Below are 72,089 nucleotides of genomic sequence, written 5' to 3' on the forward strand. Positions count from 1 at the left end.
AATTTTCATTTTGCACATTAAGTTAATTCTAAAATTAATTTGGAATTAATTAATTAAATCATGTGAAATTCGGATTTAATCCCGAGGTTTTGGCACGAAAACCAAGGCAAATCCACCCTTGGCTAACCGGGCTGCAAAGCAGCCCACATGTGGCTGCCAAGGGGTGGCTGCCTGGTGCGTGCAGCCAGGCGTGCCTACTGCTTGCTGACCAGCAGCATGGCGCGCCAGGGCAAGCAAGAAAGTAGCAGCAAGCATGCTGTCGCCGCCATGCACGCTGTTGTGCGTGTGTGTGGCTGTGTGTGGCGTGTGCGGCTGGTGCAAGCGTGAGTGTGTGCGTGTGATGCTTGGTGCATAAGGGAGGTTAGTGCGCGACTAGCCGAAGCTTGGTGCCTAGCAAACCAAGCATTGTTGCTTGGTTCTAGGCACACGAAAGCGTTGGGCTTTATTTTGCATTTGGGCCGTTTTATTTATTTTAATTATTTTAATTATGATTATTAATTTTAATTAAAATTTTGGAGGCTAGGCCTCGGTTTTGAGCGGCACTTGCAAAATTTTATTTTGTCAAAATTTTGAGTTTACCGGCTTAATTAATTGGATTAATTAAGATGGATGCGGAATTTAGTGGTAGTTTCAATTTTAATTGCGCTAAATTACATAATCCGCTAAACAACTTTGACTAATTTTAATTAGGCGCGTTAATCGGATTAGCCACCTAAATTAGTTACTAGTTTACATGTGTTTATGCATTGTTGCTTGTTTATCGTTGTAAAATGCATGGGCCATTCACAAATAATGAATGGATGAATGGAATGTATATTCTCCCACAGGTTTTATAAAAATAGCAACTAGTGTGGCCCGATAAGGATAGAAAATACGGACTGCATTCCGTCATGTATTTTTGTAAATCTAAATACGGTCTGCGAACCGTTGAGTATTTTTGTACCTTAATATTTAGATTAGTCCTAATCGTAGATACTAGTATTTGCATTATTTTGGTCATGTCTTGACGACGGAGGTTCTTGGAAGACGAAGCCATGAAGTTGCAAATGAAGACCCTTGAAGACTCAAGGGGTCATGCTAGTTGCTAAATGCATCATTTATTTATGTTCTCAATATATATATTAATGATTATATATATATGAATAATATGATTAGATGCATGTTTAGGATTTTGAATGTTGCGATGATTAATTAAGTTCACTTAAATCAACCAACATAGAAACCCTAGGTCCCTAAAATATTGAGTAAAATTTGCCATTCAAAAACAACACTTACCGACCTACTGAGAGTAGTGATGGGCTACGCCAAAGCGAGGCATCACTATTTTCCCTAGGATACGTAAGGCATACCGGGCATGCATGTTGGTTTTGGTTATACTCAACGACATGAGTGATGGAGTCCTAAAATGTCGTGGCAAAGTGGATAAGTTGTTGAGAGAGCATTAGATGTGATGATTTGTCTAAAACAAGAGTAGCTTGGAGCCATTAGCAAAGAGTTGCTTACCTTAGAATATTGAGTGTTAAGACAAGCCAAAGCATGCTTAACTACTCATTGCTTCTTTGGATCTTGGAATCGACTTATTCTCACCAAATAGGGACAATTAATGTGTGAATAAGACGTTTAAATAAGTTTGATAAATATGCATGATTTCCATCTTATTTAAGTATTATGAATGGTTTCGTGTCAAATTCTTTCAATTGTAGAACCATGTCTGCAAATAACTCAAACAACCAATTATCGTTGCACTCAATTCTCGACAAGGAGAAGTTGAGTGGGCTAAATTTTCTTGATTGGCAAAGGAACTTGTGTATAGTTATCATGCAAGAGCAAATGGAATATGTCCTTAATGAGGAAATGCCCGAGATTCCCAATGAGGAGATGACTTAGGCTGCCCTAAACCAATGGCAAACTGCCAATCGGGATGTCAAATGCATCATGTTGGCCACAATTTCTCCTGACCTTTAAAAGAATTTCTTTGAGAAGGAGACAGCTTTTGAGATCATTTCCTAGCTGTAGAACATGTTCCAAGATTGAAACCCACAAGCAGATCCTTGAGAGAAAGTTCAAGAAAGGAGAGTCGGTCAGCCCACATGTACTCAAAATGATAGGTTTATTTGAGAACGTGGAAAGGCTTGACGCGGGGTATTCGACCAAGATGGCAATTGACATCATTCTTCACTCATTGCTCAAAGGCTATGACCAGTTCAAGATGGTATTCGACCAAGATGGAAATTGACATCATTCTTCACTCATTGCTCAAAGGCTATGACCAGTTCAAGATGGTATTCGACCAAGATGGAAATTGACATCATTCGACCAAGGGGAAGCATGATATGCTCATGATTAAAAAGGGCAAGCCGTTCAAACACTCAAGCAAGAAGAAGAAAGGCTTCAAAGGGAAGGATAAGAAGACTTTTCCGCTTAAGCCAAGAGCTACCAAGAACAACAAGGATAAGAAGGTAGCATCTTCTAAATCTTATTCCGAATGCTTCTATTGCAAGAAGAAGGGACACTAGAAGAGAGATTACCTCAAATTCAAGGAAGATAAGATGAACGGAACCGTTGCTTCTGGATCAGGTATATTCGTTATAGACTTAAACATCACTAGCTCAGCATCATGGGTATTAGATACCGGATCTGGCTCACACCTTTATTCCAATTCTCAAGGACTAAGGAACACTCAGAAGCTAGCGAAGGGAGAGGTTGAACTTCGGGTCGGCAATGGAGCCAGAATTATGGCCGTATCCATCAGTTTGTCTTTGCCCTCGGGGCTAGTTTTGGAACTTGAAAACTGTTATTATGTTCCCAACATTACCAAAAACATTATTTCAATTTCGGCGTTGGACGCAAAAGGTTTTGAATTCCGAGTAAAGGACAATGAATGTTCGTTTTATCTCGATAATGTTTTATATGGTATTGCACGTTTTGAAAATGGTCTTTATGTGCTTTCATTAGACAAACAAGTTTATAATGTTAATAATACCACCAAGAAAGCTAAGACCATTGAGTCAAATCAGACGTACTTGTGGCATTGTCGTCTTGGCCACATTAACATCAAACGCATTAAGAAACTTGTACAAGAAGGTATTCTTGACTCATTCGATTTACAATCGTTTGAGAATTGCGAAGGATGTTTATTAGGTAAGATGATAAAGCAGCCATTCTCCAAGTTGGGAGAAAGGGCAGGTGACTTGTTGGCCTTAATACACACCGATGTATGTTGACCAATGAGCTCCACAATATGAAACGGCCATCGATATTTTATCACCTTCACAGACGACTATAGTAGATATGGCTATGTCTACCTTATGTCGCACAAATCTGATTCGTTTGAAAAGTTCAAAGAATTTCAAAGTGAAGTTGAAAATCAACTTGGCAAGAAAATCAAAGCCCTTTGATCGGACCGAGGTGGTGAATACTTGAGCCAAGAATTCGATGACCATCTGAAAGAAAAGGGTATACTTTCAGAATTGACACCTCCAGGAACTCCACAATGGAACGGGGTATTCGAAAGGAGAAATCTAACCTTGCTGGACATGGTACGATCAACAATGGGTCTTAGTGATCTTTTTATCTCTTTCTGGGGACACGCACTTCTAACCGCGGCACTAACACTGAACCGTGCTCCATCAAAAGCTGTAGAAAAGACTCCATACGAGCTACGGATGAAGAAACCTCCTAGGTTGTCTTTTCTAAAGATATAGGGATGCGAAACATATGTCAAGAAATTAATTTCTGACAAACTTCACCCCAAATCTAACAAGGTTTTCTTTGTGGGCTACCCAAAAGAAACCAAAGGGTATTACTTCTACAATAAATCCAAGAACAAAGTATTTATTTCTCACGATGGTGTCTTTTTGGAGAAGGAACATCTTTCCAAAATGACAAGTGGGAGGAAAATCGAACTCGATGAAGTTCGAGAGGACGAGCAACAAAATCAGATTGATAGTCAAAGCGCTCAAACAACATCTGTTGACGGTGGTCAAAATGTGAAAAGTCAAACCGACAATGCAAATTCTCAGTCCGTTACCCTACATAGGTCGTAGAGGCTGAGGTCTCAACCTGATCGGTATCTTGGTGTTGTATTAACCGAGAATCAGGACATACTGGTAATGGATGGAGACAAACCGACAACCTACAAGCAAGCAATGGCGAGCACCGACTCTGCTAAATGGCAAGAGGCCATGAGATCTGAAATGAAAATCATGTTTGAAAGTGTGTAAGCTTTAAAAAGTCCATCTATGGGCTAAAGCAAGCTAGCATAAGTTGGAATCTACGATTCAATGAAGCCATCAGTAAATTTGGTTTCATCAAGAATCCAGATAAATCTTGTGCTTACAAGAAGTTCAGTGGGAGTGACATCGCCTTCCTAGTCTTATATGTCGATGACATATTGCTCATTGGGAATAGCATTCCGATGTCAGAGTTTGTAAAGGCCTGGCTTGGAAAATGTTTTTTAATGAAAGACTTGGAAGAGGCTCAGTACATATTAGGCATCAAGAACTATAAGGATAGATCTAAGAGGATGATTGGATTGAGCCAGAGTACTTATATTAATAAGGTACTGGCACGATTCAGGATGGAAGAGGCTAGGAAGCAGCGTCCAAAGACACCTGATGAGCGAGAAAGGATGAATCAGATTCCATATGCTTGGCTTATTGGATCGATCATGTATGCCATGATATGTACTAGGCCAGATGTATCGTATGCCTTTAGTGCTACGAGCCGATACCAATCAGACCCAGGAGAGGCGCATTGGACTGCGGCCAAGAATATCCTAAAGTACCTGAAAAGGAACAAGGACAAATTCCTGGTATATGGTGGCTTAGAAGAATTATTTGTTGAATGTTATACCGACGCAAGCTTCCAAACAGACAGAGACGATTTCAAATCACAATCTAGATATGTAATCTGTCTAAATGGAGGAGCGTTTAGTTGGAAGGGTGCCAAGCAGAGCACAACTGTAGATTCTACAACTGAAGTAGAATACTTGGCAGCTGCTGAAGCGGCTAAGGAGGCAGTTTGGACTCATAAGTTCGTTGGTTAACTTGATGTTATACCCTCCATCAAGGGTCCAATAGCCCTCTATTGTGACAACAATGGAGCTATTGCTCAGGCTAGAGAGCCAAGGGAACATCAGAAGGTCAAACATGTCAAGCGGTGATTTCACATGATAAGAGAATGGAAATTAGAGGGTGAAATCAGAATTTGTAAAGTTAACGGACCACGATGTAGCCGATCCAATTACTAAACCTCTGCCTGAAGTGAAGCACAACAAGCACGTTGAGGTAATAGGAATCAGGCACGTTGGAGATTGGCTTATATTTCCCTGTTTAGTGTTTTAATTAATTTATGAACATTTTAATTTAAGACACTAAGATGAACCATTCAGGTTTTGGAGTAATTTAATTTCATGCAATTTTATCACTCAGTTTCTATTTAATTGTGGTTTAGAATTAAATATTGAATCCATTCGATTATGAGAATATTCAAAATAGGGTATCAAGACCAGTCTTGGATAAAGAAACACCTATTAAGTGAACATTGAATATTATAATCGAAAATTATCCCTAATCGAGGTCATTTAAATGATGGACGATTAATGACCGCTTGAGATTAGTGTGTAGTTTGATTTATAGCACCGTTTCTTGTGCTACAAGGACATGATTGTCATAAATCATTTGCACAGGTATTGGTTTAGAACCATACTGGATCGACCTATGAGAATACTTTAAGAGATTTAAAAATTGTCATAAGTATACTTCTCATTATGGCTATCGGAACCTCTTTCCTCGACCATGAGTATTGTGAGTTCTCTTGTTTGAGTACTAGTCTGTTTTGATGTTAGTCAAACGTCTGCTGTACATGGAGATTATAACGGAAACACTCAGACGGCTAGATCCTCTTATTAAAAAAAGCTGACATTACAAGACTGGGAATGTCCCCCTACTAACAATAGGGAACATGTCTTTGTTGTTTACAAGGCCTCTCGAAGAGCGAGACTGTGAAAATGCATGGCCGTGCTCGGATGGATTTTAAAAATCATATGTTGATTGACAGTCAAACTCGGTTTTCAAGAAACACTTTTGGACGCAATAAGGATGACGAATAATCTTACCTTATAGTTCATGAAGAGACATTAAGTGACATAGGAAAAAGGCTATACACTAAAAGCACACTTGTCCGGAAGGACAAGTAAGAGATTAAAAGGAATGGTGTCCTTTGAACAAGTGTATTATTCCGATAAAGGGTTCGGAGCTATTAGAAAGCTAATTATTCAGTTAGTTCAAGTGATCAGAATGCCTAGGTAGAGGCCACTTCCAATCAGTAATATTAATGCATAATTAATATTACAGCTTAATCTTGACTGAACCCTTTAGGTCACACCCAAGCAACTAACGATCCGACACGACGAATTAATTCGGAAGGAATTAATGAGTCGCTCGAGTATTAAATATTTAGACGTCGGAAATTGAGCTAGGAGCATTGCAAGTCGAGTCGAATAAATAAAATACGAGACGGTAAAATCAATGATTAATCAATAATTTACCGAAATACCCCTAGCATCGGAATGCCCCGAGCAAACCGAGTGCTAGGGGCATTTCGTATAGCAAGGTGGCTAGCATGCGCACCAAGCCGATCCTAGGCTGGCTGGCTGGTGCTGCGGCATGCTAGCGCACCATTGCTAGCAAGGCTGCCAGCACATGGCTAGCAAGCCATGTCAGCATGTGTGGGGGCAGCAGCACCATTGGGCTAGCAGTGCTAGCTAGCTAGCAGTGTGCCACGCAGGGGCCTCGGCCAACTGCCCGCAAGTAATGCGTGGCGTGCTGGGTCGAGGCAGCAGCACTGCTGCGCATAGCAGCAGGCCAGCCTTGCACACCAAGCGCCAGCGAGGCTTCTTGGGTGCCAAGGCTTGGCCTGCCATGTGGCAGCAGCCCATTGGCGCATGTGGCTTAAGGGAGCCAGTTTTTGGGAGCCTTGGGGATCAAGTATTGGTGCCCCCCCTCCTCCCCTTGTGGTCCTTACCTAACCTTTCCTCATAGAATGCCACTTGTTGGTTAATTAGTTGTTTGCTATTTTCTTTTATTTTTGATTTAAAAATAAAAAGGGGAAATTGATTTTACCAACTCTTTCACATTGATGGGAGAGTGGATTTCTCACTTGAGTTTCCCTATAAATATCCCACTTGGGAATTGGGAAAACTCACTTGAGTAAGAACTCAAATAGGCATCTCCACTTGAGAAAAAACCTATAAGTTCATTAATTACTCGAGTAGTGTTTTGGTCCGACTTGGCTAACCTCCAAGTAAGAGACCCGTCGCGATTGTGTTGTGGGTGGATATCGTCGGAGGCCGTTGCGCTTGCGAGGCTTAGCTTTCTCAAGTAAGAGCTCCGGTGGTCGAGCGAAGCACGCTTCAAGGGTAATTTAGTCTTTTCTCTAATCTTGTTATTTATGCATTTTGGTTATATTAATTGTGAGTTTTTCCTTGGGCTCGGGTTTTATTTCCGCGGCAAGTTAGACTCGTCAACAGACTGGGCCTTTGACTTGACTTGGCATGCATTGGAGAGTTGAACCTTTGACCTTGGGCTTTATAATTGAATCATTTATGGACTGACCTAATTGGAGTAAATTGGACCCAAACAATACCACAATAGCCTTGTGGTAATGCCATATCCTTCAATCTTGATCGTCCATTTGCAGTGATGTAGAGTTTGACGTCTTGATCGTTTCCTAATTCTAGCACCTTGCATACACTGCGCCATACATGCCTTGTTTGAATCTCAAATATACTTAGCTAGCTTGTAATTCGTTACTTCTTGAGAGGTTGCTTGTAATTTTCAACTGTTAACTTGGTGTTTAGTAAGCTTGAAGATACACTCGGTTGTCGTACCCATTTCACATAATCAAATAGTGAATTTTGTGTTAATTTACTAAAAGAGTAATTTGTTTTAAAAGATACTTCCTCTGTTTTAAAATAATTAACATGTTGAATTTTTTCATTATTCACATTATCACATACTAAAATTTGACCATCGCCTTTTAGTAACGTATTAAAAATAATATATATATCATGAATTAAGTATGTTGTTAAATAAGAATTAATGAAAAACTCATAATTTTAATATTTTAAACTACTCAGGTTTACTAAATTTTGACCATCTTTTTTTTATATTATATAAAATAATATTCTAATAAAATTTGATATTCCGATAATATAAATTAAAATAAATCCAACAATTACTTACTCCGTATTTACTACATTTGATTTTATTTAATATCAAAAACAGATGGATCAAAGTTGAGAAAAGAAAAAACGTAAAGCGTGTCAGTTATTCAAGGATGGTGGGATCAGATTATTGTTTAATCATGTATATTTAAGATCAAACTAGTGCACATAAATAAGCGTGTCAAATTCAACTGTGTCAATTATTTGGAATTGGGAGGATGGAAGACACGATCAAGGGAACGACGAGACCCCTCCCGACTAGTCGCACACTCGCACGTAGAAGAATGTTATTTGCATTTCTACGTAGTATTTTGGAAGTGTAGACACCCAAATGTGTCTCCCCAAAACCAAACCCGGTGATGATTACCTTTTGCGTCGAATGATAATCGAACGAGGTAAAAGTGTGAAAGGTCACGTGTTGCGATTAGTTTTATTAAAGTTCTTTCTTTCTGTTTTCGAAAACAACTCTATTTTATGAAAACAGCCAATCCAGTTTAGTTTGGTCCACAACAACGGTCCAATAATGGTGTAGTTGGATGGGGCTTGCAAAGAGCTTTCCAACGATATATTATAAGCCCAATTCCGATGAATAATGAGGAAGTTATGGCCAAAATACTAAACTGGGCCCGGTTTGATCTTTACATGCGGCCCAATGATCTAGGGGAGGGCCCAATGATAATTATTATTCCTAGAGTTATTAGAATTAATTATAGTCTTCTAGAATTCTCTAGAAGGTTCTCTTTAGTCCTAATAGAATTAGAATTAATAATTATATTTTGATAAGTTTTATTTGGAATAAAATATTATTTTATGAAAAATACGTTTTCAGTTTTCATACGGACTTTACGAGTCAATTTTAATTGATAAGCGGACTCCGTGTTTGAAAGCGCGTAGGAATCCAGGCTGTCGCCAAACGACAGGGCCTGTCGCTACGCGACAAGCCTTATCGCCACGCGACAGAGCTTGTCGCCAAACGACAGGACTGTCGTTGTCGCTACGCGACAAGCCTTGTCGCCACGCGACAGACCCTGTCACCACGCGACAAAGTCGGTTTTGCGGCGACATAGTGGAGTTTTATTCCTTATCAAATTCTACCTATTTTCGGACTGTTTTCTTATAAATAGGGTCCTAAACCTTCGTTTTTATTCATTCACAATCATCGATAATTAATCATCTATCTCTTTCTCTCTCTAAAGCTAGAGGCTTTCTCTCTCTCTTCTTTTTCTAAACCTTCCCTTTTACAAAATTCCTCATACATTAGTTCTAGACACACCTAGCCGAGTTCGAAGTTGCCTTCGCCCTAGACGTGAAAGGTTATAATTTCTGAGGGTTGGTCCCTAATCTCTATTTCAATTATTTAATTTGATTGTTTGTTTTATATTTTCCTTGAAGTTACTAACGCGTGTATTTTGTTATTAGAAAGAGATACGAGGCATCAAAGTATGTAATCTTATTGCTCTATTCTTGTAGAAAGCATGTTTAAATTTGTTTAATTCCTAGTACCATGTTAGGATGTTTCTATTGCTTTCTAGTATCCTGTTTAGGGTGCCTTTTACTCTTTCCTAATGTCATGTTAGTATCATGTTAGGGCTAAAGCTTTGATCTTTAATGCTTAGTGACATGCTAGGATTTGTTATTAATCTTGTTAGTATTATGCCTAGGATCTTGCTAATAGTATTATGCTTTAACATGATTATTATTGTTATAGTTATTATGATTATAATTATGATGATTGTTATTATGTTGCTTGATATATTATTATTGTTATTGCTTGATCACACCTTTTATGCATGTTTAAAGGGAATTTGTACTTGTAATCACGCTTAATAAGATAATTAATAATCTTGTTTAGGATTAATATGATTATAACTATTGTTTACATGTTAGTCAGAAAGCGCACATGAATACGAGAAGAATAAAGTAGAGGCCTATTATTAGGGAAGGTTCAATCTCTTTTAGGTTGGATTTGTACCCTCATCCCCGAACCCTATTTGGTTCAAGACCTTTTGGAGTTGACGATCTCCTGGATCGTTAAAGGGGTGTAATCTTCACCTTGTGAACGGTTTACAAGTTCCTAAAACTTGTTGGCGACTCTTTTGCTCTAGCTTCCTTCCCTTTGGACGCCACCATGCTTAAGTGTATGATCACAATGGGGTTCAAGCTTGGGTTAATGGCTTGAAATATTCCCTACAGTTTTTGGCGACTCCACTGGGGAGGATTTCTATTTTAATTCCTGAAATTTATTTCGGCAATGATTTAGAATGAGTGGATGAGACTCGAAAAGTTCTAAGTATTTCATGTGCATAATTTTGATTAGCATTATTGTCATATGCATAAAAAAAGGTCCTCATTGGATAGACCATCCGAAATGAGTCAAAAACATAGGATTTTTACACGTAGGAAATTTGAGAAATATCTTTCACAACTAGAATTGAAATAACGCTGCGAAATCTGGAAAATTCTAAGAACATAGATACCTGATGAGGCATGTAGGAACTAGCATCTAGAAAATAAGGCTTGTCGCCTGTAAAGTGCTTTTGTCGCCTGGCGACAGGGGCACTTTTGCGGTGACAGTCCCTGTAGTCTGGCGCCAAGTTCTTCCAATACCGAGCCAGAACTCTGCCTTCTTGTTTTGACCATTTTTAGCACTGTTGGCTCGATTCTACTTCCTGATTGAGTTTTTCTCACTTTTCTGAAACCCATATGTGTTCTACATATGGACATAACCCTCTGGGGGATCACGCTCCATCTACCCAATCGAACTCTCTTGGCAACGACGGGTACATCCAAGTTTGTGAATCTACCGAACCATGGAAGCAAGTTTTTAACTTGCGGGGTCCCATCCACTCGCGCCAACCCTTCCAAAGGTAAGGCTTCCGCACGGTGCATCCGGACTCATAACCATGGACCCTCTTTGACTAACCCATATCCCGAACTTTAGAGAACTAGAGCCATGGTTAGGTTGCAAACTCATTGCATCATGTTGTGACTACTTGACTATTGATGGGAAAGAGAACGGTAGGTTGTTGGGCTACCACCCCACCCAATCAAACAAAATTTGTAACTTAACAAACCCCTATTTAGTGTAGTGGTAAGTCAAGGTCGAACCCAAAGGAATGGAGGTCGAATGCACGATGCCTAAGTTAAGCTATTCCGAAATCTAGTAGGGGTGTATGGTAGAAACTAGAGCTAAGCTAGGCGATGCAAAAGGCTTAGTACTAATTGAATGCTAAGGCACTAGGGGAATGGATCCACATGCATCAACAATGAAGTTCAATCAACATGGGGAATTAACCAATCAAGTCAAGCAATGTGAGGGAAAACCGAAATTGCAACCAAGAGAGTACATCAAGCTATTCTCCTAGAGGTCTAATTAGCATCAACTACATCAAACACTAGCTAGGAAACATCACAAGATATCTCAATCGAGTAAATGTAAGCCACAAATCAATGGTTCGTATCAATGTGAACTCACAATGCAATCTAGTGTGAATAACAAGGGTGATCAAGCCTAATCAAGCACACACATGCACAAAATCAATCAACCAATTTAATCACATTATCAACTCAATCAATTTCCCCCAAATTAATCTCAATTCATCATCAATACATGCTTCACCACTACCCTAGCAAATAAACTACTCACAATCCATGAAGAACATCAAATTCAAAGCTAAACTAATCATCTTTCCCAAATTCATCCATTAAAATCAAATTGAAACCAACAAATTAAATCAAAATCAATCAAACTATCAATTAACCAAATCAAACAACAATACTAATGAAATCAAACATTGAATTGCATTAAAGAGTAAAGAATCCTTACAAACTTGATGGAAATCAAATCAAATGAAGCAATCTTCAATCATCAATCATCAAACCCACACTTTCTCTCTCTAAAAATGCTAAGAACTAGTGTTTTTTTTTTCTCTCTAAAATCTAATCTAATCTTCTTTCAAAAATCCCCTCTCTCTCTCTCCTCTAAAAGGAAAGAAATAACTACCAAATACAAAGAGGAAGTTGGGAAAGTCGTCCAAAAATAGACCCACGCCGGTGCGGGCGCTCGAAGGAGAGAGAATGGTGCGCCCGCACGCACCTGGTGTGCGGCCGCACTCGACAGATGTGCAGCCGCACACTCCTCTAGTGCGCCCGCACAACTCTGCTGCTTCCTTCTCTTCTTCTTTGTCCTAGCTCATGCGGTGCACACATCCTAGATGATGGTGATGGAGGACAAGGTAGGCAGGAACTTCCTTGAATTTCTTGAAGGGTAGAAGCCATGAGGAAGGCATAAACAAGACCTTGAAGCATGCTCCTTGGACCTCCCTTTGACTTGAGACTTCTTGCACAAGCTTTAGGCATGAGAATCAATGGAAAACTATGGAGAGGAAGCTCGGGAATCCTTGGACAATCAATCACAACCTACAATCAAAGGATAAAAAGCAAGTAAAAGGGAAAAATAGCAAGTAAACTAGAGAAATGCATAAAATAGAGAAACTAACTACAAAAAGCATAAAATGAAGAAAACAAGAATAAAACTAAGGAGAACTAAAGAAAAGAGAGATAAAATGAAATAGAAATCATCCAAAAAGGGACCAAATGAGTGCCATAAATGTCACTCATCAAATTCCCCCAAGCTAAACTTTTGCTCGTCCTCGAGCAAAAACAAAGCAAGAAAGATAAAGGATGAAAATTTTATTGAAAACGAAAAAGAAAGACTCAAGATAAGAATATACACTAAAACTCACTGTCGTAGGAATCACGGTTTTTTTTAGCTACAACAATCCCTTTAAACCCCAAAGTCGCCTATGAGGACGAGTGAGGTCTCGTAAGGGTATCCTAAGAGTTTGACCCATAACTCTCCACCAAACATCAATGAGGCAAACCCTAAAAAGGAAAGAAAAATAAAATGAAAACAAACCTTTGCGAAATGAACTAACATAAAGACTATAATGCAAATGAATGACAATCTTTCTCAAGTAGTTAAGGTATGCACGTTTCAAGATATCCAAGGTTGATTGAAACATAGGGTATGCTAGGCATTGGAACTAGTCATCACAATCCACGTTCATCCCAAACAATCTTACCGCGTTCTCCCCACTAGTCTCAAATCTCCCCTTAGTGAGTGTCCCAATGATTCCTCGAAGGAACCGGAAAAAAAATTATTTTTAGGCTACTCGACAATCTTGACTATGCATCCCCTTTCCTTAGGCAATGACCCATGATGCCCTCCCCGAATAGTGACTCAACTATCTAGGTCAAAAGGTCTTTCCCCAAGGTTGTAACATAAGGCAATAAGGGTGAAGGTAGGCTAAAATTTAAAATTTGGTGGTTTTCCTAATAGTGAAGCAAAGATTGCGCATATCTTTACACCAAGACTAAGTTATCACCAAACAAAAACAACACCCCCAAGCTTACTTGAAGCTATACTCATGAAGAAATATATACAAAAAGCGTACACGCTTCTCCCCCAAGCTAAAAAGAAGCATTGTCCTCAATGCTTAGAAGGAGAAAAGAATACATCAAAATATTTTGAATTTTTCACCTTGTCAATTTTTTCTTTTCTTTTTTTTTTAAAAAATTGAATGTGCAATGTCCTTGCCCTTTACTTAATTCGGACGGCTTTTTCTATAAGCAACTTATTTGTCTACGCCTTTTAGAAGTAGGACGGCTTTTATTCAAGTATTTGCCATTATTCACAAAGAAAAAGATATCACAAACTTACATTCATAAAAACCAAAACTCCAATACATCCACCACAAAATCCATCACAAATGATCATTTTGCTTCACAAAAACCAAGAAAATATAGAAAATGAAACAAAAGGTCAAATAACTAAAGATGTGGCTTGGAAAGAAGGGATAAGGCTCAAATGGTTGCAAGAAGGCAAATGTAAACCCAAAAATAAAGAAAATAACAAAGTATAACAAAAATGAAAAATACCACCCCGAAAAATGTGCCTTTGTCCTTCCTAGATAGTTCGGTCTCGTGTTTGAGAATCATACATCAAGCTTTATTAGATTAGGTTTGCATAGTCAAGGATCCACGCCGCTCATACAAGAAATGTTGAAGGCTAGAAAACAAGTAACCTCACAAGGATGTGGCAATAACTCACTAGTGGTGCCATATTAACTATAGGGAGCAACTACCAACATGCCACAAACAAGTAGAATCCCGCTTCAAGTTCCCACTAGTTCTAACCAACTACCCTAGCATACACTATCCTAGAGTCAACCGAACATAGTCTCAAACCGTGCATACCTTTACAACCTAGGAAGAAAATCATGCAAAAGACAAGTCTAATGTAGAAGGTTCATTTCATAAGAAAAATGAAAAATAATGCCTCAAAATTACATCAAAAATAAAAAGAAAAATAAAGGAAAGTAAAAGAAAAAGGAAAATAAAAGAAAGTAAAAGAAAGGGAGATATAGAAAAGGAAATATAGGAGAAATAGTATGAAAAGGACTAGAAAGCAAGTTAAACATATAAGAATCCCAATCGACAAACAAGTGATCGATCGACATCAATGTCATCGATCCCAAACACATTATGTGTTAACAAACATACATCCTCGAACCCTTCAACTTCCCCTAAACTAATCCTATTCTATTCAACCAAGTAAAATAAAAAGAAAAAATAAGATAGATCTCACCGGGCTCCCAAGCTTAGCAAAAATAAACGAAGTAAGTAGAAGCCACCTCGTTGCATTCCATAAACAAAAGCTTCGACAAGAAACCAAGTGAGAAAAAGAAAATAAAAGAATCTATATACAAAGAAAATTGTTAGTAACTTCCAAGGGAAATCGGCCGAAAATTCGGCAGCATAACGACAGGAAATGAAAAATATATATCAGAGACAGTGAAGCATCAGGAAACATCATCAGCAACGAGAATCGTCAGAATAACAGCAGAGCAGATAGATAAGGAACAGAGTAAGTCATTATCAAAGAAATCAGCAGATAAAACATCACAGAGACATCAGAGCAGACAGAGGACATAGAGGCTAAGAAGGAAAATGCGAAATGAACCACTAGCAAGGAGGAGAACATGCAAACCACAGCCAACCTAAACCAACTCCCCCAAGCTAGAAATGAGCTACCCCTCCCCCAAGCTAAACCCAACCATAGGGCAAACATGAAACACAATCATAAAACATGCATACGGAGAGGGGTAGCCAACATGGCTCACTCGGCACTAAAGTAGGGGGTAGAACTAGGACTCCCCCCACCCATAGAAACAACCTCTTTCCCTTTAGCCCTACCTAACCTCCTAAGGGCAACAACAACAAAATACTCAGACCAATCATCCAAAACAGGGGGACCCGAACGACCCCACCTCCCCTCAGTCTCAGGGGAAGGAAAAGGAGCAGGGTTTGCTGGATCATAAGTCCAGTCACACCCTCCCGGCCTCTTGTAATCATAATCCCCTCTAGAGGTCCCATGAATGGCACTATGTGCCATATGTGGGCCCTCCCAATAGGGATAGCAGAGACGGGGCCCCACCGCCTTGTCAAAAGGCTCCCACTGTGGGATAGGGCCCTCTTGGACCGGGAGGTACAGGTAGTTCACATAAAGCTCAATATCCCCCTTAGAAACATGATAGTCATACACCCTCCTAGCATGATAATCATAGCTACCCTCAAAACAAGCATTCCCCATAGAAGAGGAAGAAGACAAGGCAAAAGTAAGGGCATCAATCTTTTCATGCAAGCTAGACAAGTCATGCAAGGGAGGAGATGAAGGAGAAAGAGGAGTAGTTGAAGAAGTACTAGGGATACCTCCCTTAGATGATGAGGCCTTAGACCTTGGATGAGCATTACCCGAAGAAGGCATGGAAACCCGACGAAAAGAACTTGAAATATCTCTCTTGGGCGGCTTCCAAGGGTAGGATGAATTTTTGTCTCTCACCATCGACCCTTCGTAGGGAATAAGGCACCAATCGGTAGTCCTCGACAATTTCCAAATAAACAAATCATCCATGATGGTGCGCTCAATGAACTTTTGGTTGATCAAGGCAAACGTGCCCAACAAGCAAGATGAAGACTTCTCTCTAGGGTCCTTAATCTCCTTAAGATCCCCAATCTTGGATGCATACGTTTTGTTAAGTGACAGCACAATGATGGTAATCATACCCCCTATTTGTATGCTTCCCGAGAGAAAGAAGCCGTCCCTAATGTCAATGAAACAGTCGAGCAAGTGCCTTGCAAAATCGATCACCTCCACTTCATCATCCTTGGGTCGACTAGCCAATCATAGCCAACTTAATTGTTCTTGAGACATGGCTCCAAGAGATTCCTTGGAGAAAAATGCATAAGTAAGGATGCGGCTAAAATAGCGCATCGCTCCATGGACTATTGAGGCCGATTTTGAAGATTGAGCACAATAAGCGTCTTCAATAGAAATATCATCCCACCAATCATTCTCATCATACCTATGGTTGCGATGAAGAGTTTCATAGGCCGGATAAATCAAAGGCATACCCTCGATGGGCTCCGGAAAATTGAACATCTTGTTTAGGAATGAAAGGGGAATAGAATAATCGTCATTGAATACTTGGAAAGATAGTGTTAAAAAGATATCACAAACTTGCAAAGAAAAACCAAAGGGAAAAAGAAGAAAAAGTTAGAAAACACGGGTTGCCTCCCGTGAAGCGCTTAGTTTAGAGTCTTAAGCTAGACATCCTCCACCTCTTTCAAGGTGGATCATAGAGAGTCATGTCATGAATGACCCCCACAAATACTCCATCATAATACCGCTTGAGCCTATGTTCGTTGACCTTAAAAGTTCTCGAAAAATCCAACGGAGAAATTTCAATGGAGCCATTTGAGAACGCCTCTTGAACAACAAAAGGACCGGTCCAACGAGACATCAATTTTCCGGGAAAAAGCCTCATTTTGGAATTGAAAAGAAGCACCTTATCCCCCGGAACAAACTCCTTCTTCTCAATGAGCTTATCATGCACCTCCTTAGTTCTAGCTTTATAGAAGCTAGCACAATCATACGCATCCAACCGAAGTTCTTCTAACTCATGTAAGTCCAACCAACGTTGCTCACCCACACTAGCTAAATCAAAATTGATCTTCTTAATAGCCCAATGAGTGCGGTGCTCAAGCTCAACCGGAAGGTGACAAGACTTTCCATAAACCAAGCGATAAGGAGTGGTACCAATAGGAGTCTTGAAAGCCGTTCTATATGCCCACAAGGCATCATCAAGCTTGTTTGCCCAATCTTTCCTACTCCTTGCAACCGTCTTCTCAAGAATCAACTTAATTTAACGATTAGATACCTCAACTTGCCCATTGGTTTAAGGATGATAAGGAAGACCAAATCTTTGGTTCACTCCATGCTTCTTCAACATCTTCCGGAAAGCATAGTGCACAAAATGGGAGCCATTATCACTTATAACCGCTTTGGGGATGCCAAACCTAGGGAATATTATCTTTTTGAACAATTTCAACACCACTTTATGGTCATTAGTTGGAGAAGCAATGGCTTCCACCCACTTTGACACATAATCAACGGCAACAAGAATATATTGATTCCCATAAGAAGATGGAAAAGGACCCATAAAATCTATACCCCAAACATCAAATATTTCCAACTCAAGTATTGGTTGTTGGGGCATCTCATTCCTTCTTGAAATATTCCCGGTCCTTTGGCATTGATCACAACTTTTGACATACTCCCAAGCATTCTTTAAGAGGTTAGGCCACCATAATCCACATTGAAGCACCTTAGAGGCCGTTCTTGAAACACCCATATGACCACCACTAGGGTCCGAGTGGCACATCTTCAAAACATTTGGTATTTCCTCATTTGGCACACACCGGCGCAACAATCCATCCACACCTCTTTTGTACAGGATTGGTTCATCCCAAACATAGTGCCTAGCTTCTCTCTTGAACTTCCTCCTTTGATTGTTGGAAAAGGAAGGAGGGAACTCCCCACAAGCAAGAAAATTCACCAAATCGGCAAACCAAGGGAGCTCCTTTACATTGATAACATATAATGAATCATCCAACATCCGGTCTTCTATAGGAGACCCATCATCTTGAACTTGAAAATCCTCAAGTCTAGAAAAATGATCCGAAACAACATTTTCCGCACCTTTTTTATCCCGGATCTCAAGATCAAAAGATTGAAGCTCAAGGACCCAACGAATCAACCTCGGTTTGGATTCCTTTTTTCCAAAGAGATACTTCAAAGCCGCATGATCGGTGAAAACTATAGTCTTAGACCCCAACAAATAACAACGGAATTTCTCAAAAGAATGAACAATAGCCAAGAATTCCTTTTCCGTTGTTGTGTAATTTCTTTGAGCACCATTGAGAGTCTTTGACATATAATAGATGACATGGAGCTTTTTGTCGATTCTTTGACCCAACACACCTCCTATGGCCGTATCACTTGCATCACACATAAGCTCAAATGGCAAATCCCATCTAGGGGCTTGGACAATAGGAGTAGAAGTCAAAGCTTTCTTCAATCTATTAAAAGCTTCCAAACAAGCATCATTAAAGACAAAATCAACATCTTTTTGGAGAAGATCATTTAAGGGCTTAGCAATGAGAGAAAAGTCTTTGATAAACCTTCTATAAAATCCGGCATGACCCAAAAACAATCTTACCCCTTTCACATTGACCGGAGGGGGCAACTTCTCTATCACCTCAATCTTAGCCTTGTCAACTTCAATGCCTTTATGAGAAATTTTATGGCCTAGAACAATCCCTTCTTCCACCATGAAGTGGCATTTTTCCCAATTAAGCACCAAATTGACCTTTTCACATCTCTCATGGCATTTTTCAAGATTTTTGAGGCAATCCTCAAATGAAACACCTCCCACGGAAAAATCATCCATGAAGACTTCCATTTCCTCTTCAAGCATGTCCCCAAAAATGCTCATCATACACCTTTGAAAGGTCGCCGGAGCATTACACAATCCAAAGGGCATTCTTCTATATGCAAAGGTACCATAGGGGCATGTGAAGGTTGTCTTTTCTTGATCCTTGGGATGAATAGGAATTTGAAAAAATCCCGAATATCCATCAAGGAAGCAATAGAATTTGTGTCTAGTCAACCTTTCAAGCATTTGGTCAATAAAAGGGAGAGGGAAGTGATCCTTTTTGGTTGACGTGTTTAGACGTCTATAGTCTATACACATCCTCCATCCGGTGACCGTTCTAGTTGGAATGAGCTCACCTTTCTCATTCTCAACTACGGTCATACCCCCCTTTTTAGGAACGACGTGCACGAGGGAGACCCACCTTGAGCTTGAGATGGGGAATATGATTCCCGCATCCAAAAGCTTGGTGATCTCTTTCTTGACTACTTCTCCCATTTGGGGATGTAGTTTCCTTTGTCGTTCGATAGAAGGTAGGGTGCCTTCCTCAAGTGTTATGTGGTGTGTACACAAGGCGGGGCTTATGCCTTTAAGATCATCAATTGTGTACCCCAAAGCACCTTGGTGCTTTCTCAAAACACCACATAACGCTTGAGCTTGGCTCTCACTCAAGGATGCACTAACAATAACGGGATATGTAGAATTAGGGCCTAAGAATTCATACCTAAGGTGTGATGGTAGAGGTTTTAGCTCTACCATGGGAACACCTTTACCTTCTTTGGTTGAGGCCACTTGCAAAGCATCTTGACTTGATATCCCCATACAAGTTTCTTCTTCACTCCCTATATTGCCTCCATCAAGAAAATCTTCATACAATTGCACTTCCTTGGTTGGGATACCTATCTTTTCCTTATTCAACAAGACACACTCAAGAGGATCATTAGATGTGAGCAAGTGCTCATGCATTGAATTCACAATATTATCAAGCACTTCAACTCTCATGCAATTTTCTAAAGAAGAAGAAGGATATTTCATTCCTTCATTCAAGTCAAATTCAACTACTTCCTCTCCAATCTTAAGAGAAATCTTAGCACTTTTAACATCTATCATAGCCCCCGATGTAGCAAGGAAAGGTCTACCTAAGATGATAGGTATTGTAGCATCTTCATCCATATCCAACACTACAAAATCAACCGGAATAACAAATTTCCCAACCCTTAAAGGCACATCTTCTACCTTTCCCTTAGGAATCTTGATCGACCTATCGGCTAATTGCAAAGTAATCTTGGAAGGTAGAAGTTCTCCTAGACCTAATCTTTGATAAACCGAATATGGCATAAGGCTAACACTAGCTCCTAAGTCACATAAGGCATTATCAATTTGAGTCTTGTTGATGGCACAAGGGATGGAAAAATTTCCGGGATCCTTCAACTTAGGAGGCATCCTGTTCATGATGATTGCACTACAATGCTCGGTAAGGCTAATGGTCTCCACCATATCACAAGTCCTTTTTCTACTCAAAATCTCCTTAAGGAACTTAGCATAGTTTGGCATTTGTTCAACAACATCGGTGAAAGGAAGAGTTAGATGAAGTTGCTTAAGCATCTCTACAAATTTCTCAAATTGCTCATCCAACTTATATCTATTATATCTTTGGGGATAGGGAAGCCTTGGTTTACAAACCTCTTTCTCTTTCTCTATCACCTTCTCTACTTGTTCCTCATCAACATTTTCACTCAAAGGACATTCACCACCTTCAACTTCAATGGGATTCTTACTAGTGCTCTCACTAGCAACACTCTTCTTAGGCACACCTTCCTCAAGGACCTTACCACTTCTAGTAACAATGGCATCCATAGGGTTCCTAGAATCTAGGCTAGGTGGAATCAAAGAAGAAGAGTTTGCATATTCCTTGAACACACTAGTCAATTGAGAAAGATTTTCACTCAAATCCTTGTTATAAGCCAACATGTAATTAAACTTCTCTTCATTCAAAACCATACACATTTCCAAAGTTTTGGCTTGTTTCTCAATGACACTTTCCAAAAATTCCCTAGAAGAAAATGATTGATCATGGGAATTATCATTTGAACTTTGAGCATTTGGAACTAAATCAATTGGGGAACCATCTTGAAAACTTGCTTGAAAATATCCCCTAGTTTGATTATTCCAATTACCCCTAGTTTGATTTTGGCTCCTTTGTTGACCATGGTTATCATAACCTTGATTATGATCCCCATGTCTATGGCCATGACCATGACCATTACAACCATGATGGTTATAGTTACCATGAATCCCTTGGTATCCATGATTTCTACAACCTCCATTTTGGTTATAATCATCATGATTCATATGATAATTCCTATTTCCAACATTCCTTTGAACATCAATTCTAGGTTCACATGCATGATTATTAACATAATTCACATGTTCCATTTCATTTCCATCACATTCACTACAAGGAACATTTGGGCACATAGAAGAATTATGATCATTCATTCCACACAATTCACATGGCCAACATTCCACAATCATGCAACAAGAAGAAAGATTGGAGTTAGAGTGAGAAGATGTACCTCTCCCCTTAATTTGGGAGGGAAGAATTGGAGCTTGGGAAGGGGGCTTCTCAAGCTTTTCTTTGAGAGACATAACTTCTTTCCCCAAATCCGCAATCAAAGTAGTCAAATCATTGATGGCACTAAGTTGTTCGATCGAGTAACCCTTGCTTGTTGGTTCTCTCTCCACTTCTTGCCAATTCATATAATGACGAACCACTTCATCAATTGCATCAACCACTTCTTCTTCCGTTTTGTTCATGATTGGGCCTCCGGCTCCGGCATCCAAACTTGCTCTCCCATGAGAACTCAACCCACCATAAAAGATATGTATGATTTGATAGGTAGGAATCCCATGGTGTGGACACTCCCTTTGATAATCCTTAAATCTTTCCCATGCTTCATAGAGACTTTCATTTGGCTTTTGCTTGAACCCTTGAATCAAAGCTCTTGCCTCCGCCGTTTTCTTTTGAGGATAGAAACGGAACAAGAAAGCTTTGGTGACATCATCCCAAGTTCTCAAAGAATTGGGCTTCACTTCCTTATCTAGCCATTCCAAAGATCTTCCTATGAGAGAGAAAGGGAACAACTTAAGGCGGATGAATTCTTGAGACACTCCATTAACCTTGATCGTGTTGCAATATTTTTCAAACTCCTTAAGATGGTTCAATGGGCTCTCGTTCTTTTCCCCACTATATTGTCTCCTCTCAATTAGGGTGATCATTTCCGGCCGAATTTCAAAGTCGTTTGCCGGTGTTGTAGGTGGAGCTATGCCGCTCTCATACCTATATGCACCGGGCACCCCAAGTTCCTTCAAGGCAACTCTTGAATAACCTCCCATGGCTTGGGATCTAAGCACACAAAACTCAAAGAAAATATTAGTAGCACGGCTACAAGTGTAGCCTAAAGTGTAAAATCTTTTTGTATTTTGCAAATAAAGTGGAATAGACTCAACAACAACATGCACTCAAAGCACCATTCCCCGGCAACAGCGCCATTTTGATGGGAAAGAGAACGGTAGGTTGTTGGGCTACCACCCCACCCAATCAAACAAAATTTGCAACTTAACAAACCCCTATTTAGTGTAGTGGTAAGTCAAGGTCGAACCCAAAGGAATGGAGGTCGAATGCACGATGCCTAAGTTAAGCTATTCCGAAATCTAGTAGGGGTGTATGGTAGAAACTAGAGCTAAGCTAGGCGATGCAAAAGGCTTAGTACTAATTGAATGCTAAGGCACTAGGGGAATGGATCCACATGCATCAACAATGAAGTTCAATCAACATGGGGAATTAACCAATCAAGTCAAGCAATGTGAGGGAAAACCGAAATTGCAACCAAGAGAGTACATCAAGCTATTCTCCTAGAGGTCTAATTAGCATCAACTACATCAAACACTAGCTAGGAAACATCACAAGATATCTCAATCGAGTAAATTTAAGCCACAAATCAATGGTCCGTATCAATGTGAACTCACAATGCAATCTAGTGTGAATAACAAGGGTGATCAAGCCTAATCAAGCACACACATGCACAAAATCAATCAACCAATTTAATCACATTATCAACTCAATCAATTTCCCCCAAATTAATCTCAATTCATCATCAATACATGCTTCACCACTACCCTAGCAAATAAACTACTCACAATCCATGAAGAACATCAAATTCAAAGCTAAACTAATCATCTTTCCCAAATTCATCCATTGAAATCAAATTGAAACCAACAAATTAAATCAAAATCAATCAAACTATCAATTAACCAAATCAAACAACAATACTAATGAAATCAAACATTGAATTGCATTAAAGAGTAAAGAATCCTTACAAACTTGATGGAAATCAAATCAAAAGAAGCAATCTTCAATCATCAATCATCAAACCCACACTTTCTCTCTCTAAAAATGCTAAGAACTAGTGTTTTTTTTTCTCTCTAAAATCTAATCTAATCTTCTTTCAAAAATCCCCTCTCTCTCTCCTCTAAAAGGAAAGAAATAACTACCAAATACAAAGAGGAAGTTGGGAAAGTCGTCCAAAAATAGACCCACGCCGGTGCGGGCGCTCGAAGGAGAGAGAATGGTGCGCACGGGAGCACACCCAGACAGGTGCGCCCGCACGCACCTGGTGTGCGGCCGCACTCGACAGATGTGCAGCCGCACACTCCTCTAGTGCGCCCGCACAACTCTGCTGCTTCCTTCTCTTCTTCTTTGTCCTAGCTCATGCGGTGCACACATCCTAGATGATGGTGATGGAGGACAAGGTAGGCAGGAACATCCTTGAATTTCTTGAAGGGTAGAAGCCATGAGGAAGGCATAAACAAGACCTTGAAGCATGCTCCTTGGACCTCCCTTTGACTTGAGACTTCTTGCACAAGCTTTAGGCATGAGAATCAATGGAAAACTATGGAGAGGAAGCTCGGGAATCCTTGGAAAATCAATCACAACCTACAATCAAAGGATAAAAAGCAAGTAAAAGGGAAAAATAGCAAGTAAACTAGAGAAATGCATAAAATAGAGAAACTAACTACAAAAAGCATAAAATGAAGAAAACAAGAATAAAACTAAGGAGAACTAAAGAAAAGAGAGATAACATGAAATAGAAATCATCCAAAAAGGGACCAAATGAGTGCCATAAATGTCACTCATCAAATATTTGTGCATTCTTTGCTTGTGCATACTTTATATGTGCTAACCGTTTGTTTGAATTGTGTTTAAGTCTAAGTAAACCAATTAATGACTAAAAAGGACTTTATCTAATTAATGAATTAATTAATTAATTTGACTAATTAAAGACTAATGAAATAATTAATCTGACTTAGTACGACTTTAGGCATGTCCCCTTAGAGTAAAATTACTGGAAACAAACCCAGATTAATGTTCCAGAAATGGCGCAGGAGTTTGGTCTGTGGCGCCGCAGTTTACTGCTTGTCGCCTGGCGACAGGTTTGTCGTCTGGCGACAAGCTTTAAATTGTGGCGATAGTTCTGTTGTTCCGGCGACAGTCCAGATTTTTACTCGAGTCATCACGACGAGTCTATTTAACAGTCTGCTAATTAGTTTAATCAATTTGTTAAGTCCTTAATTGAGTCTAGTCACATAGTCTAGCCACATGGTCATGACACGAGTCTTAACATGTCACCTACACTCACTAGTCTTAGCACACACTTTATATAGTCACCATGACCATGTCTTAGGTTCATGCATGAGTCGGTTTTTTCCGTCATTTGAGTTGGGGGTACATTATATTCCTAATTTTTTCATATCTCTCCATCTACATCATATTTCCATTCTCTGCATGCTTTCCCCATATCACAATATTCATTCTTCATACCTTCTTCCATTATTGCATGTTGAATAGATTTGAGTCAAATAATTAACAATGAATATCCCTTAATTTCCCTTTCCACAGTACTTGGTCAAGGAGAGAAGGACGATTAATCAAAGACAACACCTTTATTCTAGTTCAACTTTTTGATAAGCCAATCGGTCAAAAAAGGAAAGCTAAGAAGATAATGGCAAGTCAGGAAGAAGTCAACGAACTCAAGGGACAAGTGACTAACATGGCTGAAATGTTGAAGAATCTGACTCTCTAAATCAATGATCCTGTGAGACAACAGCAAATGGAGCTCATCCAGGAACGTTTGAGCAAATTATCCAATGACTATAGATTGCAGGGCATTAGCTCACAAGGGGTCTCGGTGGACAAGGATCGTCTTCCGCGGAAGTTCAATGCCAACGACATCCCGAAATTCAAGGCAATGGATAACCCTTATTTTCATTTAAGAGCCTTTGAAACTGTAATGAATATTAAGGGAATAGACAAGAAAGCTTTTCATTCTGTGTTTTCTCTATCTTTAGAAACCGTTTGTCAGCAATGGTACTTTTCTCTTGATAAAGAGAAAACCTCTAGTTGGGAGTCAATTGTGAACTCTTTCATTGATAGATATAAATGCAATATTCAAGTCGAAACTGATTATAGACAACTTGAGATGCTAAGACAAAAAGAGAATGAAGGCTTTACTTCTTTCTTTAATAAGTGGAGGGAAACTTCCGCTAACATGATCAAAGTCCCTAGCGAAAAAGAATTTGTGAGGATGTTCATCAAGAACCTCCAAGAGAAGTATTCTAAGCATCTCAAATATCAACACAACTTGAATACTTTCAAGGCCGTCTATGACATAGGCATCGAAATCGAAGATGACCTCGCAAAGCAAAAAGCTACTAACAATAGTAACCACAGTGGCTAGAAAGGAAAGAAGAACGACAATCTTTCTTCTTCCGAAAACGCCCACTCTAGTAACAATGTTAGTACCTTTGATCTCAGTGAAGTTTTAGCCATGGATAACCAAGGATCTAAGAAGAAACTAAGGAAAGAATTCACCCTCATTGGAATGAGCTACGATGCTGCCTTCGATCGACTCCATGCCAAGGGACTCATTACTCCCATTGGACCTATTCAAGATCCCGCGCCCGAAAAAAGATTGCCTAGTTGGAACCTAGATGCACATTGCAAGTACCATCAAGGTAGGGGTCATACTACTGAGAGTTTTTGGAAGCTAAAAGAGGCTATCCAACATTTAATCGATAATAACAAGCTTCCCATACCTCCAGCTAGAAAGAAGAGCGAGTGATGATAAAGCAAACAACACAAGACAAGAGGCGAGCTTCAACGACAAGATTTCATGACCTCTTTTTTCTTTTTTCTTTTCCCCAATAAGTCTAGCATAGGCACTTTTTTCTTTCTTTAGATTTGATTTGTAGATTTTTTCTATCTCCCTTTCAATTAAATGAGCATTTTATTTATTGCATATGTCCATTGCATTGCTTTCCATTCAAAAAAAAACACAAAAAAAAAAATATCCATGCCGAACTGAGCACAAGGTATACCAATGATTTGAGGCACCCCTTGTAGCCACATCATATCACCTTTCACCTTTCAAATATACAATCTTTTTTTAAAACCACTTTGAGCCTCATCTAACGATTGACCTTTCCTTCTTTAACCCATATCTACCTAACCTTGGGATGGGATGGTGTGCAACTTATGCAATTTTGAATTTCATAAAAAGCTTGAGTAACTTCAGAAGAATAGCAAAATAGAAACAATAAAAGTGTACAAAAGGGCAAGTGTTCCAATGTCTTTGATATGAACATGTCTCAGATTGCGTTTCTTATCGAGTGCTCGGTACCGTGCCTGAGAAACATGAATGCCAAGTGAGTGATAGACCGCATGATCGGGATTTCCCACGCTTATAAAAAAGAGATTTGAATTTGAAAAAATGATAAAGCAAGAGAAAAATATAAACAAAAGAGAGAAAAAGAGTTAAAACACTCAAGCATACAAATACAAAGATTCAAAGCAAGGTTGCACACCTTGGGGGCTTATCTAGGGTCTTGAGCCTTTATCCCCTTCTTCTTCAACCTTTATCCTAACCACCTTACAACCCTCAAAAGACCTCTTTGAGGAATACACATACTTGTGCGAGGTTCGGCTAGAGCTACGTTCGGCCTGATTCCTAACGGATACGTAGGCAACCTCACATCGGGGTGCGGCCGTAATAAACATGCATTCATATTCACATTCACATTCACACATCATGATCATATCAAGGGATCTCCTATGCTCATACCTATCTATTTAGAGCTAGACTTGGGGGCTTGATCCTTACATTATTAGCTTACTTAGCCTAAGAGTCACCACTATTTGACTCTTCTAAAAATAATATTTTTCCACACACTTAGCCCTTGCGGCCTAACCTTAGTGTCACTTTCACACACTGCACAGATACATGACCAAATAGTCCTTCCCTTAGGAACCCTTTGTCATGAAATCTTAACACAACGCTGAAGCATGCCTTGTCATATCAACATCAATCATCATTGCATCACAAAGTATGAAGTGCTTAGCCTCCGTGCCTAAGTTACCCAAATACTCTCATCATTGAGTCAACAATTGAGATAGTCTAGGATGAGTTAATCCTTGCACCTTGAGAAATAGTATCAAACAACGTTTGGCTAAGTTCATTCAACATGCACCATCAAAAACTTCTTCCTTTTTGTGCCTTTCTTTTTCGGGAGAAAGTCGGCACCCTCCACAAAAATGACGGAAAATTTTTAAATTTTTGCTTTTTCGCATCAAGCACATCACAATACAATGCACACACGAGTCATGAGTCACACGTGTCAAATCACCTTGGGTCAACCTCAAGTCAGTCAGTCACAATGAGCCAACCTCAAGTCAATGAGTCAAGCAACACTAAGTCTTAGGTCAACCTTAAAGAAAGATAAGCAAAGTCCTATAGTCCAAAATATAAATGCAGGTGCATCCCAGCAAGCAGGAACATTCCCGGATTTTTTCGAAAAATAGCGAATATGACACATGAGATTCTTCCAAGATGAGAGGAGTTACATAGATCAGTAAATTAGAGATGAAGAGCTTTAATTTACAAAAGATTTGAGCAGATTTGGTTGAAAGGAAACGACCAAGTTCAAAAGTTCGGAGCGAAACCGAGCAACGAACAGCAGCACCAAAAGCAAAATAAGGAAGACCTGACTCCAGCGCCAGACGACAAGGATGTCGCCTGGCAACAATATCTGTTGACCGGCGACAGAGCAGAATTACAGCGACAATATGTTCCAGTGTGCGCTGGTGCGGCGACAGGATACATGGCCCTCATAAGTAACTATGTGGACCTTATGCAGCAATTTCGGGTTCCTTGGTACGCCAGTTAGCCCCTATAAGCAATTTGACATGATTAAGTAGTCGGCTTGATTACAATCGCAATAAGTGATCGACCTGACGAAAGATCGTCTCACTTAGCTTAAAGCGCCTAAACATTGGCTCATCGCAAAGGCACCGACATAATGGTTCACAAGCAGCACAAGGCACCGACATAATGGTTCACAAACAGCAAAAATGTGCCGACGTATTGGCACCGCGGAAATTACAACAAAAAAAAAAATTGCAACAGTAAAGTTCAAGCGAGCTTTAAGATTGACAAGCGTTGGTCTTCGGTAATTTTCTTTGGAAACATTATTGTAACAACTGAGGATGACTTCAAGCGAAGTTATCTTCGACAGCATTCGCTAAGATTGTGGAGGTTTTCACCAAGATTTGAGAAGATAGCATGAGATGGGCGGTCCTCGACAGCATTCGCTAAGATTGTGGAGGTCGTCACCAAGATTTGAGAAGATAGCACGAGATGGGCGGTCTTCGACAGCATTCGCTAAGATTGTGGAGGTTGTCACCAAAATTTGAGAAGATAGCACGAGATGGGCGGTCTTCGACAGCATTCGCTAAGATTGTGGAGGTTGTCACCAAGATTTGAGAAGATAGCACGAGATGGGCGATCTTTGACGGCATTCGCTAAGATTGTGGAGGTTGTCACCAAGATTTTAGAAGAGTGGTTCGTGATGAGGCGGTCTTCGACGACTTTTGCTATGATTGGGAGGTTGTCACTATGATTCAAGAAAAAAGCTCGAGATGTAGCAGCAATGATAGACGACGTTCCCTAGGATGTGGAGAGTTGTCACAAAAATTGAAGATGGCTACAAGCAGAGTTATCTTCGATCGTGTTCCCTAGGATGTGGAAGATGGTCACAAGCGGTGGAGTATGACTACAAGCAGAGTCATCTTCAATGAAATAGGAGGCAGCTACAAGCAGAGCGGTCTTCAACAAAATGCAACAAATCGGTTACTCTTCAGAGACGTGTGCTCGACGGTGCAAGATACGCATTTCTTAACTCTTTTATCTGTTTAACTAACGCTAGTTTGCAGGTATCGGCGTTACAAGAGTGATTTAGGATCGCAGAACGTTCTAAATCATTCTCCGTCCCTATCGCTACTTTGACTTTCTTTTTTGAAACATGCGTTTCTCCAAACTCAGTCAAAGTGGGGGCTTCTGTAGACACCCAAATGTGTCTCCCCAAAACCAAACCCAGTGATGAATACCTTTTGCGTCGAATGATAATCGAACGAGGTAAAAGTGTGAAAGGTCACGTGTTGCGGTTAGTTTTATTAAGGTTCTTTCTTTCTGTTTTCGAAAACAACTCTATTTTATGAAAACAGCAAATCCAGTTTATTTTGGTCCACAAAAACGGTCCAATAATGGTGTAGTTTGATGGGGCTTGCAAAGAGCTTTCCAACGATATATTATAAGCCCAATTCCGATGAATAATGAGGAAGTTATGGCCAAAATACTAAACTGGGCCCGGTTTGATCTTTACATGCGGCCCAATGATCTAGGGGAGGGCCCAATGATAATTATTATTCCTAGAGTTATTAGAATTAATTATAGTCTTCTAGAATTCTCTAGAAGGTTCTCTTTAGTCCTAATAGAATTAGAATTAATAATTATATTTTGATAAGTTTTATTTGGAATAAAATATTATTTTATGAAAAATACGTTTTCAGTTTTCATACGGACTTTAAGAGTCAATTTTAATTGATAAGCGGACTCCGTGTTTGAAAGCGCCTAGGAATCCAGGCTGTCGCCAAACGACAGGGCCTGTCGCTACGCGTCAAGCCTTATCGCCACGCGACAGAGCTTGTCGCCAAACGACAGGACTGTCGCTGTCGCTACGCGACAAGCCTTGTCGCCACGCGACAGACCCTGTCGCCACGCGACAAAGTTGGTTTTGCGGCAACATAGTGGAGTTTTATTCCTTATCAAATTCTACCTATTTTCGGACTGTTTTCTTATAAATAGGGTCCTAAACCTTCGTTTTTATTCATTCACAATCATCGATAATTAATCATCTATCTCTTTCTCTCTCTAAAGCTAGAGGCTTTCTCTCTCTCTTCTTTTTCTAAACCTTCCCTTTTACAAAATTCCTCATACATTAGTTCTAGACACACCTAGCCGAGTTCGAAGTTGCCTTCGCCCTAGACGTGAAAGGTTATAATTTCTAAGGGTTTGGTCCCTAATCTCTATTTCAATTATTTAATTTGATTGTTTGTTTTATATTTTCCTTGAAGTTACTAACGCGTGTATTTTGTTATTAGAAAGAGATACGAGGCATCAAAGTATGTAATCTTATTGCTCTATTCTTATAGAAAGCATGTTTAAATTTGTTTAATTCCTAGATCATGTTAGGATGTTTCTATTGCTTTCTAGTATCCTGTTTAGGGTGCCTTTTACTCTTTCCTAATGTCATGTTAGTATCATGTTAGGGCTAAAGCTTTGATCTTTAATGCTTAGTGGCATGCTAGGATTTGTTATTAATCTTGTTAGTATTATGCCTAGGATCTTGCTAATAGTATTATGCTTTAACATGATTATTATTGTTATAGTTATTATGATTATAATTATGATGATTGTTATTATGTTGCTTGATATATTATTATTGTTATTGCTTGATCACACCTTTTATGCATGTTTAAAGGAAATTTGTACTTGTAATCACGCTTAATAAGATAATTAATAATCTTGTTTAGGATTAATATGATTATAATTCAAGTGATCGCCAATAATAGTTTTATTTGTGCATTAAATTCAACCAACATAGATAAACAGGTTTAGGGTTAACCTATTGTTTGCATGTTAGTCAGAAAGCGCACATGAATACGAGGAGAATAAAGTAGAGGCCTATTATTAGGGCAGGTTCAATCTCTTTTAGGTTGGATTTGTACCCTCATCCTCGAACCCTATTTGGTTCAAGACCTTTTGGAGTTGACGATCTCCTAGATCGTTAAAGGGGTGTAATCTTCACCTTGTGAACGGTTTACAAGTTCCTAAAACTTGTTGGCGACTCTTTTGCTCTAGCTTCCTTCCCTTTGGACGCCACCATGCTTAAGTGTATGATCACAGTGAGGTTCAAGCTTAGGTTAATGGCTTGAAATATTCCCTTACAGGAAGGTAATTGTAAAGTGATTCTATAAATTATGGAGATATTATTGATGATGATATGAGTTTTTATTTCCTTTATTTATTTATTTATTTTTGGCTAATTTGGGGATTTTGGAATTCTAATTTATAAGCTTGGAAATTGATTACGCACATACTTCTTCCGTTCTCTTTTAATTGACACATTATAATAGACATAAAATTTTAAAAATATTTGAGTGAGGGAGTTTTATTGAATCAATACTAATACATTAAAAACTATTTATACTAATATACTAAAAGGAGTTACTAAGAACGTCTTTGTGCCACGTAAAGCACGCCACGTCACCTACTTTATCTCTCATTATGCCACATCATCACTACACAATTAACCTGAACCATTATGCCATGTCACCCAATATTGCTTCATAAAAAAAATTGATGATAAGGGAATTCGAACACCCAACCTCATATAAGAAGGATGGTTATTTAACCACCTAAGCCAATGATCAACTATATTATGAAAATGAATATAAATGTATATAATTGATAATCACAAGGTCTGATTTTTTCTTTAAAAAAAAAAATTATAAATATCAAATACATATAATCACAAGGAATAATTAAAGTGGCAACCCGGTGCAACGCTAGGGCTATACACTAGGTTTTTTATTATAAAGTGGAATCTTATATTATCCATAAATATAGTGCATGGGTCATTAAAAAGTGAAGTTAGTGGAACTTTTGAGTGTCGGGTAGGAATATTTTAATATAAACCTAATTGTTTAACATTTTTCAAAAACAGTTAAAAAATTAGCAAGTCCTTGCCAATTTTAGTAATGTGTCAATTATTTAGGTACGGACGATAAAGGAAAATGTGTTAATTATTTATGAACAAATTAAAAGGGAGTAGTGTTTTAGAAATAGTAATGCCTTCGTTTTTTTAATTGTATCATTTTGATTTTCACGAATTCCTAGGTAGTTTACGGAGTAGCAAAAGGTTAAGGAAAAAAGAAATGGGGTCCATATGATATGCAAGAGATAGAGAATTTATCAGTTAAAAAGGCTAGTGATGCATGCACCTAAACTTAAAAATCCTTATTTAAAAAGTGATGCCTCTAAAAAAAATGAAGAAATGAACTCTGAAAAAATTACTATACAAAGTACTAAATTACAAAAACATTGGAGTAAGTCAATACGTCGTAATTAAACTTTGTATACAATTCCAAAAGAAAGAGTTATCTGATAAGAGTAATTGTGTAGCACTTCATTCGTATTTTCCTATGCGGTTGACAAAAAAACGGCTTTGACTCTTTGGTGTAATACAAGTAGATAGATATAGAGTAGTGTAGACACCTGATTGTATCTCCCTAAAAACCAAACCCAGTGATGAGTATCTTTCACGCCATTGATATGGAGTAAGGTAAAATGTTGAAGAGTCTCGTGAATTCTTCTGTTTTCTAAAATGTTTTAATAAAAATAATTCATTTCTGTTTTCCAAAATCATTCATTTTGTATCCTATTTATGAAAAACATCCGACCCAGTTTAGTTTAGTCCATAATATGGGTCTAATAATTGTGTAGTTGGATGGGGCTTGAAGAAAAGACCCTTCCAACGATATATTATAAGCCCAATTCTGAGTTATAACGAGGAAATTATGGCCAAAATACTAAACTGGATCTAAATGAGTTTTATTTGCGACCCAATGATCATGTGAAGGGTCCATTAATATTAATTATATTCCTAAACCAATTAGGATTAATTAGGAGCTTCTATAAGTTTCTAAAATATCTTAATTATTCTATTCGAAATAAAAGACGTTTAAAGATAGTCAAATATTATTTTCGTGCATCATAATTTTTATCCAAATCTTAGATGGATGGATATCTCTTGAAATTATCTTTCCAATGATATATTATAATATTAATTCCGAGCAATAACGGAAAAGATATGAAAGAAATACGAAACTCTATCCAAAACTGACACCCTTCCACTATTTCGGCCATATCTTTTATTATAGATTATATTTTAATCTGACTCTAATTGATTTGGAAATTACACTTCAAGAGCTTTCCAAGGACATATTATATGCTTTATTTCGACTTCTGGATCAAAAGATATGATAAAAACAAAATTCGCAAAAACCTGTCTTATCGCGCCGCGATAATCCTACCGCGCCGCGATAAGCTCTGTTTTATTCCGAATCGAATTCCAATTCTTTTCTGATCGTTTTCGGTCGTTTTTCTCAATAAATAGGGTCTTTTTCCTCCATTTTAAAAAACTAACAATCATTTTTCTACTATTTCTCTCTCTCAAAGCTAGAAGCTTATTCTTTCTTTCTATCTTTTTCTAAGCCTAGCCTTTTCAAAAAACATCATACGTCCATCACGAGACTTAGACACACTTAGCCAAGCTCGAAGTTGTCTTCGCCCTATACGTGAAAGGTGGATAATTTCTTAGGGTTTGGTCCCAAATCTCTATTTCAATTATTTAAATTAATTGTTTGATTTAATATTTTCATTGAATTTACTAACATGTGTATTGTTTTGATAGAAAGAGATACGAGGCAGTAAAGTAAGTAGTTTTATTGTTATATATCTTTAGAAAGCATTCTTATTTAATTTCTAGTATCATGTTTAGGGTATTAACTAATATTTCTAATATCATGTATGTTTCTAGTATCATGCTTAGGTTGCTTCCTATTTTCTTCTATCATGCTAGTATCATGTTTAGGGCTAAAGCTTTGATCTTTATTGTTTAGTGACATGCTATGATTTGTTATTAATCATGTTAGTATCATGCCTAGGATCTTGCTAATAATATTATTATGATTTATTGATATTATTATGATGATGATGATTTGTTGTATCAATATTATATGTTGCTTGTTATTGCTTGATCACGCCCTCTCTTGCAGGTTTAAAGGGAATTTGTACTTGAAATCACGCTTAATAAGATAATTAATAATTTTATTTAGGCTAATATGATTTTAATTCAAGTGATCGTCAATAATAGATTTATTTGTGCATTAATATTCAACCAACATAGATTAAACAGATTTAGGGTTAATATAATCATTGTATGTTAGTTAGAAAGCACACATGAATATGACAAGAATAAAGTAGAGGCCTATTTAGGGCAGGTTCAATCTCTTTTAGGTTGGATTTGTACCTTCATCCCCGAATATCCAATCATGGTTCAGAACCACGATGGAGTTAGTGATCTCATGGATCGTGAAGGTGTGTAACCTTCACCCTGTGAACAGTTTACAAGTTCCTAAAACTTGTTGGTGACTCTTTTGCTCTAGCTTCCTTCCCTTTGGACGCCACCATGTGTATGATCACAGTGGGGCTTAAGTGTCGGATGCTTGAAATATTCCCTACAAGTAGACTAATAGATGGATATATCATAGAACTGGTCATATGCAGCTTAGCCCACTAGCTCGCTGACAGGGAGAAAACTAGGTCATTGATTAATCCTCCCTAAGCCAAACAAAATTTAAAAACACTTAACAAACCTAAATACAAGTATAGTGGTAAGTCAAGGGTCGAACCCAAAGGAACGGTTATGTTCAAGTGTTTCCAATTAACGCCTAAGCTAGGTCGAAGTTGAAGGGTAAGAGGTCACTAGACAACTACTAAAGCAAAGAACCAAACGAATAAACCACTAGGGGATGGGGATCAACAAGTAATCATGACAATTGCAACAACTTAGGATGAACATGCCAATTAATGATTGTGAAGACTAATGATAAGGGCTATCAATTGGAATCAAAGAGCTATCTCCTAATCGTTAAGCTAGTGCTCTCTACAAATAACAAACTCGGAGAATCACAATCCAAACCAATCGATAATTGCAATTCCTAAATCAATGGGTCGTATCATTAGCAATTACAATGCAATCTAGCATAATTCTCAAGGCCTAATCAAATAACACACATGCAAGCTTTCATTAATCACTTTAATCTCAACAATCAATCAACACAATTCCCAAATTAATCACAATCAATCAATCATACAACTTTTACCCAATCCCTAGCAAAACAAGTACTCAAAGACAACATCTAATCAACAAGCAACTAAGAAATCAAGAATCAACAAAATATAAAGAGCAACTACACTAATCAAGATCAATCATCAAAACCAAATCAAACAAACATGAATCTAAACAAAGCAATAAGATGAGATAGAGTTAGAAATGCTCATTGATAATAGAGAAGATGTTCAACACAATTGTCACCCTTGTATCATCAATCTCTCACATCACCATTGAAATCTCTCACTTTCTCTCTCTAAATCTACTCCTAAACTAACCCTATAATTAGAGAGTGAAACTCTCCACTATCCTATAATTATGATCAAAATTATGTCTAAAACTCTTCACAAAAATCGGGTTAAATAGGTATTTATAAGAGGTGCAGAAATGAAATCGAGCGAAGCCGAAAATAGGGAGGAGCGCCAGCGCAGGCAAGGGTGCCCGCCCGCGCACGGGGAATGCGGGTCAGGACAGGGAGGCTGCGCGCTCGTGCGTGTGGCTTGCGCGCCCACACTCTTCTGGGTTTCTTTGACTTCTTCGATGCCTCGTGCACTCGCAAATGGGTCTTCGTGAGCTCCACTTGATGAACATTGGGGGTGGCAGTTTCCAAGGGCCTCCACGGTGGGTTCAACACCATTTTCCATGAGAGCGCAGGAGCTAGAACTTTGAGCATCCACTTCCTTGCATCTTGAGCTTTCCCAATGCTATAAGTTTGCTCCAAATACATCTTCCAACTTAGTAGGCCACCTATATCAAGACCCGAACCTCGTACAATACCTACAACCACGAAAAGAGGAGAAATAAAGGAGAAAACACTAGAAAAACCATAAAAACACAAAATAAGAGAGAAAAGGGAAACTAAGGAGAAAATACATAAAACTAAGCATTTATTAAGAAAGAAAGCTATGAAAAGAAGGTAAAAAAAACCTAAATACTCATCAAATGAGTGCCATAAATGGCACTCATCACCCGTCCGGCTCGATTTTGGACAAACAAAGAAAACAAATTTGGGTTGATTAACTACCTTAAAGGAAAAACAAAGAAAGGTCGCCTAAATTGAGAAGCTTGAAAGCTCGAAATCGTTGATTAGATTACTATTAAAAACTGCTTCAAAATCAAATATGAAAGAATTTGTAAATCAATTGGGGTTTTTTTTTTCTTTAGAACATCAAAATCATTGATATTGGAGATTGGTTTTTTTTTTTTTTAATTTTTTTCTTCAGTCGTTATAATTTTTTTAAAAATTGGGTTTTTCCTTTCTAAATATTTGTCCCTTTAATCTGATATTAATGGGATGTCAATAAAAAGCCCTTTATTAACCCTATATCTTAAAGCCCTTTACACTTTAGTGACTCTATCCATTAAAACATTAAAGGGTTAAGATCCATCAAATTTTGGCCCAACCTTATTACAAATGGGCAGCCCTATCCAATAACCACCCCTGGCTATGAATAACAGCTTTCGGACTTCAAGCATGGCAGCTTGCAATTCCATAACAACAACAATCAGTAAGTTCTTTCAGAATGGAAGGAAAAGGCAAACAACTTTAATTGTTTGCATATTGTGAAGGAGGCACGTGGGCTACATGTGAAAGAATTGGAAGAAAGGTGGGCTACATCAAATCTTTAGCTAAATGGGCTTATTGTTTAAATACTTGAGCCCAAGTGTCTTGGCTTATGACAAATTATGCCCACTTACAAGAGATTGGATATCACCATAATCAATTAACTCTAAATGAAAACCTTAGCTGAAAAAACAAGACAAGTCATCTCTCGACTAAGCGTAAGGCTTACCTATCTCCGCTCTTTGAATATTAATATATTAGGTTAAGGTCTAGCGCATAGTTTCTATATACAATGTTAAAGTTAAAGTTATATTTGGAGTATAAAGTACCATTTAATAGGTAAATAGTACCATTAAATGTTGTAGTGGTATAAATATCATGCTAATAGAACAAATAAGTATAAATAGTACATCAAAATATTATATGAAACCATAAAAAGTACCATTCTGAATGTGCTTTTCCACTTTTGCCCTCCTATATGCAACAAATGCATATAGGGACTATGCGACAAGATACACTCTATCAAGACAAGTCATGCTCTAGGCTAAGCGTAAGGCTTACCTCTTAGAAGATTATCAAGATTTGTCGTGCTCTCAGTCGTCTACAAGCCGTCATCTGTCATAATGCTCACCCCTTAGACAGACTATCACGATAACTTAGCTTCAGTAGCTTAGATGTCTCTAAGGCATTGCTTGGGGCTGGTTTTCACCCTTGCAAGTCTTTTGGGGCTCGTTTTAGCCCTCGAGTATAATCAAAGTCATTTCGGCTCATATGACAACTTCTCAGCTTCAATTACGCTTATTTTGTGTGATACCCGATCTACATATAATCTTGTTCAAGCATCACACGTGGAGCTAAATGTTTGGGCCTAGTCCATGGTCCTAAGCCCACTATAATTGAAATAACAAAAATACCCCTCGATGATCCAGCCAACCAATCATAACCATCCATTAATCATCATAAAGTATAAAATTACCCGGCCTAATCTATCTACTAAAGTACAACCTTGCCAACTGAAAGTACATCCATAAATAGCTAACAAATGATTAATGATGTAACTTTTTCTAAATCTCTCTCCTTCTCTCTACTTTCTCTCTCTTGAAAGTACATTTCACTGACTTAAGTATCGGAGGGGCTTTCCCGGATCGCACCCCCGGGCAGCTAACCTTCTCTTTCTTGCAGGTCGATGTAATACCCCATATTTTTATATGTATTTTATTTTAAATAAGTATTTTGTGAGGTATTTAAATAATTTGAAATGAATTATTTATGGCATTTTAATGATTTATCTTAAATAAGTTTGGAAATATTTTATAAAAGGAAAGTTTTATTTAATTAATTATTTTACTAAGTTGGGATTCAATTTAGGAAAGTTTTATTTTAGTTAAGTTTTATTAGGAAACAGATTAAGAAAGATTAAAAAAGAAAATTTTAGGTAAGAAGGGTTTCTAGAGAAAGGGGTATAAATATTCAACATTTGGCAAATTAAACTTTGCCTAGAATGGAGAATACCCAAGGTAAACTTTCTCTCCCTTCTCCTTTATTTCTTTTTCTTTTTCTTTCTTTTCCCCTTCCCCTTGTCGGCACTCAGCAGCAGCCGGTAGCAGCGGCGGCGCCACCAGCAGCACGGAAGCAGTCAGCTGTGGTGCCGTGGCTGCTGTCCAGCCACCCCTTTCAAAAAAAAAAAATTCTTTTTTTATTTTTCTTTTGTTTAATCATAGATCTAATTATAATTATGAGTTTTGTGATGATTTTATGATGATTGATTTTAAGTATGGTGCAAATTAATTTTCAGATTTTAATTGCACTTAATGTGTTTCTAACACTAAGGGATAGGAATTGTGGGGCATTACGTGTTTAAGGTGTCTTTGACAACGAGGTAGATTTAAAAAGGGTTCAACATTAAATACTATGTGGTCACTAATTATTCAAGAATTAAATTGGAATGTTTAATTGTTTGGATAATTATAATGTTTGATTGTGTTATGGTTTGAGAGTCACCACCAAGTTTAATAATATGTAAACAACGTAAAGTGAAAGAGATTACGCACCAAAACTCTTGAAACGTATATACCTTGAGTATGAACATATGGGGGGAGTTATGGGGTTTTATATTTAACCATAACTTCTACTGGGAGTACAAGATGTTGTATTTTCCTTTTATTATTATGCGCAAGAATTCCGTCATTTACGAGTGGTTATTTTATACTGGCACAGTTAGCTCCCGTGTTAGTACCCCTTTATTGGGGCAGGTTAGGGGGGGAAACCCATTTGATGCGTAATCAATGCTAAATGAATCATTTAGTTACTTAGTTGAGAATTCTTGTTGTATGTTGTGTGCTTGTAAACTGGTTGCAACGAGGTAAGTTGTGTATTGATAGGTGAAAGCATGTTAGTGTGTTTAATTACGCTTATGTACTCAGCTTTGCTGATTGTGCGTTTGTTGGCCTTGTCTTTACCTTGGCCCTATGATGACCCATTTTTAATGGAGAGTAGTGGAAACAAGTAGAGAGAAGCTTTTTAGGTGATGAAGCATATTCATGATGGGCATGAGTGAAGAGCGAGACATGCTAAACTGCTAGTTTCCATAAGTTTATGATATGTTTATTGTTTTGATATTTTATTATAATATGCCTGTGTGACTAACGCAAAGATTTTAAAGTTGGTTTGGTTTGTTAAGGGCCTACAATGGTTCCAAGTTGTAGGTTGACTTTGTTTTATTTTGGTTTGACTTTACTTTCGTTGGTTGACTTTTTAAGTTGAGTCGTTTTGAATGTTTTTAAAGATAGTCTTTCGATGTGTGTATTTGATAGTTGCCTTGGCCGTTTTCACGGTGGCGGTAATGTCTTATATTTTCCTATTTTGAGTTTTAAACAGACCAAAATAGGTATTTTTAAAGAAAGGGATTTCTAGGGTGTTACAGCCGAACCCTCAGAGGTGCTTGCAAGGCGGAGCTCAAGGACTTTCTGAAGAACTTTTGGACAATTAGACTTAGACTCTAGAACATCTTAATACCCAAAATACCCTAACACTCTTAAGAGCATTCGGTTTCTAGAAACATATTGTAATCCAAATCATAAAACTAATAATAAAGAATGGAGAATTAAATTGGCACAACCAATCTTAAGTGAACCTATCTTACCAGAATTAATATGAACTTATTATATTTATCTTAAATTTATATGAACTCATTAGTTCAAATTTGAACTTATATGAAAATATTTATCATAAAATAAGTGAAAAAATGTAGTTTAAACTTATTAGCTCGAATATGAACTTATCTGAAATTATTTCTTAAACAATAAATGAAAAGATTGATAATGATAAAACGTGAACATCAATACATGAACTGTTAACAAATCGACTCGAAAAATGTCCTCGAACTCGATATAACCCGATCTGAAATCAACCCAAGACCCAAAATAACCCAATATTTGACCCGACCTCGAAATGACTTGATTACAACCCGCAAATTATTGACTTGAACCGAGCCCGATGCGAACCCGAGAATGACCTTATTCGTTTTTACCCGTTAAAACCCGAATTAAACCCAACTTATTATCCACCCGAACCGAATGTTAGGGGTGAGCATGGGAGGGGTACCCGTATCGTTAGTACTAACGGTTCGGGTACCCGATAACCAAAATCCCTAAAAGTGAGATCCATAACCCGAACCGATAAGTTTGGGTACTCTTCGGGTACCCGGATTTCGGATCGGTTATCAGGTACCCAATAAGATATCCAATAATGATAATTAAACTTAATTATGTAGTTATTATGATATAATTTACCACTAATTAACAACAATATCATATGATTTTGACCAAATTATTAATAATATTATAATCATTGATATTATAAAGTAATTATGAAGTAAAGTAAGAGTTTAGATTTAAAAAAAAATAGATTTAAGTAGGGAAAAAAAGCAAAAAAATGCTTATCGGATCGGATCGGGTAACCGTTAATTTTAAAATGATACCTAATAACCATACCCGATAACAAATTATCGGAACGGGTACCCGAACCGTTATGGTTATCGGATCGGGTACCCTAATTTTCGAAACGGTTACGAATCGATTTTTCGGGTAGTTTTGCTCAGCCCTACCGAATATAACCCGAACTGTTATTGACCCAACCTAACCCGACCCAAACTCGATAAAATGTATGACCTAACGTGACCTGACTCATGCATGACTCAACTCAAACTCGACCCGCATAGGTTACGACATTAACTTGAATTGACCTGACCTACACTAACCCGACCCAAACCCGATCCACTTATCCGAATTGACAGCTCTAGCTAGTTGCAACTAATATTTATCAAAGGAGTTTGAAATAAAAGCCTTCCGAGAACAGAAGTGAACTCTTTAAATTATTAAATCTCAATCCCCTACCATGTAAGCCCTTTTAGATTTGAAAGTGAACTACAATCATAAAATCTTCAAAGTGAACTTAAATTATAACATCTTCAAAGTGAACACAAAATTTTAAAAAATTATTTAAAAAGTGAGATTAGCTGTTATGACAAGAAGTCAATAGAAGAAAAACGTCTTTATGCAACTTACTATATTATTATAATTTCCTCAAAAAAAAAAAAAAAAATTATTATTATTATAAGACCACTAATTAAATGCCAAAAGAAAAAACTTATCATTGCAGCATATGCTGAACAAATAAGAACAAAGTAAGGCATAATATAACTTACCTTCTTCTAATCAATTCTACTGCCAAAATCTGATTGACAAACCCTTTATTTGATAGCTTTTTCATGTGAAAATTTGACACTAAAATAATGAAAAAGCCATGAAAGTTAGATACTCCCTTAATTGTTATTCATTAATTTAATCAAACACATACTTCGTATAAAATTAAATAGAATATTTTGAATTAAATTAAATTAAATTTAATTAAATTAAACCTATAATGCTGAGTAGGAGTTTTGTCAACATAGCTGGCCGGTGGGGATAACAACCCCATACCTTTTGTATGGAAAAATATTCAAGGAAAACCCACGTAGAAACCTCATCTTACACTCTTCTCTTATGAAGTACGAGTTTTATTTGATTATTTAATTAGCTGTTCTAGGGTAGATGAATAAACGAGATTCAATTTAAGATGCTGAATGCTTAAATACTCCCTTTATTTATAAATACTTGCTTTATTTTTTTATGTGCGGAGTTTTAGGAGAAATTGAAGAAAATAATAAAATATGGAGATAGTGGATAGGTGAAAAAATAAAAAAAAATTATAAAAAACAAAAGTAGTGGAGAGAATTAGAGGAGAGAGAATATGAAATTAATAAAATATGATTCATGGTATGCCCATTAGGTGAAAGAAATTAATTAAATATTGTAAAAACTTTCCAAATAAAGAAATGGAGCAAGTATTTAAAAACGGCCGAAAATAAAATGTGGAGCAAGTATTTAAAAACAGAGGGAGTATCATTTAAAGATATTTGGTGCGTTCTTTTTACTTGAACTTTATTTAAACTAAGCTTATTTGATCTGATTTGCTTTGATATTACCATAGGTTTATATCTAAACAGGCTTAATCTCATCCCTAACTAGATTAAGTCCCGTGCCACGCACGGTTTTTACAAAATTTTATAACGAATTATAATGTTTATTCAAAATCTACCAAAAAATATTCTTCGTATTTTTAAATGAAATTGAAAAGGGTTTGAATCTTAATTTATATCTAGAATTACATTCCGAATCAAAAAGTAAAAATATAAAATAATACTTTATAAAATAAAAGATATGGAAAGTATCTGAATTTTTTTTTAGGAAGTGAATATTATAATTATATGATTTAGTATTAAGGAAGTCAATCACAATTATATAAAAAGTTTTATTTATTTATTTATTTATTTATTTTTTTTAGGAAGTGAATTAAAACAAAAAATAAAGAAAACAATTTTGGAGGGAAAAAACAGCACCAACAAGTGACACGTGTTATTGTTGATGCCTGTTTTAATATTATGTTATTGATTAAACATAAATAACCAAAAAACTTATTTTTTAAAGTGAATGAATGCACTCTTAGATAGAGTGGTAGTTATTACGATCATGAAAGTATTATCAAAATCTAAAATTGAGGTGTATATGTTTACATCATTTTACTACTTAATTTCTTTGTGACTACTATAATGAGTAAGAATAAAATGAAATTCCTCAGCTATACTATGGAATCAAAATAAAAAGTTTCAGGAAAATCTGTCAATTGCAGCCATTTAAAATTTTACATTTTGCAAACTGCGACCATTAAAAAAAATTGCAAATTGCAGCCCAAAAGTATTAATAGCTTGTTCATTGCCACCAAATTCATTTTTTTCTCGATTTGCGTGCCGAAAAAGTTCCGTCAGGGTTTAGGGGTCATTTTATCAATTCAGGTCCAAATTAAGCACGAAATCGGCAAAAAATTAATGTAAATGACTCGTTTTGCGTATAAAAAAATGTATTAATTTGTGTGCAATAACTTTTTGAGGCAAAACGAGGTATTAAGTTAATTTTTTGCCAATTACAAGCTTAATTTGGTAAAATGACCCTTAAAACCTTAACTGAATATTTTTCAGCACTAAAATCGAGGAAAAAGTTAGATTGGGTGGCAGTTAACAAATTATTACGGAGTAGTACATTTAGGCTGCAATTTCAAATTTATTTTTTATATGGCTGTAATTTGCAAAATATAAACTGCAATGTCAGATTTTCCAAAGTTTTAAACTCTTTTTTTATATGACATGCAAAATTTATGAAATAGAATTCAAACATGTAACATGTAAAACTAAAATTATTAACCAAAATGCAAATTTAGGGTCTCTTGGCAGACAATAATAAACTAACAATCTTTATCACGTACTCCGTACAAAGTAATATAATATACAAATATTTTTATTTTAAAATTAATAAACCCTCCATACCAGTAAAACACAAGTATAACCATCTTTAATTGATTAATAAAAACCCTTCTTTAATTGATTGAAAAAAAAAAACATTTTATTGTTGTATATATATAATTGTAATTCTGTGTACTATATTCTTCCAAATAATTAGCCTTATGACAGTATACAAATGATGAACTTATAAAATATTTGGTGTTTGGTGAGACTATTAAAAAAAGATCCTACAAGGATATAGTATAAAATAATAAATATTAATGGTCAAAAATAATTGATAAAAAGACAAATAAAATAGTAGAACAATCACAGTTTTTTTTGTAACAGCATACAACAAGTATTACAAGTTACAACCAAGATGCCCTGGACATAAAAATAAAATCTTCCAACTTGCAACACCAGACAAGTCCCTCTCTTGTACTGCTTTACAGCACATATAATTATACACTCACATAAATTTATAATCTCCCTTTTTTCCCTCTTCTTTGTCTTTAATTTTAATTTTAAGTTTTCTTTTCTTCGTAATTTTAGCAAGATTTTAATTTCTGGGGTTGTTACCTTCATTAATAATCAATCATAAAAGGAATTTTTCGATATTTTTCTACTCCATATTTTAAATTCAACCCAACAGTCGTAGTTTGGTTTGGTGGGTGATAGTTTGTTTTTTCACGGTTTTCAACATTTTCTAGGATAATTAGTCAAGTGAGTTTAAACTTTAAAACAATGATTTAAATACTTTCTTTCTCGATTTCACATTAGTTATTGTAACGTTTGAAATTTCATGACTGCCTTATTACGTGCAACTTCGACAAAATTCAGGGTTACTATTACAATTTCACTAGATCAAAACACAAAAGCACCCAAGAATGAATTGAATTGAAGAATTGAAAGAGAGAAAAAAAAGAGAGAAACTTAATTGTTTTTGTTGTAAGAGAGTGGTTTTGTGGTTGTGTGAGTGTGTCGGCGCTGGGTCACTTTCTGTCAACATTGTCTTGTATATCCAACAACAAGAAGGAGGCGCATTCTTATTTTCTCTCTCCTCCATCTTCTTAAACCTTAACCTCTTTCATTAAACTTTTATTTATTCCAAAGTTTTCAACTTTGATGAAGTGGATTGATTAGCTGCCCATTGTCATTCCAAAGTACCCATTTAATTTTTATCGTTTCTTTTTGGGGTTCATTCGGCGCTTGGTTTGATTCTGCTGTATTTTTTTATTTTCTTTTTTGTTTTATATATTTTTTTGGTGATTTTTGGAGTTAAATAAGAACACCCTTTTGTCAATGGCTTGCCCAATTCATAATTTTTTTGGTGAATTTTGAAGTGGGTGTTGTATACAATTTGAAGATCAAATGTAAATTTTGTGGGTTTTGCAAATGCAGCTGAGATTTTTCCCAAATTTGATTATTTCTGCCATTTCAGGTAGCTGAATTTAATTAAACTTTATTAATTATTGTTTGTTATGCTTTTATTATATTTCCATTTACAAATTTTGTGTGTATTTATGCTTTGCTGTAATGTATTATCTTTCATGCATTATTTTGTTCTTCATCAGTTGTTTAATTCAATAATTTGAATTGCATGCATTGACATTGGAATTGTCTAGCTTTTGTGGGATTAAGGCTTTGACATTGTTGTTGTATGTTGTGTTTGTTCATAAGTAAGGCTGTGGATGCGACCTTCAATTTCTCAACCTTGTCCTGCTAATCGAAAACTCGAGGTTTTCGAACATGAATGTATTAGAACTAGTGTGCATGATGATCACATTATATGCTGAGAGTAGAATAAAGAATGAACATTAAGTTTAGTGATAAAAGTGCCACTATATATTCCAGTATAGACTATATCAACTTATCAAGTGTCCAACTTGTTTGTGTCACTATTATTGAAAAGTTGTGGTTTTGCACTTGTTATTCTATGTCATTGTTAGCCTCAGAGATTGAATGTTTGACTTCATGTTGGAGGTTCTTTATGATTTTTTTTTTTTTTTTTTTTTTTTTTATCAGATTTATATATGTATACATCTTTAATTATTTAATTGTCATTTCAGGCTTTGATGAATGATAGCTTCTACTGTCATTTGTAGCTGAATTGGCTTGAGTGCCAAATGTCAAGGCAACTTGTAGTTATAGTAGGAGTTGCTGCAGGAGCTGTGGCGTTTTTGATAATAGTTGGGTTGCTTATATGGTTTTGCTGTTTCCATAGTCGTAGAGCTTCGAGAACTTCTGAGACTGGTTCTTCTGAGCCTTCTTATCAAGGTAACTCTCAGCGTTTGTGAATTACTAATTGTTATGTACTGTAGGCGATCAATCTCCAGTAAAATCATTTCCTTTCTTGCCTCTTTCAAATTTAGTAGGAAAATCTGGTGGCATTGAGATGTCTTTTCGAGAAGCAAGGCGCTTTGACTGGCAAGAACTTTGTGCCGCTACAAAAAATTTCAGCGAACAAGGTCTGATTGGAGTAGGAAAGTTTGGAGAGGTTTACAAGGGTCTGCTTACAGATGGTGTGCTAGTTGCCATAAAAAAGCGGTCTGTTGCACCTACTCAGGAGTTTGTTGAAGAGGTAATGATCATCATTTGACTGGGATCAGCTGTGCTTTATGTCAAATTGTTTAGCTCGTTCTACTGCCAGTATCACAGATGGTCACTTTGTTTGTCTATGATGTTTGAGAAACTCGGTCTCCATGATTTTTGTCATTTGTTTGAGAGAAACACGATGTAGTAATGCCTATGTACTGCAATTTATTCGCCTAACATCTTGTTTAGCTCTGTGTATCAATGTCAGAAAGTGATAGATTTTTTTTTTACAAGAAACAATTGATTATGCCTATTGGGATCTATTTTTCTTAACATGCACCTTTAAATTCCAAATTTGATGATTAATAGCAATATATCACGTAATGTTAGAGGGAACCAGCAAATATTTTTGTTATACTCGATATCAGGTTCATTGGTAGATTCTTCTGATAGCTTGATGCTGCTTAATTGCGCATATGCATTAGACTTTTAATTTATCTACAGATGTCTCAATGGCATGGCTTTATAGGCATTTGTTTTGTTTAAATGGAAAGTTGGAGCACTCTACTATGATCCAAATCTTATTTGTTATTGGCTCATATGTGAAGCGACAAAATATTTCAGGGCGAATTCTTTGCCATGAACTTCTATTGTGATTTTGTGTTTCTCCAACTTCTCCTGGATGTGTTATTAAGGGACTTTATCGACTATATGCAGTGTGATCCCATCTATTTAGCTTGGCCTGTTATCCTTTTTTGCTGCTGATTGTTTGACTTTCAGGATCCTACTTTGACATGAGAGTGTGTATGGGTTTCCCTTTAATCTATTGTAGCAACATGTTTTCGGCATGTAATCACAATAATATTATGATTCATCCAAATATAGGATTAAGGTGTCAAGGTACATCTTAGATGAATTAGTTTTCCTCTCATGTTCGTGTAAACATAACCATGAAACAAACCCCAGTTGTTACTTTTCTATTCATCTTTTGGTTAAATTCTCTGAGCATTTAATGTTGATATCTGCATTTGATATCATGCATTAAGTAGCATTTTATACTGTTTAAAGCACATTGTCGTAAGTCATGCTAACATATGGGAATGGGATGACAGAGGGTCAACGACAAGTTTCAAAGGCTATATTGTAATGCAAAGTGTTTGATTCCTACTCTTGCTAGCAAGCTTGCTTCTATTGTCATAGTCATCTGCATTTCTCTTGATGTCTAACTTTTAACTTTACATAACTTTACATTCAGGTACGCTATCTTTCATCTATTCAGCATCGGAACATTGTGACACTCTTGGGTTACTATCAAGATAATCATCAACAAATTCTTGTTTATGAGTACATACCTAATGGAAGTGTTTCCAGTCATTTATATGGTAACGTTCTGTGTGTTTATATTTATTGTAGTTTGTTCCATACGCTTCGTGGCTTAATTAGTAAGGGATTTTACAGGAGCTGCTCATGTTTCACGAGAGAAGCTGGAATTCAAACACCGGTTGTCAATAGCTCTTGGGGCAGCTAAAGGTGATCCTCTGCCAAATCCGTGAGCATTTGTGGCTTTACTGGTATTAGTTTTTCTTTCCCTTGTTCCCCTATTAAGCAAGATAAAAGGAGCATAAAACTGAGCAAACAAGCCAAAACTTTGATGTACTTCGTCTAAGAGAAATAGAAAGTGGAGTAATCTATAAAATTTTTGTGAAAGTATATAAAAGGTTTCATATAGTTAATTACATCCTTACACATCTCCTGAAACTATTTATTACAAATAACTAGTGATACATTGATAACTTCGATTAAGTTGTTTCTCTTTTGACGGGTCTTCACAAAACACATACCCGTAGCTTTCTTGGTGATTAACTAAATATGACATAGTAAAATTTTCTTGAAGAAATAAGTCCAAAATAGTCATTACAAACCAATATGATTGTCCTCGAGGAAGAACACCATCTGATACTTGTATTCTAATATAACTTTCAATATGTTTAAACAGCAAGCACTGAAAGAGAAGACAACTGACTCTTGCAATTGGAGAATTAAATGAATATAGAATCTAATTGAAACATAGGAAATGAAGAGATTTGGCAAATCATTGATGATCAAACGTTGATTGCATGTCTTTTGGAAACAAACGGTTAGGCAGGGTTTTCTTTTGAGAGAGGAGAGAGGTATTTAACGCTAAATTCTGTAAAAATCTTATGTTAGGATTATATATTGTTTTACAATGATTCGCTGAATATAGAGTGCTGCTGTTAATGTTACTAAACAGAGAAGCCTTAATTGCCTCTAACACCCTGCAGGTTTGGCTCATCTCCATTCCCTTAGCCCACGCTTGTTGCACAAGGACTTCAAGACCTCAAATGTGCTTGTTGATGAAAATTTTGTCGCGAAAGTTGCAGATGCAGGAATCCGAAATTTTCTTGGAAGATCAGATTCAGCGGGTACATCTTCACAAGTGGAAGCCGATGAAATTTTTCTTGCCCCAGAGTATGATTCCTACATTTCGTTTAACAAATCCTTAAAAGTACGACAGCTTGACAGCAATATCATCTACTGTTGTTTTCTGTCCTTGAAGGGTGAAAGAATTCAGACAATTTTCTGAAAAAAGTGACGTGTACAGTTTTGGGGTTTTTCTCTTGGAATTGGTCTGTGGACAGGAAGCAAGAGAATCATACTCTCCAGACTCCAACCAAACTTTGGTAGAACGAGTAAGAATCTTTCATTTTATGCCAGTATACTCTTTGTATTAAATGTCTCCTTTTCTTGACTTCTTGAAGATTCAATTGTCATTTCATCTGCTAAAAGACAATCTCGTTGCAATGTCAATATCATCTTAACCGACATCGTCGTCATGCTTACTGCAATGTCATTCTATTGAGTTAGGTACTAGAACAGAGAAAAAATACGAAAACATCGACACTAGGGCCATCTTATTGATTGATGTATGTGATTGGTGGTGCATGTGAGCGTACAAGTGACAATTACATATACTTTTTGTTGGGATTTGTTTAGAAAAATGTTGACTTACTGTCAAGATGATATTTTTCTTGATGGCAATTTCTTTCTTTTTTGAGTGATTAGGTGCTAAATTACCATGACTTCAGTACTGTTTCTACCATGGTTGATCCAAGAATGGGGAACAAATTCACGGTGGAAGGGATGGAAGAGTTTGTGCAGCTGATCGTCCGTTGTATAGACCCCTCTAGTGAACTCAGACCCGGAATTAGTTATGTGGTTACAGAACTTGATCAGATATTGGAGAAAGAAATGAATTTAACAACAGGGATGGGGGAAGGAACCCCAACAGTTACACTCGGAAGCCAGCTTTTTAGGGCTTTGAAATAAAAGGGCATCAAGATTATTCAGCCACAACTATTTCTAGTGTGATTCTTGTGAAATATTTCTTCATTCATATTGTCCATCTTTTACTCAATATCTTCATTTATTCAAGGAAAAAAAAGTTGTCAAAGAGACAAGCAGCTGTTTGATAATTGTATAAAGAACAGCTGTAACAATTTTTTTTTTGATTTTTTTTCGCCTTCAATTTATGTATGTATCCCATCAAAAGACCTTATTCTAAACAATTTTTTGTTTGTTAATATATAGGTTTGATGTGATTTTGTTCATACTTGTTGATATACTTTGTATGTTTCGGTTTTGATGGTATCCATACGAAACGAAGGTAGTATTTTCATAATTATGTGATACTTCGATTTTCTTTCATCTTATTGTATGGAGGAAAATGAAGCATAAATTTGGACAACAATTTGTGGAGGAAATTTGACAGCTTTAGAAGCCATTCTTCTCAAGAAAACATTCATTGAAGACCAATGACAAATTTCACGATCAAAAACACCTTCCTTGGAACATAATGTCTAGCTTCTGAATACTCCCATCAGTCCCACGTGCTAAGTTACATGTACCTTATTGATTGTCACTACGACTGAATACCAAATTGATGTATTTCAAAGAATTTGATGAAACAGATTATATTGAAATTTATGTCCAACTTTATAGATGTATCTAGGAGGGATCCAATTCGATAAACTCACTTTAATTTTGAAGCCCATCCTTCGCTAATAATTTCTTCACTAGTGAGTTTGGAGTTTCATTTGATCATTTTAGGAATTTGAAGGTTGTTAGATGATTTCTACCTCTTTTGGAAGATTAGACACCTAAATGTGTCCCTGAAAGAAAACCCGATGATGATGAATATTTTCACCATCATTTGGTCCAGGTTGCATATCTGTAAAACTTTGCACAAACACAGCTTGATCTCATTCATTGCTCAAGGAGTATATATATGTTACAAGATAACCTAAACCCTAGAATAAAAGATAATCTAGGTAATTAGTAAAATAACGAATAATATAGAAGATAATTACCCCAAATGATGTGCTAACAACTATAACCTATATATTCCCGAATATATTATAACAAATATTCCTGAATATATCTCAATACTCCACTCAAGTTGTAGCATATGGTCAAAAATGCCCAACTTGGAGAGAAGATAATCAAAATGTGACTTGCCAAGTGCCTACGTAAAATGTCCGCTAACTGAGAACTTGAGAAAAAGCCGAAATATAAGACAAAGAGATCAAACCTTCATTGATTGCATCATGAACAAAGTGACAATCAACCTCTATGTGCTCTGTTCGTTCATGAAAAACAGGATTCTTTGCTATGTGCAACGCAAACTTATTATCACAAAATAACTTGATTGCCTTCGGATGCTGAACACCCAAGCTTAACAACAAAGCCTTAAGCCACTTCAACTCACAAGTGATTGCAGCCATGGATTTGTATTCGACCTCTGTAGAAGACCAAGACATTGTATGTTGTTTATTTGTCTCCCACGAGATGAGGGATTCGCCTAAAAACACTAGCTAACCAGTGAGAAAGCACCGAGTGACAGGAGAAGAAACTCAATCAGAGTCACACCAACCTTGCAAAGTCAAATCACAATCTCCACATAAAAAATTACCTTAACTCGGTTTGCCTTTCAAAGTATCAAACCACTCTCAAGGCTGCATCCTAATGCTCACTCCGAGGCTCTTGCATGAATAGAAACAAAATATAAAGCGAGTATGCCAAATCAGGACAAGTAGTGCCTGCAAGATAGATCAATCGACCCACAAGTCTATAATAGGATTATGTTGGTCTGCAAGCAACTCCCCATTAACTAGGTCGCCAAGCTTATGGTTTTGCTCTATGGGAAACCCAATCAGCTTAGCACCCAATAAACTTGCCTTAGAAATGATGTCTACAGTGTATTTTCTTTGACACAAGAATAAACCTAAAATATTTCAAAGGATAGAGATCCTTCATTTTGAAACAATCATTGAGATAAACTTTGAAAGTAGAAAGTGCAGCAGAATCGTTCCTAGAAATAATAAGATCATCAACATAAAATAAGAAATTAATTTGAACATTGGCCTTAGTAAATGTAAATGAAGAATAATCCGAATAAAATTAAAGAAAACCATACTGTTTCAAAGCAGTTACAAGCTTTGCAAACCAACATAGGGAAACCCGTTTTAAGCCATACATATCGACTTTCTTTCAAACCCGAGGATAACTTCATGTACACTCATACATCTAGATCACCATGCAAAAAGGTATTATGAATACCCATCTGGTAGAGCTATATACTAGATGAAGCCCATGCGATGCACGATTTATTTATATTATTTAAAATAAATAAATATTTTTTGTATTAATGTGATAAAATTTGTTATATTATTCGTTGTGCGTAATATATCATTTAATATTTTTATTTTAAAAGAAATTGTGAATTTCCTCTCGTTCTTTATATATTTAGATAAAATTCCTAATCTTAAAAGATAATATTTTATATTTAATTAAATCAAACATCAAAATCTCATTCATTCTCCAATATTGCTTATGTGGTATTTGAATTATTTAATTTTAAAAGAAATTACAAATCTCGTATTTAATTGGCTATAACTACAATTTATAATCCTACATGGCGAGTTATGAAAATTTAATCCTACGTGGCTCTCTAACAACTCGTGAAAAACTGCCCTTAATATAATTACAAGTCCTAGATTTGTGTCCGTGCGATGTCCGGGTTGATTATTGAATTTTAAGATCAATTTTTAATTTATATGTCAAAATTTATAATATATAATTGATACAAAATTAGTTAGGAATTAATGTGCTTTTGTGACGATTTGCTATCTAGTAGGCATATGATGACTAATAGTAATATTGGTAAAAATGTTCAATTAAGTACATAAAATTTTTAAAAAAATTAGCAAAATAAAATTAAATAAAAATATTGTTCATAGCCCGTTGAGTTGACCTGAATTAAAATTTTGGGCAAAGGTTGAACATTTCTTGACTTATAATCTGAAGTAACTCGATCCGAAATGATACATGACCCGATCCTAATTGGCAGGTCTAGATAGTAATAAAATTATATTAGATTGTGAAGTATATTATTTTAATCGATTAGAATATATTATAAATGAATTTTTTAGGTTTTGAACTACTTCCTTTGCTCCAAAAATATTATGATATAAAAAATAAATTTTATATGATAATTATTGAGGATTATAATCTAAAACTTTTTTTTTTGAATTAAATTACAATTCAATTTGTACATATGAACATTGAAATTTTATCGAAAAAAATCTAAACTAATAATTTTTATCCTAAAATTCTATTCAAATTTGATTGAGAATAAAATTTTAAAATAAACTAACATTTTATCCTATGTAGTCTATCTAAATCTATTGAACGTGGCCTGGCTAAAACTTTTTATCTTTTGTAGTCTATCTAAATCTATCCTAAGTTAGAATGTCAAGTGCCGTTGTCTCGTGACTTGGCTAAAAGTTTGGTGCCCCGTGCGATGCCCGGGTTGTTTATTAAATTGTAAGACCAACTTTTTTTTTTTTTTTTTTTTTTATATTAGAATATATTATAAATATAAATTAATGTTGTACGTTTTGAACTATATATTTCCTTTGATCCAAAAAATTATGATATAAAAATAAATTTATAAGATAAATTATTTAATTGTTATTTACGTGACACATCGTGGTCTAGATAAACTTAAAATTTATTTTGTACTTGTGAAATATTGGTATTTTATCGGAAATAGAACTCTAAATAAAAATTTTTATCTTATAAATCTATCCAAATATTATCGAAAATAAAACTCCATACTAACTTTTTTATCCTATAAAATCTATCCAAGTTTTTATCTTAATAAAAAAATATAAGTTAGGAAATTTTAGATTTTAACACCTGCAAAAAACCCCAAAATGGTTTTAACACCCCACCAGAAAATTTTGTAAAAAAAAAGGGTTTTACCACCACTTAACGATTTCTGTCAAAAAATTCCGTTAAGTGTCGTCCACAGTGACACGTGTTACCATTTTATTTTTTTTAAAAAAGAATTTTTTTTTAAATAAAACCTAAAACTACCCCAGCCCCAGCCCCACCACCACCATCCCCTAACCCACCCCCCTGCTGGTGTCTGGCGGCCAATAGAAACGCCCAACGCCTGCGATCTTACCCCTACCCCCCTTTCCCCTACCTACGCATCCCACCCCCTCCCTTTCCTCATTTTCGTTTCCCAACCCCCACCCCGAAACCACCCCCTAAACGCCCCCTCCCCTAGAAACGCCCCTCCTCCCCCGAAAACGCCCTCCCTCTCCTTTCCCCTTCCCTTAATCGATTCCCTAATGTAGGGAATATTTCAAGCATCCCACACTTGAGCCCCCACTGTGATCATACACTTAAGCATGGTGGCATCCAAAGGGAAGGAAGCTAGAGCAAAAGAGTCGCCAACAAGTTTTAGGAACTTGTAAACTGTTCACAGGGTGAAGGTTACACCTCTTCACGATCCAAGAGATCGCTAACTCCATAGTGATCCGGAGCCATGATTGGATATTCGGGGATGAAGGTAAAAATCCAACCTAAAAGAGATTGAACCTCCCCTAAATAGGCCTCTACTTTATTCTTCTCATACTCATGTGCGCTTTCTAACTAACAAACAATCAATACATTAATCCTAACCCTGTTTAATCTATGTTGGTTGATTATTAATGCACAAACAAATCTATTATTGGCGATCACTTGAATTAAAATCATATTAGCCTAAATAAAATTATTAATTATTTTATTAAGCGTGATTTTCAGTACAAATTCCCTTTAAACCTGCAAAAGAGGGCGTGATTAAGCAATAACAATAATATCAAGCAACATAATAATATTGACACAACAATCATCATCATAATAATATCAATCTCAAAGCATAATAATATTAGCAAGATCCTAGGCATGATACTAACAAGATTAATAACAAGCCCTAGCATGTCACTAAACAATAAAAATCAAAGCTTTATTCCTAACATGATACTAGAAAGATACATGATATTAGAAATATTAGTTAATTCTCTAAATATGATATTAGAAAGCAATAAAAGCATCATAATATGATAATAGGAATTAATGAAATAATCTAAACATGATTTCTATATATATCAAAAGAATAATTAAAAAGCAATCTAATTACTTACTTTGAAGCCTCTTACCTCTTTCTATCAAAACAATACACACGTTAGTAACTTCAATGAAAATATTAAACCAAACAATTAATTTAAATAATTGAAATAAGAATTTGGGACCAAACCCTCAGAAATAGTTAACATTTCACGTCTAGGGCGAAGGCAACTTCGAGCTTGGTTAGGTGTGTCTAAGTCTCGTGATGGACGTATGGTGTCTTTTGAAAAGGCAAGGCTTAAAAAGAGGAAGAAAGAAAAAAGCTTCTAGCTTTTAGAGAGAGAGAATAGATTAGATGATTGTTTATGATTTCAAAACGGGAAAATACGATCCTATTTATAGAGAAAAAACATTTGGAAACGATTAGAAAAGATTGAAATCCAATCGGAGTAAAACTTCTTCCATCGCGGCGCGACAGGGCTATCGCGATGCGATAGGCCTATCACGACGCGATAGACCTATCGCAGCGCAATGGTGCTGCATGATAAAATTCACAATACGAAATCCTTTTTTAAATATAATTGGGTAATTAGAGTCCATATTTTATCATTAAAATCAGATTTAATCATTTTAAAACAGTTGTTTCATTCCAAATAAAATTCTTTATCTTTTCAAAATCAAATAAAAATATAATTATTAATCCTAATCTCTTTAGAACTTAAAATAACCTTCTAGATCTTTATAGAAAATTAAAGTAATTCCCAATGACTTTAGGAATGATAATTAATGGACCCTCCACATAATCATTGGGCCATATAAAACTTATTTAAGATCCAATTTAGTATTTTTGCCATAACTTCCTCATTATTCATCGGAATTGGGCTTATAATATATCGTTAGAAAGCTCTTTTCGAGCCCCATCCAACTACACCATCATTGGACCCATATCATGGACTAAATTAAATTATATTGGACATTTTTCATAAATAGAGTACGAAAAGAAATGTTTTTGAAAACAGAAAGGAATATTTTTATTAAAAGCAGGGGAATCACAAGACTCTTTCACATTTCACTTCATTCGATAATCAATGACGTGAAAAGTACTCATCACTGGGTTTGGTTTTTGGGGGAACACAATCAGGTGTCTATAGAAGCCCCCACTTTTACTGAGTTTGGAGAAACGTAAGTTTCAAAAACAAAAGTCAAAGTAGCGATAGCTATGGACGGAGAATGATTCAGAACATTCTGCGATCCTAAATCATTCTTTGCAACGCCGATACCTGCAAAGTAGCGTTAGTTAAATAGATAAAAGAGTTAGAAACGCAAATCTTGCACCGTCGAGTACACGTCTCTAGAGTAACCGATTTTGTTTGCTGCATTTTCGTTGTTGTGACGACCTTCCACAAGCTAGGGAATATCGCTGAAGACTGCTGCTTGTAGCCATGTTCAATTTTTGCCGTGACAATCTTCCACAAGCTACGGAACATCATCGAAGATTGCTGCTTGTAGCCATCTTCCGTTTTGTTGTGGCAGTACCTCGCCACAGCTGTACTTCGCCGCTGTAGACAATCTCCTCCTTGCTTTGGGACATCGTCGAAGACCGCTGTTTGTAGCTGTCTCCAAAATCTCGTCTATACCTTGACTCGATCATTTTGAATGACAACTTTTACACCTTAGGGAAAGTCGCCGAAGATCTCGTTACCTTGTGATCCTCAGTTTCTGATGCTTTGCTTGAATGTTTACTGTGCTATAATTTTACTGTTCTAGTACCTCGACGCATTTGTAGATGTAATGAGCCAGTACCTTGGTGCTTGTGTTTGCTTGTGAACCAATACCTCGGTGCTTGTGATGAGCCAATGCTTAGGCGCTTAAGAAAAGTGAGATGATCATCGTCGGGCTGATCACTTATTGAGATTGTAATCGAGCCGACTACTAATCATGTCAATTGCTTATAAGGGCTAACTAGCGTACCAAGGAACCCAAAATGCTAATTAAAGTCCGCATAAGCTCCTTTTGGGGCTCAGGAACTGCATCGCTGAAGAAAGGAGAGACAACGCGTGTTGCCACGTGCCATTGTGACAGCGCTATCGCGGCGTCGATAATTTTATCGCATCGCGATAGAGTCGTGTTTTTCGGAATAAAACCCCTTCTCCTTCCTCATTTCGTCGCTGCTCATTTTTTGCTCGGTTTTCGCTCAAACTCCAAATCGTTCGTTCTTGCTCATTTCTCAACCAAATTTGCTCAAATTTGTTGCAAATCGAAGCTCTCGATCTCTAGTTTGCCATCTATGTAAGTTTTGTTCAAACTCATCTTATTTTTGACGAATTTCATGCGTTTTTATTTGCGAATTTTCGAAAAATTCAAATTTTATTTTTCTTAATTTGCTTTATTTGTCGAATTTCTTGCCATGAAATTGTTTGTATATGCTTGTATATCACCTCGGGTGTGCTTTGAGACTTGTTTGACTCAATTTGGTTAAGAAACGAACAATTTACCATTGTTGGACACCTTGAGTTCGTGAGCAAAATGTGGCTTGTTCTTCATGTTTTTGCTTGCTCTTTGTGCTTAATTTGTCACAATACTTGCTATAGTATTGTAATAAATTGTTTGATTGCTCAGAAATGTTGTTATTGCTTGAACAAAAAAATGCTCTATTTAGTACTACGTACTCTGTTTTTGACGAACATAGTATCATGCAGCTAGGCGAACCTTTGTACTATAGAACCCTTTAATTTACTATTTTTATGTATTGAACATAATTAGTATGGCTCGACATCGTGGTTTCGACTCACGTTCTCGTGAGGCTCACCGAGATGATGAGCCCGTCGACGTAGGCGAGGGTACGTCCACCAGTCTTGGGAGTTTCCTGAGAGGGATGGACGTACTCTGTACTTCGCGCCCACTTTTCATATTTCGGAGCGCGTACGACATGGCATTGTCGACGATCGAGTACGTTGTCATGGCTCCGGCAATAGTGACATTGGGCACCTGCACGATACCTATTTTCGCAACAACGTGAAGATATTCACGCTTTGGGATTCATGAGGCTTGACTCCTCCGTTCTAGACTACGCAGGCGCTTTTCTCCTTGCAGTCAAGCCGTTTCTTAGTTCGGGCTTTGGTGGATTTCTTTTAGGACACCACCAACACGTTCGACTTTCCTTGGGGTGAGATGACTATCACTCCTCTCGACTTCTCTGTTATCACCGGATCGGTGTTCCGGTCGATTGTTGTTCCTCTTGGTAGGCACCTCACTCTTTCCTCACCAGAGGTGTACGAGCCACTAGGTCCTATCATTGTCCGAGCTTATGCCGAGTCTAGGTCGGTGCAGATGACCGGCCGATCCATCCGTCGGTCTCTGCTAGTGGAGGCCTTCCGAGATGATGCGACCACCCTAGAGCGGCGGGTGCACATCTTTGTCTTGATTATTTTGTCTGGGACTTTCTCCCTTGACAAGGGTAGCCAAGCGTTGCTCTACTACCTCCCTGCTCTTCGCGACCTTAGACGGGTCGGGACTTTTAACTGGGCCAGCTTGGCCTATGCTGACTTCCTGCTTGGATTGCGACTCGCTTGTCGTCATCGGAGCTATGATGAGGAGGTAACCCTTTCCAATTTCTGGAGGATCGTAGTGATATACTTGTAATACCCCGTATTTTTATACGTAATTTATTTTAAATAAGTATTTTGTGAGGTATTTAAATAATTTGAAATGAATTATTTATGGAATTTTAATTATTTATTTTAAATAAGTTTGAAAATATTTTATAAAAGGAAAGTTTTATTTAATTAATTATTTTATTAAGTTGGGATTTAATTTAGAAAAGTTTTATTTTAGTATTATTTTATTAGGAAAGGGATTAGGAAAGATTAAAAAGGGAAAGTTTAGGTAAGAAGGGCTTCTAGAGAAAGGGTAATAAATATTTAACACTTGTGCAAATTAAACTTTACCCAGAGTGGAGAATACCCAAGGCAAACTTTCTCTTCCTTCTCCTTTATTTTCTTTTCTTTTTCTTTCTTTTCCCCTTCCCCTTTTAGCACGGCCGGCCACCACCACACACACCACCGGCCGCCACCACAGCCACCGGCACAGCAGCCGCGGTAGCAGCCCAGCCGTGCCGTGGTGGTTGCTGCTGCTATTCGGCCTCCCTCTCGAAAAAATAAAAAAATTATTCTTTTTATTTTTCTTGTGTTTAATCCTAAATCTAATTATAAGTTATGGTTTTATGATGATTGATTTTAAGCATGATGTGAATTAATTTTCAGATTTTAAATCTAATTAAAAAGCCCTAATTTTTGAAACCGTAGATTTATAAATAATTGATTATTGAAGGTGTAAGGAGGGTGTTCCCATCGTAGGGGTTCCTTCTCCTTAAATGTCCATGGCCCTTTAAAATCCTAGGACTTTACACATGTTAGGGTGTATTAGGATTTGAATTCCTGACTGTTTGGGGGACCTTGAATTGGAATGGATCCTATCATCACACTTTTTTGTAAGAAACAAGTAGGAGTTGCCAATGAGTTTTAGGAAAACTCATAAACCTCGTTCATACCTTTCTCCCAAGTAGAGTTCAAGGGATAATTAGCACGAATTGTAAGTTTACCCATGCCCAAATTGGTCTACATAAACCAAAAATGAGTTCGGGAGCGAGGGTACTAAGATAACGTTCCCTTTAGAGGGGAATCACTATCTTAACCCTAGTGCGGCCTCTACTAGCTCTTCCTTTTTCACAATTTCATCACCAAAAAATACATGCAACGTGATACCTAAAACTAAGTTAGTTGATTTTATTTACACGCGTCAATCACGTAGGAATTACATTGCAAAAGTCGTTATTCTTATTTAATCAATATTCGTGAGTAGAACAAAATAAACAATATTCGCCTTGGCTTAAGTGATCAATCAACAATTAATTATTCAATTCCATTCTTTATTTAACACAAGATACTATGTGAAATTAATTAATTAATTAAAAGTTCGTTTAAAGTGATCAAACAACACTAATTAATTAATTAAAGTTATTTTAAACAAGAAAAATAAAGTGATTGATCTAAGTGCTCGAGAATTTACCAATTCTCTTTGCTAGATCTTCGTTTAGAACACTTATGGACTTCTTCTTGTTCGGGAACCTCCACCGTAGTAACAAGTATTAAAGGGGGTGAGTGTTTAGGACAAGAGGATTTGGTAGTTCACAAAGTTTCTGACGGAGTTTTAGGTTAATTTCTGCGTGTTTGAGCCTCGTATTAAGCCCCTATTTATAGGGAATGGGTACGTTTAGGGTTTTGAACATTCTGCCGCAGCAGGTGTCACGCGCATATGAATGGGTTACGCTGCTATGGGTAGTGCGACTAAAAGTCTTGCGCGCAGTATTATGGTAAGATTTGATTTTATATTTTTATGAAATTCTAAAATCTTCCGCAAGCGCATCACTAGCAGTTGCGCTGGGTGATGCGCGCGCCAGACCAGTGTGACTCATTGAGATGCGCGCGGACTTTTCGCGGCAGCATTGGTTTTTAACCTAGGCGCCTCTAAATCTGTCATTTTTAGGTTTTAAGCTCGAGCTTAAGCCTAATATGATCGGGCTTAGTTGATCGGATCTTAATGCATTTTTTGGGTTAGACTAGTCATTTTTGTGTTCTTGTGATTCAATCAGTTTTCCATAAGTATTCTTCACGTTGATCCAACACGAAGATGTTTTTATTTATCGTCATAGCACTTCTTGTCGGGACAGGAGGCCAAAAGTAGATGTCTACGGTTAGCCCCCACTTTGATCGAGTCTAGAATAGACGAGGATCGAAGTAGCCAAGGAAATATATCCGAGACTCGTTTTGCGAAGTTCCCTAAGAATAGAGAATCTTTTAGAAATGTTAAGGATGTCGAGACGATCCTTGATTCGCTAAGTGTTTGAGACAAGTAGATATTAAGGCTAGAAAAAGCATTCCCAGTCTTAACGCACTAAAGAATCTAGATTGATTCCTTGCAAAGATAGAACGCTTTTGTAGGCAAAGGCAGTCCTAGGTGATGACCAGTCACAAGAAGAAATCGGTTTAAAAAGGATTAAAGGGGATGATATCCTCTCGATCATAGCATCGTTGGTCTAAAGTCCCTCGATATGTCATTGAAACTTTAGCCTAATTTTAACAAGCTTGAAAATTTTAACAAACTTTTGGCATTCGTAGCCTAACATGTGAATAAAGTTCTTGACACTCGCTTGTCAAAATGCACTATTCGGTGTCCACAATATAGAGATACATGTCTCAGGACTGGAGGCACATACCTAAATCCAGTGAAAGAGAAGAAAATTGGCAACACTCTCAGCAGTTTTGTCCACAAGATGAAAACACGTGTCTCAGGACTGGAGGCACGGGGCACGTGCCTAAATAGATGCGACATCGTACGTCACTCTTTATATAGTGGGTAGACGGACACCCCAACTATCCGGTAAGCTAATAAGTTCACTAACTACCGTATTTGCTTTCTTTACACAGGGAGTGGACGGACACCTTAACTGTCCGGTAAGCCAGTAAGCTCACTAACTACCGTATTTGCTTCTAATTGAGAAGTGTCTGTTCTCGAATGGTTCGGCGCGCCAGTCGACTCGTTTAGATAACGCCTAAAGTAAACAAATTCTACCTTTTAGTTACGAGAGGTAGATCACGTTGGCTGGGAAGAGGTGAAATTTTGCACAACACCTACGCCATACAATTTAACGTTGTACGCTACGCCTTCCTTTTTGCTGTGGATGCCAAAAAGAAAGAAAAGAACGTGACATTTGTAAAGTCAGTACATTAAAATGACAAACCTGTCTATGGGAACTTTTACGTAATGCACCACAACGGAACGTCTTAAGACACGCTCGCGAAAAACGTCCAAAACGTATGCTTGGGTCAGGCACAAAGCATGGTGTGCATGTAGGATGATGCAAAAAAATTATCAAAGAAAATAAACTACAAAATACAAAGCAATTAAAAAGGATTTCAATAATTTGTGCGCCATTACGTCTAACAACGAGCAAAAAACCATTAAAAATTAATAAAACGGATCGAAATTTGAATATCGGTCTTTTATATGACCAGTATCTGCACGCAACTCAGTGGGTCGCGCTGGCCAGACGCGCGCATCATTCTGAGTTGCGCTGGTCTGTCACGCGCAACAGATTGAGTTGCGCGCGACATTTAATGTCAGCAAAAGGAAATCGCTGAGCGCGATTTTCATTTTGCTCTCTCTCTCTTTCCTTCGCTATTTTCGACTCTTTTTCTCTATAAAAAGCTTGGACATTTTTGTTTTTCGAAGCTAAAAGAAGTAGATTTCGTCCCCTATTCATATTTGCCATAATCCAATGTAAGTTTTTTTGTTAAAATTCGTTCTTTTTCGACTGAACTTGGGACAGTTTTCGAACCATAAAACCCCAAATTTCGAATTAGGGAGTTTTTGATTCGGCCTATTATTCTTGAAATTGTTTTTTCCATGTTGACGTGCTATATTAAGGAGTGTTTTGCAACAAATTTCATGAAAAATGATTAAATATTGAACCTTGTATGAGCATTTCTTCGTTTAAGTACGTTCTTGCATTTTTCCTTCGATTTAAGTTCGAATTTGTTTCTTTTGCTTGCTCATTTTGGTTATAATTGTTGATTATGAAGTGAATTATAGTATTATAACTACAATTACTTTCATAATTCATGTTTTGAAATTTTGAATCCGAAAAAAATGGCGCGAAGTATACTTTTAGCTTGTTTTTTTTTCCATGTTCGAACTTCAAGATTGTTTGGTAGACGATAATTATGTTTATGCTATCATTATTCGTCTAAACGTAGCTAATTCTTTGAGATTTAGGACTATAACCTCTTGAATGCTTTAGTTAAAACTGGTATAGTATGACTTTTGTGGGTGTTTAAAAGCCCCCATTTACTGAGTTTAACTGCAGGTATCGTAGCCCCCAAGTATGGGTGGCATTCGATTTTGTGTTTTTCCCTCCTGGCAGCCGTTATGCTGTCGAAATGGGTCTAGAACACGTATATTAGTTTAATTTAGTTTTTAGAAAGAAATAAACTAATAAGGAATTTTATCCGTTCATAGTATGGATTCTCCTCCGTTCGTCGATGCCGAGGAGGATTTAAGGCTCATGCCCGACGAGGTAGTTCTCCCTCGAAAGAGGGTGACACGCCCTCGTGAGGAGGTTCTAGAGCGACGCGTCGGGGCCGATCGACGTCGTCAGGAGGATGTTGTTTGGGAGGCTCCTCCCAAGTGGGACCCTCAGGTCCTTAAATGGGACCCAGACCATCATGTTTTGATTCGGAGTTGGCGCGGCATACTGAGTTTTCTTTTTTTTTTTTTTCCGCATTTCCATCTCCTTTTAGCATCGTTTCTTTTCGTTCATAGGTCGTAATCGTGTTTTTTTTTTTTTTTGTATATATTTTTTTTGTATATATTTTAGAGCGAGCCTAGTATGCGTTTATATGGCTCTGGCAACTTGAGAGGCCATTTCGAGAGATTACCCGAGGCGATAAAGGACATAGTGGAGATTTCAGGGATTAGCCCCCAGCTGGCGACTCTATGGGATCTATCGAGTCAGCCTGTGTTGTCAGCTTTCCTCCGTGGATTACAGGAGTTTTGGTGGGGTTCCACCAACACTTTCCACTTTCCATGGGGAGAGATGACGGTTACCCCTTTCGATTTTTCTATGATTATGGGCCTTCCTTTCGGAGGTGAGCCTGTAGCTATGGAGATCGTTAAGAGGTTAGACGAGAGACTGCGTGACCTTGTGGGGGACCGCCTTGCAGCAGCCCTTCATTTGTATGTGCAGTCTTGTCCGTGCTCGGTTCTTGCCGACGAGTTGTCGGGTGACGAGGCTGATCGGCAGTGTACACCTGAGCAGCTGGCTCGGATATACATTGCTCACGTTCTTTCCTTCACTGTCTTGAGTGATTGGGGGGAGCATTTCGCCATTGGGTTACTTATTTGCCTTAGTGATTTAGGGCAAGTAGGTAACCTGAGTTGGGCGGAGGTGTCGTATGCCCGTATGCTTAAAGCTATGGGCAAGGCGACCCGGGTGATGGATTCCGCGGCAACTACTGAGGTGCCTTGGATCTCCATTTCATGGCATGGTCGTATCCTCGAGGTACGTATTCGTTTTAATAACTTCTTTTTTTTATTTTTAATCACCATTTCGGCCTTTTAATCTTTATTTATTTTTTTCTTTTAGGCTTGGGGGTTCGTACCTGCCTTTCTTAGCCCCCAGGATGCTTGGGGCGGCTCGTTTTCCTATCGGCCATCGTCTTGTCACGATTAGGAAGAAACGAGCAACTTCAGTCGGCGACTTTCGCCAGAGAATTCTTTCGGCGACTCGTGCGTCGGTGAGTATTCTAACAACGCACATGTTCGAATATGTATATATATTTTTCGAATAATTTTCTTGTGTGGTTGTGTTTTGTAGATCGATCTTCGTCCTTGGAGCTTGATCGTCGGGGTCCTTGAGGCTATCCGGTCAGGCATGGTTCGCTGTTGTTTTCGAGCTCTTTACCAGGGACTCCCCGTGCTCTAGAGGACAGACGCTTGGTTCTTAGGCGAGCGTGTTCTCTGGCAGTCTTCGTCCGAGGAGCCTTTGGTTCTTGCAGACCCTCCAATTCGGATGCTGCGTCCGGACCTGCTGTCTACCGAGGATCGAGCTCAGGCGATCCTTGGTTATTTAGCGGAGCAGCTGGTGCTATCGGATGCATCTTACCCGACATTCGTTGCATCCAGGCTGACTCCTTTTCCAACTTTCGTTCCGGTTAGTATACTTTATTTTTCTTTTATCATTATTTTCTTATTTTCAGAATTTTGACTCTGGCTTTTTAGCGAGTCGAGCTGGGTGGTTGGGTGCCTCCCAAGGCGGAGATCATGTATACCGATGCTTTTGAATCGGTAATTCTCGAGATTCTTCTAGCAGCGGAGGATGAGGACATATCGTTTGTACCGGAGACGATCGAGTCGGTATGTTTATTTTGTATATGTGTATTTATTTTTATTTTTATATATCATATACACTTGTTTGATAACTGTCCTTGTATTTCTTTGGAACATGTTCCACGGGAGACCATGAATGACATGCTGAGGACTATTCGTGCTTTCCGAGTTGCTTATCGGAGAGCCCTCGTGGCTTTGTCATGCCATGATCATCAGATGGTCGCGGTAAGTTTGCCTTTTCTTTTCCTCCTCTTTTTTTTATTTTTATTTTTTATTTTTTTTATCAAAGTTATTACACATTTTGTGTATTAATCTTTGTTTTGGATTTTGCAGGATGTGCAGCAGCCTTCTGGGAGTCGCGAAGCACCATGACTTCCCCTTTTTTTTAGTTTATGGAAAAATGTACATATATTTTTTGTTGTACATATGACACACATATTTTTGTAAATATATATCATATTTTTATTTTCATAAATATTTTAAAATCAAAAAATTTCCGAGGGAGGGAAAAGGTTCTCACTTACCCCCCTCGAAAAAATAACAAAAAAGAAGAAAAAGAAAGAAAAGGGAAAAAAAAGGTAAAAGAAAAGGATAACAAAAGGTCATAGGAAGAAGAAAAAAAAAAGAAAAAATAAAAAGGAGAATAAAAATAAAAACAATAAAAAAAGGGTTAGAAACAAAGAAAAAAAGAAAAAATAAAAAATAAAAAATAAAAATAAAGAAAGGAAACAAGGCCTAACAAAGGCAAGCGTATAGATTAGTCTTAAGATTTCATCAATATTTTAATATTTCATAGCTCAAAATATGGAAATAGGCCAAAAAACATGTCGCGACAGAACGAGGCGCTGAGTTGCGCGCGTCTATCGCGCGCACGTGAATTGGCTGTACGTGGCAGGTGCGCGCAACTCGTTAGATGCGCGCGCCACTTGAGGGTAAACTTTCTTTCAGGCGAAAATTGCCGAAAATTTGTCCCATTTGAGTCTATTTAAACGTGGTTTCGTGTAGGCTTTTGATCATCTCACATTTATTCGTTAGTAGTATCATAGAAAAAAGAAATTAATCTCTCTATTCTCTCCCTTTTTTTTTCAATGGCCTGAAAACCTTTGAACAACGTTTAAAACAATGGGTCACTTCCCTTTCAATCGAGGATAAGCCAGCTTTTAAGATATACCACCTTAACCCTCTATTGAATTATATGAAACTAGTTATAAATTTTGATTTTCTTCATGCTGCTGTTAATCATTGGGATTCGAATCACCATCTTTTCCTCTTTAAAGGGGATGAAATTATGCCATTACCTGGCGAGTTTGAGGCTCTACTAGGTTTCCCTGCAAATACTCTCCCCGTGACATATGCCCCTAACTTGTTAGATTCTAAACATGTATTTCAAAGATTTTTTGGTTTGAATGACAATGATATGGCCAACATTGGGACATAATTCAATTTATTGAACACTTTGTCGCCCCTCGTGACAACTTGATTAAACAACGTTTTAAAATTCGTGCTTTATGTTTTAGTCTTGTTGTCAATTGTTTGCTTAGGATAGGTAAAGTGTATGGAGATTATACCACGGTGTCCATAGTGAAGCAAATAGAGGGGTGTCACTCACCGACCCCTTTAGCTTTGGCGAAAACTGTTCTCTGCTTGAATCGCCTTAGAGGAGACCCTAACGAGAACGGTTTCACGGGAAGTCCACTCCTATTACACGTACTTTTTTTTTGTCGTGCTTCAGCACAAGTGGTAAAGTTGTGCTGGTCATACCAGCACAATCTTCTGGGATGCGCGCGGGTGGAGCGCGTAACTGGATGTAATGCGCGCGCCACCTGCTTATGCAATGTCGCAATAATTTTTTTTTCTTTTTTTCCAGATTTGGCTCATGGAGCGTTTGCAAATCGTTGATCAGCAACAAAATCTTGAGGCTAACGGAGTGAGAACATTCCCTGGACGTCGAATTCTCTATTAACATAAGAGTGAAGAAGAATATACGTCGTTTTTCTGTCATGGGGTTCCTAACATACGCTTTGTGATTCCTTGGTAGAACATAAGTAGTATGATTGGGAATAGTTTTAATTGTCCCTATATTAGGCTTTTGGGCCTTTCTAGTACTACTTACATTTTTCCTTGGAGGGTGATGAGACAATATGGGATGAAACAAGTCATCCCCCACAGGATTGTGATCCCCCTAAGGATGTAAATTTTAAACTTGAAGGAATTCCCCGTTGGATGGAATATAGGTCGAGTCTTCCTAGTGGGTAGTGCAAAATCCCACAGCGAGCATTGTACTATCTTCCTTTTACAAAGCTTGCATGAATGCGGCGGACAAAGGAGAACTAAATAAGGCTCGATCACATACAAGCTGCTTCGTCTCGCAATCAACCTAAGCCTTTGATGCATTCGGCCAACACTACTCCTTCTAATGGCCAAAACAAAGGAGTGAAAAGAAAGTTAGACTTCTCTTCATCACCTAAGGTTCGTTCAAGGGAACCAAAAAGGAAGGCTCCTCATAAACCCGCGCAAAAGGGTGTGAAGATTAAGGAACATTTTCCAAATCCTCGCAAAAAGGCTCCAACGAATGATAAAGGTAAAGGAAAAAGAGTTGAAAAGGCTCCTATTCCAAAGTTGAAGAAGAATTTTTGGGTCAAGAAGAAGAGCGAAGGGGAAAGCTCTAAGGTTGCTGAAAGCACTGCAATGGAAACTACTCCTCTGTCTACTGTGACAATTGAGGATATAGTAAAACCTTAGAGTGTTACACAATTATTAGTAGTTTAATTTTTGAATAAAGTGTAATCACTACCATGTTATTTTTTTACTCTATTATCTAGTTCAATAATGTTTTCTTGAATTTTGATTGGAATAAAGAATGAGCTCTTTTTTTTTCATATATGACCAAATCATAAAGATTACCTACGTTTTCGTATTACGAAATCAGGTCTTTGCGTAGTTCTTTGCAAAAATTATTATTATTATTATTTTTTTTTTGTAATTTTTCTTTAATTCCTCTTGTAGAAATTAAGTAAAAAATAATCAAACTTTGTTTAACGACTTAAGTCAAAGTTTAATTTTTGTTTTCCGAATATATATGAGGTTTGAAAAAAAACCCTTCTTTTATCGCTAGTAAAAATCAAAATCTTATTCGAGCGTAAAATTCTGGGTTCGTAGTTCGTCATCAGGTGGCGCGCGCAACATCCGAGGTTGCGCGTGCTTTGCGCGCGCAACTTATTTAGTTGCGCGTGGCGCAACTGATTTAGTTACGCGCGACACCTGTGCTACGAGTGTTAATTTTTTTTTTATTAATCATATTATTACCCCCTAAGTGTGAAGAGTTTTTTTGTGATGTTCGAAAAAATCTGAACACTTTGAACGGTATGTATTTTTTTTATTACCCCCCAAGTGTTATGGATTTTACCGTGTTATTTGGTAAAGTGCATAACACTTAGAATCTTTTTTTGAATGCTAAAAAAAAAATGATTGTTAGTGAATGAACGAGTTTATTCGGATTTCATATGTAATACTTTTTAAGTTGATTAATGTTTATTAGTTGAAGGATTTCATCACCACCAATATCCATTAATCTGATAGCTCCTCCTGATAGAATTTCAATTACGCGGTATGGTCCTACCCAATTAGGTTTGAATTTTCCTCTTGGATCAGTTGGTGGACCTCTAACCTCTTTTAGTACAAAGTCACCTTCTTTAATATTTCGGGGTCGTACCCTTTTATTAAAGTGTCGCGTAATGCGTCGTTGGTAGACTTGTACATGATGGGTTGCTCTAGGTGTGCTTGGTATAATATCATTGTGGAGTTCTTTATTTTCCATTTTTTAAGTATATGATTTATTATCAAACTGGAATCTCCATATACCTCTAATTTTTGCACACCTATGCTAGCTGCTGCTTCTAGTCCAATAATGCACTCTTCACATTCCGCGACATTATTAGTAACCTCAAAGTCTAGTTTGACAGAGATTGGAGTATGTGCTCCCTCTGGACTTATGAGTAACACTCCCACACCACATCCTTTTTGATTGGATGCGCTGTCGAAGTACATTACCCATTTGTCATCTTATGTCATGAGAATATCTTCATCCGAAAGATGAGTAGTTTCTGCATGACTTGTTTAAATAGGATGTTGGGCCAGAAAATCGAATATGACTTTTCCTTTTATTGATTTTTCAGGAATATATTTTAGCTCGAATTTGGCCAACATTACCAACCATTTAGATATTCGTCCTTGTATGAGTGGTTGCTCAAACAAACACTTTATCGGATTTTGTTGTGAAATCACATGAGTGGTGTGTGGTAACATATAATGTCATAGTTTTTTGGTTGCCCACACTAATGCTAAACTAGTTTTTTCCAGCGTGCTATATTTCGTTTCATATTGGATGAAATTTTTTCTTATGTAATATATTGCACGCTCGACTTTTTCTACCTCTTGTGCTAACATGGCCCCTGTGGCCGTGTCTGTGACAGTAATGTATAGCCTAAGAAGTATTTGGGTACTGGTGGTGCTAAAACTGGCGGACTTTTGAGATGATCTTTGATTTTCTCAAAGGCCTCTTGGCATTGATCGTCCCATTCATGTTTTTCCTCTTTTTTCAATTTTTTAAATATTGGCTCACAAGTCATTGTCAATTTGTTGATAAATCGACTAATGTACTGTAATTTGCCAAGAAACTCCCTGATTTCTTTTTCTGTTTGAGGGGGAGGCATATCAACAATTGCCTTTATTTTAGAGGGATCGATCTCAATACCGTGTGTATTTTCTACGTATCCGAGTAACATACCAGAAGTTACTCCGAAGGCACATTTTTGGGGATTCAATCGCATTTTATATTCTTTTATACAAGTGAAGAATTTGCGTAAAGCTTTTATGTGTCCTATTCTATCTTTGGACTTCACAATCATATCATCCACATACACTTTTATTTCTTTATGCATCATATCATGCAAGAGAGTCGTAGCCGTTCGTTGGTACGTAGCTCCTGTATTTTTTAGACCAAATGGTATGACTGTATAGCAATATGTACCCCAAGGGGTGATAAAGCATGTCTTTTCTTTATCTTCTTTTGCCATTAGTATTTGGTTGTAACCTGCGTATCCATCCATAAAGGATAACATCGCATGTTCAGCCGTATTATCTACCAATATGTCAATATGAGGTAGAGGAAAATCGTCTTTAAGGCTAGCCTTGTTGAGGTCCCTAAATTCGACACACATGCGAACTCGTCCATCCTTTTTAGGGACTGGGACGATGTTTGCTACCCATTCTGGGTAATTACATACGCAAATGAAACCAGCGTCTAGTTGCTTTTGTACTTCTTCTCTTATTTTCAAAGTGACGTCAGGTTTCATTCGTCGAAGTTTTTGTTTCACTGGTTTAGAAGTAGGGTTCAAGGGAATGGTATGTTCCGCAATTTCCCTATCTATTCCAGGCATGTCCTTGTATGACCAAGAGAACATGTCTTCGAATTCTTTGAGCGTCGATATAAGGATCGATCGCTCTTCCGGATTTAAAGTTAAGCCAATTTTGACTTCCCTTTTGTTTTCATTAGTTCCTATATTGATTGTTTCGGTTTCTTCAATTACAGGATTCTTTTGTTCTTGTTCATTCATTAATTCAACCAATTTATTAATATTTTTAGCTTCATTAGATTGATTATTATAGCATTCAAGAGATTCAAGAGAAGGCATATACTCGGAAATAGAGCTCATATTATTAAGATCAAAAGAAAGTACATCAATAGAAGAATCCTTTTTGGGATCTTCGTCCTTAGAACTAGAAAATAAAGACTCAGTAATGGCCACAAGGCCTAAACTTTCAGCTTCCTTAAAATCTAAAGTTGACTCATCGTCAGATTCTTCAAACATCTTCCCTTCGCCAATGATGATCTCCAGTTTATCCCCTTTGTGGTTAATCCATTTGAAAGACTTCCTCCATCCATGCTCGAAGGTTTCATTAGAAGAGGTGATCAACGAGGTTGGGTCAAAAGCTTCATCTTGGATGGCGTTCTGATTAGTCATTGTAGCAACATGGTTTTGCTCTAGTGTAAATAGCAAGTTGAATGCTTGCCTATCATAGCACCCTGGAGTTGGGTGTTTTGATTGAACGATTTCGAAATCGTTATTCAAGAAGTAGCAATCGTGGAATATTTTGAATCTAGGCTTCTTGATACCTTGTAGAACTAAAGGTTCTGGAAAGTCATAGCATGGGTAGTCTTCTCCCTCCCTAATGAATTGCCCATTAAGGGTTTGATTGTAAGATGGGAGTAAAGTGATTATCCCTTTCTTATTGTTGTCTCTACGTGCTTTGATTTTAGCATCGTGAGACTCTAGTTCTTCTTTGGTTGGTTTATATCCCAATCCAAAAGAGAAACTTTTCTTTGGGATAGGAAGTAAAAGAGATTTCTTCATTCCTATTCCCAAAGGCATCCTAGGAAAGTAACTACTGTTAAATAAGATGTTGTTTACTATTGGGGTGGAATATGGATCAAGCTTGAATGGTTCTTCAAGGCTTTCCTCCATTTCCAGTGTGCAAATTGCCTCCGCGGCAAATCCCCACATGTCCTCTTCATCATTATCATGGTTTATTTCTAGAAGTGATTGATCATTTATTGCTATTTTGAGAGGAGAAGCATGCATAGTCATAGGAAGACCTTGATAGTTCAACCTAATCATTTGATGAAGCGAGGATGGTATTGCACCAAGCTCATGTATCAAAGGACGTCCAAGAAGAAGATTGAATGTAGGTTTAATGTCCATGACATGAAATTCAACCATCTTCTGAATTGGGCCTGTGGTAATTGGTAGCTTAACAGTTCCACACACCGATCTCCTCGAGTTGTCATAGGCCCTAATGCTTTGTGTTGTTGATTAGAAATGTTTTTTTGGATTAAGAGGGATGTTGTATCCCTTACACCCCACAGTTAAGTATAATGCGTTGTTGTGGGTAGTGTCTTTTGAAGGCAAATCATCACTAGTAAAAATGATTGATTTGTCGGATTTCTCGCTAGTAAGCAAGCTAACGAGATCCTGGGGAGTTGTGTCCGTGCTTACAGACAAAGCCGTTAAAGCATTCATAAGAGAATTTCCTATGTTCTTTAGAAGTACTTAGGAGTTCCCAAACGCTAACATTCGCCTTGGATTGGCGAAGTTGTTTGACTAATGGATCTTCCACCTCAAGTGGAGGTGGTATTGAATTTTGAACTTGACCTTGAGTTTG

The 72,089-nt window shown here is 37.2% G+C and overlaps 1 protein-coding gene and 1 non-coding gene across 3 annotated transcripts; both read left to right on the top strand.

Annotated features, from left to right (window-relative positions):
* Window positions 1–21,967: 21,967 nt before the first annotated feature.
* On the top strand, window positions 21,968–22,073 carry LOC145565783 (small nucleolar RNA R71). The gene has a single exon (XR_014095161.1). It is a non-coding gene; the product is annotated as a small nucleolar RNA R71 (small nucleolar RNA).
* A 22,348-nt stretch (window positions 22,074–44,421) lies between these two features.
* On the top strand, window positions 44,422–50,074 carry LOC145563969 (putative leucine-rich repeat receptor-like protein kinase At5g49770). Of its 2 annotated transcripts, none has more exons than XM_081624347.1 (8): window positions 44,422–45,351; window positions 45,980–46,187; window positions 46,283–46,491; window positions 47,701–47,827; window positions 47,904–47,975; window positions 48,749–48,935; window positions 49,024–49,156; window positions 49,530–50,074. In XM_081624347.1, the coding sequence occupies exons 2-8, from the start codon at window positions 46,037–46,039 to the stop codon at window positions 49,791–49,793; spliced, it is 1,143 nt and encodes a 380-aa protein (XP_081480473.1). In that variant the 5' UTR covers window positions 44,422–45,351; window positions 45,980–46,036; the 3' UTR covers window positions 49,794–50,074. The 2 variants fall into 2 exon arrangements, with proteins under 2 accessions (XP_081480473.1, XP_081480474.1); XM_081624348.1 differs by having other exon boundaries at window positions 46,286–46,491.
* The last annotated feature ends 22,015 nt before the right edge of the window (window positions 50,075–72,089 follow it).

Source organism: Chenopodium album, chromosome 10 (assembly GCF_948465745.1).
Source record: "Chenopodium album chromosome 10, dcCheAlbu1.1, whole genome shotgun sequence".
Lineage (NCBI taxonomy): Eukaryota > Viridiplantae > Streptophyta > Magnoliopsida > Caryophyllales > Amaranthaceae > Chenopodium > Chenopodium album.

Excerpts from the sequence above, each read along its gene's own strand:
- LOC145563969 (XM_081624347.1), top strand. The coding sequence starts at position 46,037 with ATGTCAAGGCAACTTGTAGTTATAGTAGGAGTTGCTGCAGGAGCTGTG. Across the intron at positions 47,828-47,903 it reads TGTTTCCAGTCATTTATATG|GAGCTGCTCATGTTTCACGA; the intron begins GTAACGTTCTGT and ends GGGATTTTACAG. Across the intron at positions 49,157-49,529 it reads ACCAAACTTTGGTAGAACGA|GTGCTAAATTACCATGACTT; the intron begins GTAAGAATCTTT and ends TTGAGTGATTAG.